At 64.2% G+C, this 67966-nt stretch overlaps 2 protein-coding genes across 6 annotated transcripts in view; one reads left to right on the top strand and one right to left on the bottom strand.

Moving 5' to 3' along the window:
• Positions 1-11598: 11598 nt before the first annotated feature.
• Positions 11599-65317, top strand: GSE1 (Gse1 coiled-coil protein). 5 transcript variants are annotated; one of them, XM_088529080.1, is made up of 16 exons: positions 11599-11686; positions 51221-51439; positions 53493-53692; positions 55201-55382; positions 55528-55725; positions 56534-56725; positions 56802-57088; positions 57175-57493; positions 58228-58799; positions 59345-59457; positions 59535-59805; positions 59899-60021; positions 60908-61261; positions 62192-62488; positions 62904-63007; positions 64686-65317. In XM_088529080.1, exons 2-16 carry the CDS (start codon positions 51223-51225, stop codon positions 64818-64820), a joined length of 3564 nt encoding a protein of 1187 aa, XP_088385206.1. In that variant the 5' UTR covers positions 11599-11686; positions 51221-51222; the 3' UTR covers positions 64821-65317. The 5 variants fall into 5 exon arrangements, with proteins under 5 accessions (XP_088385206.1, XP_088385205.1, XP_088385203.1 ...); XM_088529079.1 differs by lacking the exon at positions 11599-11686 and adding an exon at positions 13435-13484 and having other exon boundaries at positions 59914-60021; XM_088529077.1 differs by lacking the exon at positions 11599-11686 and adding an exon at positions 13435-13484.
• Positions 65318-67948: 2631 nt separating this feature from the next.
• The window catches only part of GINS2 (GINS complex subunit 2), a 3568-nt gene continuing 3550 nt past the window's right edge, over positions 67949-67966 (bottom strand). The window contains exon 5 of the mRNA XM_088529125.1: positions 67949-67966. This exon is cut by the window's right edge and continues 138 nt beyond it. The gene's annotated coding sequence lies outside the window, so the exon portion shown is untranslated.

Below are 67966 nucleotides of genomic sequence, written 5' to 3'. Positions count from 1 at the left end.
ACGCTAGAGCGCACCAGAGCCATGCGCCGCATCCGCCCCGGCTGCCCTTTGCCTTGTGCCCCTTGCCCGGGGCTCTGCGTGCCCCCCGGCGCCGTCGTTAGCGGATTTCAGGGCGGTGATTTACCGAACGGCACCGGTGCTTGGCCGGTGCAAGCCCCACGGGTGCCACCGAGCAGGGCTGCGTCCCCCTGGGCACTGCGCTGCTGTGTCCCCTGCCACTGCCTGGGAGCATTTCCAGCCCACAGGCTCCCGATGGGATCACCCACAGGGTGGTAAAAGCCCCTGGCAAGGTGGGTGCCTGGAGCTGTGGTGCTTGTGCCCCCGCTCCGCGTTTTTGCTTCCCCCCCTGCACGGAGCAGCTGCTCGCTAATAAGCTGTTAATGATGATACAGTAAGTCGAGGCGGCGAGTCCTGCGGGAGCTGCCACGATTTGTGTAATTGGTCTCGGAGGAGACAGAAGTATCTAATATTTACATGCCGGGATTAGTCCCCCGGGAGCGCTGTCTGGGCTGGAGCAGGGAAGGCGGCTCCGATCCGCCGCCACGGCACGTCCCTGATGGATGGGAATTGCCGAGGGGGGCCGGGCACAGGGATGCGCTTTGTGGATGCTCCCGCTGGGATGGAGCGGGATGGGGCCCGTTGGGAAGGATGACGCCGGCCAGGATGAGCGGCCTGGATGTGCCGGGGCTTTGTCCCGGCTCCATATGGGCCGGGATTACAGCGACACATTCCATATGGGCAGATTAGCCAGCGAGCTGCCGGGGACGGCTATGCCGGGAGCTGCCCGTCCATCCATCCATCCACAGGGGGAAAAAGGGGGCTTTCCCGGAGCTCCCCACCACAGGGATGGCTCCATGTCCCCCGGCCTCTGGGGCTGTCCCTCCTCGCCGAGGTCACTTACTGCCCGGGGCTGGCCGGGTTCCCAGGACTTTAGCAACTCCGCGAAGCCCTTTGCCAAGCGCGTTTCTCCGCGGTGCCCTTGAGCGCCACGTGCTTTTCCTGCTGCCGGAGCGGGATGTGCCAGGGGAAAGCACGCGGGCTGCAGCGAGCCAGCTCCCGGGCCAGACGGAGCGGGGATGGGGGCGCATGGAGCAGGAGCAGGAGGAGGAGGAGGGAAACACCTCGTAAATGTAGCAGCCAGGGCCGGCTCCGAGCTCCTCCGCAGGCTGCCCGGCCTTGGAGCAACCAGAGGGATCCCCGCAGGGCCATTCGGGATGCACCGGTGCATGGCATCCGCATCCCCCCCTTGCGCGAGGATGTAGGGAGTATGAGGATGCTCTGCCTGGCCCTGGGAATGGGGACCTGGGGACACACACGGCCGCGCAGCCCGGCGGGGCCGGCAGCCTCCTTTTCCACCCGGATTCCCGCTTGCCCATTGCCATGGCAACCTCCGGCATGGCAACAAGGGCGGCTCGCAAGGGGACGTCTCGCATGTGCCCGCCGGGGTCCCCTGCCCGGGGGCAGCGCGCGCCAAGGGGCCGCCCGGCGCTCGCCTCCCGCGCGCTTGCGGAATCAAAGGCGCAGTGTGTTGCAACCGCTTAAAATTAGCCGGGGGGGGGGAGGTTGGCTTTGGAGCTGCATCCCGGCTGCCGTCGGGAGCAGGATCCTGGGGATCTGGGATGGGCTGAGCCCCGCTGAGCTCGTTGCAGGGATGCGGAGCCAGAGGCGCATCCCGCCCCCTCACCCCGGATTATCATCCGTGTTGCAGGGAGGTGGGGACGCGTTGGCCCCTCTCCAGCCGCGCGCTCCGCAGCCAGGCCTCTCCCCTCCGTCCCTGGCCTCCTTCCAGCCTTTTCCGACACTCCCTAATCCCAGGGTTGCAGCGGGCGGCTGCTGGTGCCACCTCCAAAGTGCTGGGAGCAGCTGCTTAAATATCCCGGCGCTGGGTAAACAGGACCTCGGCGCTGACCTAAGAGCCATGTTGGCGCGCGGGAGAGCGCGGCCGCGAGCCCCGGCGCCCCGGCGGCCGCTCGTTCCCTGGCTCCCTTCCCTGCTCCGCTCCCCGCGCTCTGCATTTGCAAAGGCGCCGGCTGCAGCCGTGTGCATCCGAGGGGGGGTTGCTGCCGCTGCCGTGTGTTTTTTGGGGAGGGGGATAGCACCCCCCCCGCCGGCGCCGGCGCTATCCGTTCAATCTGCCGAGCAGGGGAATCGCCATCTGCGCGCCCGCCCGTAATGGGATTAGCTGCTTCCCTGGATGGGGTCGGGGCCGCCGCCGGCCCCGCTGCCCCCCTGCCCATGCAACAACCCCCTCCCCGTGCCGTTCCGGGGGGGGCTGCACCCCAAGGCCATGGGGGCAGCGCTGCCTCCACTCGGCTCCCACAGGGAGGGGGTTCCTCTGGATGCTCCCTCCCTTTTCCATGCTATCCGGGGGGGTAGGAGCGCTCGACTCCCACCTGCCTTGTTTTCCCCCCACCCGCAGCGCTGGGGTGGGCGCTTTGGCGCTGCATGGGATGTGGGGGGAGCCGGTGCGGGGGCTGCAGCTCTGCTGCAACCAGACCCCACCACCCGGTGCCCCCATACCCGGGGGGGGGGTGCAAAACCGGGAGCCCCCCCCGCCCCAGGCAGGTGCAAAGATCTGGGACCCCCCAAGCTGGTTGCAAACCTAGGACCCCCCTGAGGTGGATGCAAAACCGGGACCCCCCCCCAGCCCAGGCAGGTGCAAAGCTGCCCCCCCCCCCCAAGGCAGATGCAGGGTTGGGACCCCCACCCCGAGGTGGGATGCAGGGCTGCCCCCCGCCCCCCCCCCAGACAAGTGCAGAGCGGGGACCCCCCCCCATCAGGGGACACCCCAGCCCGGGGTGGGGGGGGGGCAGCCGGTCGACCCCTTCTAATCCTCTTAAACGGGGGGGGGGTCGACGCCTGCCCCGAGCAGCTGCCGAGGCTGCAGCCCCCCCCCCCCCACAACAGGTGGCTCCCCCGGCCCCCCCCCCAATAGCCCCGACCCCCCCCCCCCCAACCCGGGCCACCTGCCCCCCCGGGCGGGGAGGAGCCTCCCTCCCCCCCCCCCCGCGCCGTCGGGGCGCGCTCATTAATTATCTAATCTCCCCTTTATGTTTAATTTAGCGCGCGCGGCCGCGGCCATATGCTGCTTTTGTTGTGTCTGGCCCTTTGTTGTGGCAGGCGGCGCGGGCTGCCGAGCCCGGCGGCCTTTGATCCCGGCCCCCCCGGCCCCCCCGGGGATGCGCCCGGGGAGGGGGTCAGGGCACTTCGTTCATTAACCCCCCCCCCGCTCCCGTTAACCCCCCCCCGTGCTCCTCGCATCGTTCCTCCCTCGCCGGCGGCTCCAGATTTGTGGCCGCTCGGTGCCTGTGTGCGCGGCCGGGCTGCCTCCTCCTCCTCCTCCTCTTCCTCCTCCTTCTCCTCCTCCTCCTGCTGCTGCCGCCGCCGCCGCGGGCTCCGCGCTCGTCCCGGCGCCGCGGCTCTGCGCCCGCAGGTAGGTGCAACGCTGCAGCGCGGGGCTGCACCTTGTGTCCCCCCCCCGGGGGACAGCGGAGGGGCTGGGGACCGTGCTGGGGGGGGGGGGGCATGGGGGGAGGAAAGGGGGTGTCCCCCCATTTCCCCACCCCCCGGGACTTGTTGTTGTGCCGCGGGGGGGGGGCCGCCCCTCAACGCGGTGCCATCTGTGCCCGGGGGCACGGGGAGGGGATGTCACCCTCGCGGGTCCCCCCGGGCTGCTGTGGTGTCCCTATGTGCCCCCCCGGGGGCACCGTGCAACTCGCTGCAAACTTTGCAAAGTGCTGGCGCCGCGAGCGAGCGCGCGCACGTGAGAGCGCGCGGGGCTGTGGGGAGCGCGTGGGGGGCGCGCGGGGAGCAGAGCGACAGCCCCCGGGCTGGCCGGGAAGCGCCAACCTGCCTCAAATGGGCCCTGGGGCTCGGCAGGGCCGTGCACTCGCTGCCTGCGCCCCGGCCGGGACGCGGCCCCGCGTCGGGATGGGGCTGTCCGGGGAGGACACGCACGCATGGATGCTGGGGAGGGGGCAGCGGCTTCAGCGTGGCCCCCCGGGCAGCGCAAGCCGTGGTTTTGGGGAGCAGCAGCCGTGCCGGAGCCGTCCGTCCCCGCGGGATGCTCGCTGCCCGCATCCCCGCGGGGCCGCGCGCCAGCCGAGCGCGCCAGGCGGCACCGCGGGTCAGCGTGACCGCCGGCGAGGTGGCCCTGGCAGCGGCCGCCTCCGTGCTGGGAGGCACGAGGCGCCGCCGAGGCCGCGGGCCAGGGGAAGCGGCCGAGGAACAAACCCTCTTTCATGCTCGCCGGAGGCCGCGCGCATCCTGCTGCCGCTGCGCTGGCGCGCGGCGGGATCGGGGCATCCCGGGGCACGCCGGCATCCGGGGTGCTCCGAAGCTCAACGGCTCCGTCGCATCCACCCTTTGCACCAGGGCTTGGACCTCTGTGGCTGCAGGGAGCGCTGGGGGGACAGGAATGGCCTCCCTGCTCCGTGCAAACCCCGAAGGGCGCCAAGATGCACTGGGGAGATCTCCATGGGCACGGGGGTCCTGAGCCCGGCTGTGGTGACCGTCCTGCTCGTGCATCCCGTGTGCGGCGGGGTGGCCTCGCTCCCTCCGACTCCGGAGCCGGGCCGGGATGCCGAGCGGGCTGCTCGCTCCCTGCGAGCTGTCGGGCTGTGCCGAGGGGTGTTTTCCTCCTGCCGCCGGGTGTCTGGAGCAGAGGAGGGGCCCGGCGGTGGCGGCTCGCGGCAGGTGGCCTTTGCCGCCGTCTCGCCGCCTCCATACAAAGCGAGCGCCGCGGGCACCTGCGTGCGCGCGGGGAAACCGAGGCAGCGCTCCGGGTCCTGCCCGGCGGGATGCTGCTCGCCCGGAGCCCCCGCGGGCGCTCAAAGGGGCCCTTGTTGGTCGGGATGCGCGGGGGCGGCCGGCTCCCGGCTCCGTGTGTGGCCGGGCTCCGGGGACGGCTGCCGGCCTTGGCCCCGCGCCCGGAGCCGTGCCCGCTTCCAGCGGCGGCCGCTTGCGGGCACTGCTTGGCAGCGCTTCCCGAGCCGGAGGGAAGCACCCGGGCACAGGGCGGCGCCGGCGGCCGAGCCGGCGGCTGTCACGAGTTTGCGGGTCTCAGCACTGTCTGCGCCCGGGCTGGTTTGGCAGGACGGAGGCGCCGCAGGATGGAGCCCTATCCCTACCTGGGAAGCTCTCCTGGCTAAAAGTCCCTCCTGGGAGATGCCCGTGGAGGCTCCGTGATGCGTCAGCGCTGAAAGCCCCCAGGTTTCCAGCGTGCGGCTCCCTGGGGAAGGCGGCGGGCGCCAAGGCATCCCGCCCCCCCCGGCTCCCCGCCGCGAGCATCCGTGCGCTCCCTGCTCGCTTGTCAGCTAATGGCGCGTCCTATTCCGATGGCTTTTTAAGTGCTTAATGGCGCGCGGGGCTAATGACGCGGCTCCATGCGCTTGTGCTGCCGGATGCAGGCATGGATGGAGGGGATGGATGGATGGATGGAGGGGATGGATGGATGGATGGATGGAGGGTGTCGGGGCTTGGTGCTGCCTCAACCTGTGGGGACAGGGATGGGGATGGGAGCCGTCTCCGCAGCCCGCGCGCAGCAGCAGGGTTGCCGTAACCCGTGTTTATCCCCAGACGATAAAAATCTATTTCCAGCGACCTCTTGGAAATGGCCCTCATAAAACCCGGCAGCAGGCAGAGGCGGGAGGCAGACGGCGGGGTGGGCAGCAGCTCCGTCAGAACATCCATAGGAGCCGGGATGGTGGAGGAACGCCCAGCGGGACCGAGCACCCATGGGTGATGCTACAGCTGCAGAAGGAACATTGGGAGATGCTCTCCCTGCCGGCACCGACTGCTCAGCCCGGCACGGAGCCTGGGCCATAAATTCCCTGTGGGGAGCAGGCTGGGAGGCGGGAAGCCTCCTTGCCTCCCTTCCTCGGTGCCCTGTAATCCGGCGTAATTCAGGGATGCGCTGACTCGGCATCGCGTGGAAGCCGCATGTCCCCAGCCTCCCCTTTGGGATGCGGGTCCTCGGAGTGATGGGACGTGCACTGGAAAACGGAGACGGTGCAAAACATCCCAGGAGGAGGAGGAGGAGGCGGCAGCAGGAGGGATGCAGGCTCCCAGGCCGCCACCTCTAATCTCCTGCCCTGACAAAGAGACCCGTAATCGCTTAAAGCAATTACCAGGTGCAGCAGCTCCCGGGGGGGTTCCCGGCGCCCCCCAGGCGGGCAGGGTGCCGGGGCCGTGGGCCCGAGCGGGGCGCGCGCCGCTGATCCCGCATTAAAGTTTCCCCTCGCAGATGGCGCGGGTTTAATCCGCGGATTACGGGCCCGGCGCGTCTCGCCCGCAGCCTGTCTTTAGGTGGCAGGCGGGAGCTGAGAACGGGCGCGCTGAGCTGCGAGGATGGGGAGCGGGTCCTTGGAGCGTTAATGCTGCGCCCCGGTGTGTGGCCTGAGGGTGCTGCTGTGCAGGGGGGTTATTCCCATTTTGGGAATATCCCGTGAGCCGCTGTTGGGTTGAGGGTTTTTTCCCAGCGTGAGGATGAGGGAGGAGCAGAGGGTGCAAGGCAGGGCTTGGAGGAGGTCAGGTTTTGTCTCGGTAGGGCAGAACGGGCTCTTCTGGCTGTTGACTCTGGAACCTAATGATGACGATACAGGCATTGTGATTGCTGCGGATCTAGTGGGGCCGACTGTGCTCTTCAGAGGCAGCTCCACATCCAATGCAGGTGCTGCGCTGCTCGCATCCTTCCCTGCCTCTGGTTTTCCTGCCAGGAAAGCCAGGTGGAGCAGCCCAGCAGCGTCTGGCGAGTGGCAGCAAGGGCTGGCAGTCCCCGCCTCGCTCCTGTGACCCAGGAAAGGCTCCCCCTTGCTTGCAGTTCACCTTGTGCAGCACAGGAGGGTCCTCCAGACTGCCTCCCCCCATTGCAAATCCTCCCGCATCCCTGCAGCTCCCCCCTCTCTGTGTCCCTGCAGCTCCCCCCGCATCCCTGCAGCTCCCCCCGCATCCCTGCAGCTCCCCCCGCATCCCTGCAGTTTCCCCCCCATCCCGCAGCTCCCCCCGGGGCAGTTTTCCAGCCGCCTCCGTCGCGGCGCTTGGCACGGCCGCGGGCGCTCGAGGAAGCCCCCCCTGCCGCCGCCCCCCGCGCCGGCCTCCCCCTCCATCACCTCCCCGCTCGCTTGCGAACAAATGTCTGTTCTTGCAAGAAAAAGAAGTGACAGGGGTCGGCGCGGCGCTTTCCACATGACCTGCCGGCGAACAGAGGACGTCTTTGTTAATCCCCCGAGCTGTCAGTTCAGCCTCTTCACAAAAGGCATAAACCACTTATTGCTGTTCTCACCCCTGACCCCGGATCCGCCGGCGCGGCCTCCATTGTGCCTCGCCGAGGAGGCCGCCCGACAATTTGGGCCGCGGGCGCCCTCGGCCCCGCCGCCCGCGCCGGGGGAGCATCTGCGCCCGGCACCTGCCCCCAGGTGCCCCCCGAGCAGCCCCGGTGCCGGCCGGAGCCCCTGGCTGAGCGAGCGAGCGGCACAAAAGCTCCTTAGGGCGCCGGGCGCGCGGGGGCTTTGGGCAAAGCCGCTTAGGGCCGGCACAAAGCCGGGCGAGAATAGCTCCGCTTCCCGCGCCGCTTCCAGCCCCCGCCGGCCTCCGGAGGGTGCCGGGTGCCCCTGGCGCTGTGGTTTTCCATGCCCCAAAGCGCAGCCCGTCGCTCGCCGGCGGAGATCGTGGCACCGGGGGGAGGCCGGAGGTGCTTGGGGGTCCTGGTACTCCTGGAGGGGCCTTCCCGATGTCCCTTCCCGGTGTCCTGGGCTTGGGAAAGTGAAGGAGCTCATGGCATCCCTGGCATGGCTTGCTCAGCTCGCTTGTTCCCACTGCCAGAGCCCAGGCACTGCTCGCCTGCAGGAAGGGTTAACACCGTCATCTCTCACTGGAGCCTTTTGTTTCTTCCCTTTTTTTTTTCCTTTTTTTTTTTTTTCCCTTCCCCTTGTTAATTACAGGTTATCACAGCTGTAATTGCAGGTTCCAACTTTGTGCAAGCAAACACGGCCGCGAAACTTTAAATACAGCAGCGAGGAGCAATGCCCGTGAGCAGCGGGGCTGCTGCTCCCGCGGCCGGGACGAGCCCTGGGGTCCCCTGTGGCACCTGCCGTGGAGCTGGTGGCCCTGGGCAGGCGCTGTGGGACCCCTGGGAGCTGGCGCTGGGGATCAGCCTCTGGGAAGGAGTCTTGGCAGGAGAAGAAGGCCGGGGGGTTGTGCACAGTGGAGAGCAGGGAGCTCAGATGCAGGAGCAGGGATGCTTGGCCAGGGATGCTCGGCCTCGCAACCGGGATGCTTGGCCAGGAATGCTCGGCCGTGGGAGCAGGGATACTCAGCTGGGGGAGCAGGGATGTTCAGCCAGGAATGCTCAGCCTCGAGAGTAGGGATGCTTAGCCAGGGATGCTTGGTTGCAGGAGCAGGGATGCTCAGCTGGGGGAGCAGGGATGCTTGGCCAGGGATGCTCGGCCTTAGGAGCAGGGATGCTCAGCTGGGGGAGCAGGGATGCTTGGCCAGGGATGCTCGGCCTTAGGAGCAGGGATGCTCAGCTGGGGGAGCAGGGATGTTCAGCCAGGAACGCTCAGCCTTGGGAGTAGAGATGCTTGGCCAGGGATGCTTGGCTGCAGGAGCAGGGATGCTCAGCCTTGGGAGCAGGGATGCTTGGCTAGGGATGCTCGAATGCTCAGCCTCGGGAGCAGGGATGCTCAGCCGGGGATGCTTGGCTGCAGGAGCAGGGATGCTGAGCCACAGGAGCAGGGATGCTCGGCCTCGGGAGCAGGGATGCTTGGCCAGGGATGCTCAGCCTCAGGAACTGGGATGCTTGGCCAGGGATGCTCGGCCTCAGGAGCAGGGACGCTCAGCTGCAAGAGCAGAGATGCTCAGCCAGGGATGCTCAGCCACAGGAACAGGGATGCTCAACCATGGGAGCAGGGATACTCAAGCCAGGGATGCTCAGCCACGGAAGCAGGGATGCTCAGCCACAGGATGCTTGGCCAGGGGAACGGGGAAGCTCAGGCTGGGAAGCAGGCCCCTGGCTCAGAGAAGATGCTGAGTCCACAGGGAAGGCGCTGGGCTCCACAGGGAAGGCGCTGGGCTCCATAGCAGAGGCACGGAGGTCCTTGGCATTTGCAGACGGCCACGGGTGCACTTGGCCTGGCCTTGCTTTGCCCCTTGCACCAGTTTTTGGGGAATGCAGCAGGATGCCCCCCCACACAGGGGTGCTCAGCACCACCCCGGTGGCAGGGACTGCCTTGCATCTCCTTTTTGGGGGAGAACCCTCTGATTTGAGGCCATGGGGAGCTGATGCTTGGGGAAGGAGAAGGAGGAGGAGGAGGGAGGCGGAGCGGGGAGAGGACATCCTGCGGGGAAGAGAGGCTGGAACCGTCTGGCCTAACAAGTGTCTGGAATTGCGCAGGAGGGCGGGCGCCCATAAAGCCCCAGCGTGAGCAGGAGGGTCACAAAGGGCCCTAAACGCTCCGTTTCATTTGTAGCGCGGCCTGGCCCGCGGCGGGGGAGGACCCTCTTGCTCAAGGGCGGATTGGGGAGGTTCGGAGGGTGCCTGGGGGGACCGTGGTGATGCCCCCCTCGTGCCCGTGTTCCCGCTAGAGGGCTCCAGCAAGGAGAGCGCTCGCTGGCTGCTCCGGCGCTCCTGCCGCGCGGTGCATCCGCAGCGGATCCCGGCTGGCAGCGCGCCCGGCCCTTCCCAGGCAGGCGGTTTGGGGGGGAAAATCCACCCCGGCGACGCCTCCGCCCCGGCCCGCGGGGGCCGCGCGCCAGCCCGTTGGCTCCCCGCGAGCTCCCGGGCGGTCGGGAAGTTCCCCCGCGCTCCTCCGTGCCCTGCAGGACCGGGCAGGCCTCCCGCCCCGGCAGGTCGTACCCAGGTGAGCGGCGCTGGGGACGGCGCAGGGAACCGCCGGCGTCGCCCTCCCACGTCCCGTAACCCCTTGAGCCCTTCCTGCTAGGAAAGAGGTGCCGCGGGATTCCCCCTCGGAGGAATTCCCCCTGGGGGGCACCCGCCTGTCCCGCTCCGTTGCCGGCGTCTCCGTGCCGTGGCCCCGGGTGCATCCGCGGGTGTTTGCACCCACAGACGGCTATGGAAGGAATGTGCCCTTGGATGGATGCGGCCGCCGCTCCCCGGATCGCTGCACGCGGGTGCAAACTGCTTCAGTGGGGGTCCCGGCACCGGGTCCATCCTAGGGTGCTCCATGCACGGGTGCAATCCGTGCCAGCTCCCATTTGAGCCGTTTTCCCTCTGTTTTTGTCACCTGCAGGCCCCCTAACCCAATGTGTCAACACTCCCCATGTTCCCAATGTCACGTAGCAACATCACGCTGATGTCCCCTGCCCCCGTATGGGGACAGGCCCACCCTGGAGCCCCTCCAAAGCACCTTGGGGTGCCAACGAGCAAGTTGGTGCCCACACTGGCGCGCTCGGCCCTAATTGGGAGCGCGTCTCCGAGGGCACCCCCCGGCACGGGCCTGCCGGGACGCTTCATCCGGGTGGATAGATCCCTCCTAATTGAGCAGATCCTTGGCGCTCGCAAACAGATGGCTGCTTTGCATCAATTATTCCTTATCTGTGTAACCGGGAATGATTTGCTGACAGATAGCGCCGGGCGAAGCCGAAGCGAGGAGGAAGGGCTGGGCGCCCGTGCCGGCGTTCGCCCCTCGGCCTGGGAGGCTCCGAGTTTGCCCGGGCTCCGAGGGTGGCGGATTTGCCAGGCGTTTTCCTGGCTGCCAGCCGGACATATACGACCTGTCCCTGGATTTGCATGGGGACAGCGAGCGCTGCAGCGAGTGGGTGTTGCAAGCCCTGTTCTCCCAGGACCTTCCACGCTCTGCTGCCCGCGTGTGTGGTGCTAATTATTGGTGTATTATTAATGGCCAGGGTCTCTGCCGGGCTCCCCGAGTGCTTCCCAGGCCTTTCCCTGGCCCGTGGGTAGGGGGATACCGTGTCCCTGGGCACGGAGCTGGGTCGTGCCGCTGCTTGAGGACCCGTGGGAGCCGGCACGCACCCGCACTGCTCACTCGCCATATGGATCCCATAAATTAAACCTTCCTTGGAAACGCACGGGGAATTCAGACTCGCTGCCTCGCAGGGCTTCCCGGCCACATTCGTGCCCCTTCCGTCTCCCTGGGGCTCTCCAGGTTGGACTCATCCCAAGGAACACTGGATTGGTGGCACAGCAGCCCCGGCTAACAGTGCATCCGGGTGTTGCTGCAAGGGGCACCTTGCGCCAGGGGGATTTGGAGAAGGGTGTTTGCAAACGGGGCCGGTTCCCTTCCATCGGAGCGAAGGCGACAGCGGCAGCGCGCGCTTGGCAAGCGCGAGAGCCCGGAGCAGGAAAGGCGAGGGGCGGTTGTTGATCTCGAGCAAACACTGCCCGCCCAAGTAATCGGGAGCAGCCAGCTGCCGCCCGGAGCGAGGGGACGCCGCTCGGATTCGCGTCCCAGCCCCGTCACCCCTTGTCACCCGCCGGTGCCGCCTGCAGCTGCAGCGTGGCCACGTGCATCTGCCGCCGGCAAAACCCCGCTCAGCCCCTTCCCTGCTTTTCTCTTGCAGGCGACATCCGCCCCCGTGGAGACGCCGGCGGCCGGCGAGTCCCGGCCGCGCGCGGCCAGCGCCAGGGAGAGCCCGGGCACCGCTCCGGACACCGACCGCGGCCCGCGGCCCGCGCTGGATGCGGAGGGCGCCGACACCGGAGCTACAAGTAGGTCCTGCAGGAGTCATCCGGGGACGGCACGGGGGGGCCCTGGGGCTGGGCCGGGCAGCGGTTCCCGGGACGCTGCCGCCTCGTCCGGCAGGAGCGGCAGCATTTTTCGGGAGAGGTATCACCCGCACTTCCCGACGGCCGCCTCCCAGGACGGGCCTTGTTTGCAACCCGTCCCGGTGGGGTTTCACCCGGCAGCCCGGCCACGTTTTGCATTGCCTGGATTTTGCATTGCCCGGAGTTTGCATTGCCCAGCAGGAGTTTGCATTGTCCAGCGGGATTTTGCATGGCCCGGCGGGATTTTGCATGGCCCCTTTTTTTCCCCATGGAAGGGCCAAGTCCGGTGCTTCCCGGGACAGCGTCGCCTGACTCAGCCCTTGCACCAGCCCCGCGGCATTTGCTCCCTTTGAGGAGCCGTGCGCAGGGCTGCTCCGGCCCCGGTGCTGCCGGGGGGTCCGGGAGCAGCGGGTTTGCATGTGCGAGCTGGGAGCCGCGGCCTGGAACGGGCCTGCTGGAGTCAGCGCTGGATTTATTACCCTGCCAGCGGCTGCCGGGCAAAGGTGACAGTGACTAATGGCTTGTTACACGCCTGCCACATCTCATCTGCGCGCGGCGGCCGGGCCGGGCGCTGCCGTGGGGCACGTTCGCCCCCGCGCGCTCGCCGAGCTTGCAGGAGGCTTCCCTGGGCGCAGGTAACACACTTTGAGGGGGGAGCAATGAAAACTCGCATCAAATGCAAGCGGCCGGCGTGCAAAATATCAACCCGAATGATCCCCAAAGTCATAAGGGACCGAAAATGGGGGCTCTTGGGCTGGGAGTGGGGACGCTCTCCGCGCGCTGCGCATCCCCAGATGCGCGCGGGATACGCGAACGCCTGGGTGTAAATGCTGACAAAGCTACAAACGCATTCACTGGGAAAATTAAAAAATTAACAGGCATCGGCTCGCTCTAGATTAGTAAAGGCAGCGAGATAAAAGCGGCTCTTTATACCTTGTGAGAATTGCTGATAAGGGCATTTGTTCCTCCGTATTCTTTAAAAAGAAAGCGGTGGAAATTTAAAATAGAACGGGGAGAATAAGGGAGCTGGGATGGGGGGGGACGCGGGCGCCGGCGGCTCGGGAGCGCGTCCCTGCCGCGGGCCATGGGCCGGGCCGGCCGGGCCTGTCCGGCGCGCTGAGCCCCACCGCGCTCGTTTCACCGGTGTCCCCGGTTCCTTGGGGACACGGGGCAGCGGGGACGGCGCGTTTGCACCCGGCGGGGGTTGGGGGTTCGACGGTTGATGCCGTGGGGACCCTTTCCCGGTATCCGTGTGCCAAGTGTCACCGTCCAGGGTGCAGTTTTGGGGACTCGGGGTGGAAGTTGGGGACATGGCGCTGCCACCTGCCCCCCGCCTTGATACAACCATCCCCCCCCCGCTTTTGGAGGTGCAGCCCCCCCCCCCCCCAGGACTCCTCCCGCCCCCCCAAACCCCGCACGGGGCCCGCAGCTCCCCATGGGGAGCCCCGCTCTGCGGCGCCCCCGCCCCGTCGGGGCGGCCCCGGGGGAAGGTGGCCCCGCCGCCCCCCCGCGGGCCCGGCCCGGCCCGGCCCCCGGTGAGTCACGCTCCAGCCGGCGGCTCCCGGGGCGGCGGGCGGCGCAGGGAAGCAGGAAGCGGCGGCGGGAGGATCTGGCTCCAGCCGCGCTCGGCGCCGCCGCCGCCGCCGCCGGGAACCCCCGACGTGCGGCCCGGGGCGCCCCCCCTGCCGCCCCCGCGGGGACATGGAGGAGCGCGGGCCCCGCTGGACGGCGCGGCCCCTGGGTGAGTGCGGCCCCCCCCCGGCCGGCGCTTCGCGACGGGCCCTTCCCGAGCGCCTCGTGGTCCCTTCTGCACCTGGGTGCCCCTCGTTGTGCCCCCGTCTGAGCCTCCTGGTCACCCCCAGACACCCCTCGCTGAGACCCCCTCTGAGTCCCCCGTGTCCCCTTCTTCCCCTGTGGCCCTTGGCGGGTGCTTTCCGAGCCCCTCGTGGTTCATTCTGCACCTGGATGCCTCTCGCTGTGCCCCACTCTGGGTCCCCCATGTCCCCTTCTCTACACGGATACTTCTCACTGTGCCCCTCTTTAGCCCCCTGGTCTCCCCCAGACACCCCTCGCTGAGACTCCCTCTGAGTCCCCCGTGTCCCCTTCTCTCCCTGGCACCCCTCAACAGGCCCTTTCCAAGCCCCTTGTGGTTCCTTCTCCACCTGGATACCCCTTGAGGTGCCCTTCTTCAAGCCCCCCATGTCCCCTTCTCTACCTGGATACTTCTCGCTGTGCCCCTCTCTGAGCCCCCCATGTCCCCTTCTCCCCTCGTGTCCCTCGATGTGACCTCTCCGAGCCCTCCGTGTTTCTGTCTCCACCTGAATACTCCATTCCCGTCTCCAAGCCCCCCATATCCCCTTGTCCCCTCGGTATCACCGTGTCCCCCTCCCAGCCCCCTGGTCTCGCCATTCCCCACTCTGAGCCCCTCTGCCTCCCCATCCAGCTGTGGCCCTGTCCCCACTGTCCCCATGGCAAGCAGAGCCGCCAGCTCCGTTGTGCCCAGGATGGGTCCTGCCGCTCCTGGCGCGGTGCTCGCCCCGTCCTCGCGCTGTCCCCAGCCCCTTCCCCTCCGCTGGGGGGAAAAAAGGGGGACAACCCCGGTGCCGTGGGGCTTAACCGGAATTTGCTGCGTCCCTGGAGGCTGCGGGGATGGGACATGACCAGAACAGTGTCCTGGTGGTGGGACCGCGCGCTCGGAGCGGGCCGGGGGCTGCAAAGGGCGACGCAGGGGACGTGCTGGGCACGAGCGGGCCCCGCTTGCAGCGCGTCGGCGAGGCCGCGTTGCCGCCCGGCCGTCACCCGCTGCATCATCCCCCGGCGGGTTTGTCCGGTCTGCCCCATCCTCGCTCTCCCGGCCCGGCTGCCTTGCCCGGCGCCGCGGGGCTCGACGCTGGCGATCGCGCCCCGCGTCCTGCCGCCCCGAGAGCTCCTCGCGCGGGAACGCTCGGCGTCCTTGTCCGTCTGCACGCGGGGGGCGAGCGGGGCCGCTGCAGGAGTTAATGGAGGGAAAGGCAGCGAGCGGGAAGGCAGCGCCTCTTCCTGCGAGCGCGCACGCGCCCGGCGAGCTGTGTGGTTTGTGGGTGTGCCGTGGGGCGCAGCGTGCGTGCGAGGCGAGCGCGCGCCGCCCGCTTGTGCAACCGCTCGGCGAGGCGTGGGGCGCTGCGCGGGCTGCCCACGGTGGCAGCGGCGGGCGGCGCGTGCAATCCCGTGCGTGCACAGGAGTGCACGCAGGAGCGCGTGTGCACGCACGGGAACGCGCATGCACGGGAGCGTGCGTGCACAGGAGCATGCATGCACAGGCGTGCACGCGCGCCCGGGTCTTTGCCGGGGTGTGTGTGTTGGCTCCGGGGCAGGGAGAATTACAGTGGAGACAGTGGCTTTGGCGGGGGGCCAGGCTTGCTGCCGTCGCGGTGTGGGGCGGCCCGGGATCCGCTCGCTCCCAACAGGGCAGCGGGATGGGGGGCAGCAGGGAGGGCGCTCCATTTGATCCCTGGTCCCCCTTGCTCCTTGCAGGGGCCCCGCGGCGCGGAGGAAGCGCCTTCCCCGCCGCAACAGCCGCGTTATCTCGGGGCCGGCGTGCAGCGCGCGCCGCGGCCCCCCTGCTCGCGCCCTATCTGCCGCGCGGCATCTGCGCGGCCGTTGCGCGCGCTCCCCTTGGCCGCCTGCCCCCTGCGCCCGCCCCGCGCTCCCAATCCATTTAAGTCAAGCGCAGGGAAAGTTGCTGCCTCTAAACTCCCCCTGCCAGCGCCACGCGCTAAATCCGCTTTGCCGCGAGCGCGCGGGCCTGGCGGGAGGCGCCGTGTGGGGTCGGGGAGTCTTTGCACCCGCGTTGGTGTTTTCACTCCCTTGGGATTCCCTTGGGCTGGAAAGCAGCGTGCGGCGGGGTCTGACAAGCCCCACGAGGGCCTGGCTCCCCCTGGGCGCTGCAGTTGCCCCCGTTGTCATCCGGGGTCCCCTCTGTGTCCCCCCACACCTTTGCATGCGCCTAATGCAATGTTGATGGGGTCGGCAAAGTTTAGTCTGGCTGTGTGTGCTGGGGAGCGTGTGTGCAAGTGTGTGTGCAAGCGTGCGGGCAAGCATGCGGGCAAGCGTGTGTGCAAGCATGTGGGCAAGCAGAGGTGCCGCCGTGCTGGCCCCCCACGCGGCAGCGAGCCGGGCGCGCGCCCCGCGGCCCCGGCAGGTGTTTCGGGCCGGGCCTGTCCCCGCACGCCCCGCGCGAGCCGGGGCTGCTCCGCTGCTCCCGGCCATGCCCGGCCTGCCGGCTCCGGGCTGGCTCCTCTCCGAGCTCGCCCTGTGCCCGGCGGCTTCTTGGCACCCGCTGCCTCTTGCATCCTCTGGCACCCTGGTGCTTGGCGGCTTCTCTGCGCCCCGTGGTTGCCGTGTTCCTGCTGCATCTGTTGCATCCACTGGCTCCCTTGCACCCATCACCTCCGTTGCTCCCATCAGCTCCCCTGCACTGGGTGCATCCATTGCACCCATCGGCTTCCCCTGCACCTGGTGCATCTCCTGGACCTATAACCCATTGCACCCACTGGCTCTCCTGCACCTGGTGCATCCCCTGCACCTATAACCCATTGCACCCATCACCTCCATTGCACCCTTTGGCTTCCCCTGCACCTGATGCATCCCCTGCACCTATAACCCATTGCACCCATCACCTCCATTGCACCATTGGCTTCCCCTGCATCTGGTGCATCCCCTGCACCTATAACCCATTGCACCCATCACCTCCATTGCACCATCGGCTTCCCCTGCACCTGGTGCATCCCCTGCATCTATAATCCCATTGCACCCATCACCTCCGTTGCACCATTGGCTTCCCCTGCACCTGATGCATCCCCTCCACCTATAACCTCATTGCACCCATCACCTCCATTGCACCATCGGCTTTCCCTGCACCTGATGCATCCCCTGCACCCCTCGGCTCTGCCCCGAACCATCCCCTGCGCCACAGGCAGCCCCAGCCCATGGCTGCCCTTTCCCATTGCCCGCATTGGGAACCCCAGCCGGAGGCACCGTGCGGGTCGGGGTCGGGCTGTGAATCCTCCCTCGGGGTCTTTGCAGAACAGCAGCAGCGTCTGCCCTCGGAGCCGCTCGTATTTCACCCACGCCGCGGCCTTTCCCCAGCGCCGGCCGGGATTTACGGCGGGGGCCATGGCTGGCCGGCCCCCCCGTGCTCGCAGCCAGTGTCTGTGCGCTGAAATATTTACCTTCCAGCTCCTCTGACAGTTCAAGCCGTCTCGTGAAGCAAAGGTTATTGAACTGCGAATGTTATGACATTACATTTTTGTGTCTGCACTTTCAAGATGCGCGATGCAGCCTGCATGATAAGCGAGCGCCGGGTTAAGGGTGGGCTTTTCTTTCCTCCTCCTTTCCCTCCCTTCTCCGCGCCGGCGTTGGGCTCTGCTGGGACGCGATAACGCGCCCTTTTATTGCCCGGCCTTCGCATTCCTGCGGCTGATCCCTGCGGACCTGCTTCCCTGCGGATTAACCCCCGGAGCGCATGGGTTGTGTGCTCCAGCTCTGCCTTGGCACCCACAAGGGTGCTGGTCTGCCATGCACCGGGTTGGGATTTGCAGCATTCCCATGGGATTCAGTGCCCAATCCTGATGCCCCATCTTTGCATGGCAGTGTCCCCGCGCCTGGGGACATGTGGGCACAGGGACACACGGCGGCGGGGCCCAACGTGTCCTGCACACACTAGAGGGCAGCAACCAACTGGAGCAGCGGGGACAGGGGCTGGACCACGGCGCCAGCCCCGGTACCGCTGGGATTTACCCTTCCCAGGTTGCTCCTCATCCCTGGGCTCGGCCATCCAGCCGGGACCTCATCCCAAGGATGAGGATGCTCAGAGCTGCATCCCGCACGTGGCAGAGGATGCTCGTGGCATGGATGATGCTCGCGGTGGATGATGCTTGTGATGGGGGCTTATGTGAGCCAGAGGCTCCTAACCGGAGTCGAGCACTCGGCGTGGGGGACACAGGCGAGAGTGACCCCCAGCGCAGCGTCATTCCAGGAGCAATTTAATGAAGTCACGCTGCAAATTGGGCTGTGCTGCCCACCGAGAGCCCGGCCACTCTCTCCTCCCTGCTCCATCTCGCCTCTCTGCTAGAATCCACGTTTTGCCCCTTGGTGCCCAGAGCATTATCCCGGTGCCCGGGGTTTTATCCCGGTGCAGCCGTGCCGGGCTCGGTGCTAACGGGAACCAGCTGCGCGCGCTTGCACACGGGGGAGGGATGCAGACCCGCGGAGAAGAAAAAGAGGTCAGGGCCTGGGAAATTAAATGTTCATAAATGTAGGCCCAAGCGCTTAAAAAGTAGGGCAGTGCCATTAAATCTCATTAAAGTTTAATACCTATCAGTGCCACTTCAGGCAGCCCTTGGACATTGCTTTAATTTGATGGGTGTTAAGGGAGAATTATCAAATAATTGTGCTGGCTGGGGACTTGCTTTTATCACGTTACACGGCGAGCTCGCCCGGCTTTGTGGCGCACATCAAAACGCCCGCGGTGGGGTGTTGTGCTGGGGGGGACGGCGGATGGACGGACGGACGGACGGGGCGTCGGATTAGCCGCCCTGCTGATCCGCATTAACCCCCGTGGCGGCGGGAACACGTCCCCGGGGAGCGCGGGGAATTGGCCGGATTTGGACCCCAAATCCCACCCTTCCCGCTGCCTCCCTCCTCCCCCTTGCCGCCCGTGCACCCATGCATTTTTTATAGGGTGCACGGAGGGTTATTTTTATTTCTCTTTCCGCCTCCCCCCCTCCCGCCAGCCGTAAAAGTCCCAGCTGATAAAGAATTAGTGCCAGGTCGTTAGTGCTGGTTTTTATTGAATAACCCGGGCACAAGGTGCTGCCGTGTAAACGCTGGGGCCAGGGGAGCGCGGGCAGGGGGGGCCGAGCTGCCGCCATGAATTATTCAGCAGCGCCCGATTTCACATTATTCTCGCTGATACTTTTACAACCTGTCAGTAAATAAAAAGATTCTACATTATTTATAGAAATGGACCCGAATTGGTTAGGAGAATTTACTGTTGCTATTATTAGGGACTACTCAGCACCGCGTTAATGAGAGCCAGGAAATGGCAAACGCCGCTTTCCGCGGGCTCCGCGTCCCAGAGTTTGATGGCGCGTGCCGACCCCGGCGCCACCTCCTGGTTTTTCCACTTGGGAATTGTGCTGGGAATGCCCCTTTGCTGGGACAGATGTGCGGGTGCAAATGTGCTGGTGCGAACGGTGCTGGCGCATGGGCCAATTTGATGCCTCAGGCAAGTCCCACGTCACGGGGTCGCGCCGATGGTGTCTCCCCATCTCCCCGGTCATTTCTCCCATCCTGTGTTATCCATGCGGGAGCCGCGGCTGCAGCATCTCATCGCTGCATCCCTCCCGCATCCATCCCTGGCGCGACAGGTCTGGGATCCAAGAGCTTCTCACGGACATGCAATAAATAACAGCGCTTGGAGCGCGCCGGGGCCGCTCGGAGCAGCGGGCCGGTGCCTCCGTGCGGGATCTGGTACCAGACCCGGAGCTTGCAGCCAGCACATGGCAGTGCCGTTCTCCACCCGCATCCGATGCTCCGGAGCAGCCGGGAGCCCGGTGGGGCCGAGAAACCCAAGTCGAAACCCAAGAACTTAATGGTTTGTTTCCACTGTCCTAAGGTGCTTGCTACAAGCCTGCCGGTGACAGGTTTATTGGCAGGCAGGCCACGCTAGAAGGATTGGAGGCTATTTACAGTGTTGAGGCCATGACTTTGTGAGCAGACAGTTAACATAAATTCACATGATGGATCAGTTATCACTTCATTGAACTTGTGGCGGATCCATTGAAGGCTGTGCAGTAACATACTGTTTCCTGGCTCTGCACAGCGCTGGGATACATTAAATACACTTTATTTATAGCTTACCATTGCTGCACTGTGGGCAGGAGAATGCAGCTTTTGCAACTATCATCTAATTTTATGATGAGCATTAAAGCAAGGCCTATAATTTGCACCTTTTTATTCATTAGACACTGGTGCAGCCATAAGTCAAGAATGCCCAGGGATTTAGATGCAGATCCAGAAGATAAACTATTGACAAGCCAGATGTATTTTTACATTAGTGTGCCTTTACAATAGTTTATGTTGAGAGTGGAATATAAATTGCATTATTAAATACGAACCATTCTTGTAACCACTGCTTTGCTTGCGTGTTTGAAGGAAGGATGGGATTCAGAGTCACCGAGCGAGGAGGCTTCGCCTAATGGCTCAAGGTTGAACGGGTGATTTTTATCCCGGTTCTCTTTTTTCCCGGGATGCACCGAAGCGGAGCCGGCTCGGCTCCTTAGCCTCCTCCTTGCTTGCAGCCCGGTCTGGTTCGGATGAGCGGCTCCAGCGGGAAGGCTGCCTGGGGCCTGGTGCTCCAAGGGCTCCGGCTCTGGAGCACGCACTGGAATCGCACGTGGTCCTGCGTGTCCCAGGATAGCGGGGAAGCATCCCGGGAGCGGAGAAACCTCTGCTGGTTTGCTCCCAGCTCATGTCCCAGCATGGTTGCGTGGGGACCTGCACATCCCTGGCTGTGCCGGCCTGCAGCATCCTTGAGCCTGTGGTTCGGAGCATCCTTTGGGCATCATTTGAGACCGGCATCTCCTCCATTTCCCGGAGCGGCCACGGGGCCGGAGGGGTTCTGGTCACGCAAGGACAGGAGCGCTGAGGACGGTGACACCGGGGTGGCTCCGGCTGTGCCCGCCATGCCAAGGGCTGCCGGGGCAGCAGCGGGAAGCGGCTGCAATTCCCGCTGAGCCGGTGGCACCGGGGTCTGGCAACCGTTTAACCTCAATTTCCCCCGTCTTTAATCCTCTGGCCTCCTCATTCCCACCTCCTTCCCGAGGCTTCTCGTTTCCACCACGCTTAGGCACTCGCCTCCATCACCTCCTTGCAAATCCCAGGAAAACGATCCGGGTGGGATTTTTCCAGCAGGGCCGCGGCGGGGTGGAGCCCGGGGCCCTGCTGCCTCTCGCCCCCGGGCAGCAGCGGGTTAAATCCTTTTGTTTGCGAGGCAATACGGTTTATATGATGAGCATGAATAAAAGATGCTCGCGCGAGGGGCGGCTGTCAGGACGCTCGCGGCGCGCTCGGGCTCCGCGCGCAGCCTGACAGGGAACGACGCCGTTCGGGGGCTGATGTGGCTTCTCAAAGGAGCTAAATAAATAAGGGGCGCTTATTTTTTTTTCTTTCACACTGGTAAAGGCTGCTGGAAATTTAAAGCCCCGTTTATCTCCCTGCAATCGCGGTGTTTATCGTTATCTCGTGGCGGGGGAATTTTGCATCTTCGCTAATAATTAACCCAGCGCGGCGCTTCTCCCCGCCGGAGGTGCCGCGGCCCTGCCGTTATCTGCGGCGAGGGGGAGGAAGCGCTTGCAAAGCGAATGCAAATATTGAACATGCCTGGGCCGGGCGGCGCTGTTCCCGCTCGCGCGGGTGACGTGACCGAGGTCACCGCGGAGCGCGCGGCGGCACCCGGGGGTGCCCGCGCCGCCAGCTGCCGCGCGCCGCGCCGGGGAGCGTGCGCCGCCTTTGTGCCCATGCGCTCGGCCCAGCTGTCGCTCGGGAAGGGGCCCTTGTGCATATGGAGCAGGGATGCAAGGAATGTTTATGGAGCGCGGTGGCGGCGTGTGCTTCCAGGCCCAAGGGTGCTTGGAGCGCGCGGGGTTGGCGTTGCAAGGCGCGCGGCGCCGTTGCGAGCTCGCGGTGCCCGGGGTTGTGTCCCTGTGTGCCGGAGTCCATCCTGGAGCAGGGGGAGAAGCCCTCCCGTCTCCGGAGCTGTCAGCTCGGCACCTTTCATGTGCAACGGGTAAACAGAGCCCGCCGGAGAAGTCTGTTGGATCCCTGCTGGTGCTAACGCGGCGTCTGGCGGGGACGGGCGGCGCGCCGGTGCGAGGCGCCGCTGACATGACGCCCCGCCGGGGCTCCGGGCGGCGCTCCCGATCCGTAGGGAATAGCGGAATCTCCCAGTGGGACAGGGATGGCTGCGCTGGGGGGATGGCAGTGGTTCCTGGCGCCTTGCGGGGCTGCGATGGCCAAAGCAGCGCGCGGATGCGAGCAGGGAGCGCGTGGGGACGGACCCCGTCCCCGTGCACCACGGGCACCCGTGGGGCCAAGGCCGGGCGCGTGGACCGGGACGGGTGTCCCGGGCGCCCCATGGCGCCCAGCGCCGCGCGCGCCCCTGACAGCTTTATCAAGCGCGCAGACTTCCCAAACTCCATTGTTCCTGACATCTGTTTCGGTAAGTGATTAATTGCAATTAGCGAGCGGCTTGAAAGCCCGTGGAAGAATATTCAGCAGAAAACTCGTCAAGATTAATGAGTGGTGGCAGTTGTCAGAAGGGGCGGCTGCCTCGGCGCGGAGGTGCGGGCGGCCGGGCGGGCGCGCGGCGCCCTCCCCTCGCGCCCGCCTCCCCCCGCCCCGGCAGGGCGGCGCGGGATGATTTTTCATCCCGCTGCATGAATTATCCGCTAATGTGCTATTAATAAAGCGCTGTGGAGTTTCACCGAGATTAGGTCCTAAATCATGCAGAAGGAATTGTAATGAGCCCAAAAGACGCTGTCGTTCGCCACGCCGGGAGTCCCGGCGGCGGGAAGGGCCGCTCGCTCCGGCTTGGCCGCGTGGGATGGGGACGGAGGGCTCGGGATGCTGCGGTGGGACCTGCCCTCGCCCTGCGGCCACCGCGTGGGGACAGGGGCAGGTGGCGGCGGGTCCCTGGGGCAGGGGAAGGGCAGCGGGGCCACATCTGCTCCTGCAAGCTGCCCGCGAGGCCGGGGTCAGCGCCGCGCGCTCCCCGCAGCCGCCTCCCGCGAGCAGATGGCTCCGGATGGGCTCCGCGCTGCCAAATCCCCATCCGTGACCGGCAGGGTGCAGTGGAAAGGGATATCCATCCCGCTGGCTGCGCATTGCGCGGGCTTGCTGGCCGCGCCGCGCTCCATGCGGGAAGGGAGCTGCCGGCCGCCCTGGCTCTGTCGCCTCCCCGGGATTTATTGCTCCTGGGGAAAAGCGGGCGGCGGGAGCGGCCGGAGCGCGCGCCGGGGCCCGTCCTTCCCCTGGCGCCATCTGCTCGGGGGCGGCGGCGCGGCGGCTGCTCCGGCTGCGGCGCTCCGCCGCGCGCACAGATGGTGGTGGGTTTGGAGAGGTAGAGGGTGTACTTTGTTCTGCGGAGAGGAGGGGGGGAAAAGGGAAAAAAAAAGGGAAAGAGCAGGAGGGAGGGCACGGCAGCCCGTCTCCCCGCTCCTGCCGCAGGGAATTGTGCTGGAGCCGGGAGTTTTGCAAGGGCACCGGGCTGGCGCGCGGCCCAAGGTGCATCCCGGGTGCTGCGTCCCGGGGCGGCGATGCCCGCCGGGGAGCGCATCCCGGGCGGCACGTCCCACCTGACGCCGGCCCGCGGCGTTCCCGGGCAGGTCCGGCCGCTTCCCGACCGGCCGGGCAGCCCGGCCGGGCGGCCGGGAGGGAGAGGGCGCTGGGTGCTGGCGGCGCCGGAGCAGCGGGCGCCGGGTTTGGCTCCTTGGCTCTTTTGCAAGAGGTGGGGCCGGGCGGGCGCCTGCGCCGGCGGCGGCGGCCGCGTCGCAACGAGCGTCGCACGACGCCCGTGCAACGGTGCCGGGGCGCCCTGGCAGCCGCCGCCTTGCAAACGGCGCGAGCATCCCCGGGCACGGGGAAACGCGGGATTCCCGGAGCCGCCGGAGCTTTCCGGGCCCATATTTGGCAGAGGGAGGAGGTGTGGGGACCAGGAGGGCCTGCTGCAATTCCGGCTTTGCCGTCTCTTAATTACCGCCCGCGCCGGGCCTGGCCCCGCGTTGCACTTCATTAGGCGATTGCAATCTGGGGCCGCTCCTCCCTCCCGTCCGGCTCCGGCTGGATAATTAGGGGTGTTTGCTCCCACGCACACGCACGCGCTTAATGCAGCCTTAATCACCTGCTCCGTGGCCCCCCTGCTGCTCCCCGCCGCTTGCAGGCGCTGCAGAGCAGCAAGGAGGGCAGCAGGACATACATGCAAGAAAAACATGCGTGGAAAAAATGCATGGGAAAAAAATGCATTAAAAAAACCTTGCACGGGAGGAAAACATCATGCACGGAGAAAGAAACCCCATTGCAACCCGCCGCTCGCCCCGAGCGCTCAGGGCTCGCTGTGGATGGCAGGGAGCGGCGGCCCCGCGCGCTCCGCGCAGGTGTAGGCACAGACTCGGCGACGGGCGAGCTTCTGCGCGGCGCGCGCGTGCCAGCACACTGCTGTGCCTTGCGAAGGTAGCAGCCATCTGCACTGTGATAAAAAGCCCCGAGGATGATAAATAGACAAGTAGCACTTTTATTGGATTGCCGCTTCCAAGCAGCCACTTTGGGTTTGGCACGGCGCTAACGACAGACTCGGCGCGCGCCCAGCGCGCAGGGCCCCGCTCGCTCCCGCCGCCGGACCCCGCCGATTCAAGCGCCCGCCCGACCCCGGGTTTTCTTTCCCACCCGGATGCCGGCGACGGGATCAAATTCCCGGCGCACGGCGCGACCCGCGGCGGCCTCGGAGGCGGCCCCTTGGGCGGCTGCCCGCGGCGGGGGCGCGCGGGCCGCGCCAGCTGGCACGGCGCGGATCGGCGCGCGCCGGGCGCCCCAGCTGCCGCGCCGGCCTCGCCGGCACCTGCGCGTGGCAGCCTGTGTGTCCATAATGGAGCAGGGAAAATCGCAGCCGGGACGCGGCGGCGGCGGCTGCTTTGTGCTCCCTCCGCGCGTTCGCCCCCGGCCGTGGCTTGCCGTGGGCTCGCTGCAGGGTTGCCGTGGGCTCGCTGCAGGGTTGCCGTGGGCTCGCTGCAGGGTTTTTGCAGCCCCGGGCGGACCTCACGGCAGCGCTGGAGCGCACGGTGCTCGCGGCCGGCGGTGATGGAGAGCAGCTGTGACCCCCGTGGCCGGGTCGGCCGGGCCGCTGTTCGTCACCCCGGGCACAAACCCATCAGCAGGGAAGTTGCCCTCCCTCCTCGCCCCTTGTGCAGCCCGGTGCTCACCGGGATGGAGCTAACGGCAAGCAGCGCCTGGCCCGTTCCCAGCTTGCGGAAGAGCCGCCGGGAGGTGCCGGGGAGGATCCTCGCCCAGCCGGCTCTGCCAAAGAGCAGACGGGGCCGTGCAAGAGAGCAGGTATTTTTGGCCGCGCCAAGCGCCAGCCCTTGTGCCCGGGCCTTGCCCTGCTGTGACACTGCAGTCGGGCCCGGCCTCCGGGCCACGATTCCCAGCGGATTCCCGCGTGAGTCACGGCAGGGCGAGTGCGGAGCAGCCGGCACGCTTGGCACGCTCGGGATGGTCCGGTGCATCCCAGCCAGCTGCAGCGTGCGGCAGCTCTGGATTTGGACCTGAACCATGCTGGATTTATGGGGATGCGGCGAGTGGGGGGCAGTGGAGCGGCCACCATGGGATCAGAACTGCGCTCCGGCTCGGGCTTCCCGATGCTCGCAACACTCCGGGAGTCGGATCCTCCGCCTTCCCAGCAAAGTGACCTGCAGCAAAGGGGCTAATTGGATTTTAATGCGGCGAGTGGGTAGCAGGGAGCAGTTTGCAGCTCTGGCCTTTCTGAGGGTTTGCAATTAAAACGATTATGTCTTGAGAGCCAAGCTGTCTGACTCCTCGCATGCATAATCTGCCGGTGCGTCAGAGCCTCCCCCACCACTTATTTATTTATTTGCCTGCTTGCTGGCTCACGTGCCCAAAGGCCGGGCTAATTACGGGGCGGGAGCAGCCCGGCGGGTCCGGGCGCTGGGACGGAGCCAGCTCATGATGCTGCGGTGACGCTTCCCGACGCGCCCCGCGCTCCGGCTCCGCTCCGGGAACGCCTGGATTGGCCCTTGGAGGGTTTGGCCCATGCCGGGGGGAGCGCAGGGGCATTTGGCAGCACCCCCTGGCTTGGTCCTGGCAATGCCAGGGTGCCCGGCTGCAAGATCCTGGCCTGGTCCTTCCCCCTGGCATTGCCAAGGGGTGCCCGGCTGCAGGATGGGGCAGGTTTGGGGATCCCGGCTGCCAGGTGGGACAGGTTTGGGGATACCCGGACACAGGATGGGGCGGTTTGGGGGTGCCTGTCCACAGGATGGGGCTGGTTTGGGATAACTGACTGCAGGATAGGGCAGGTTTGGGGGTGCCCAGCTGTAGGATGGAGCTGGCTTGGGTGCCTGGGTGTAGGACGGGGCAGTTTGGGGATACTCAGCTGCAGGATGGGGAGGTCTGGGGATACCCAGATGCTGGACGGGGCAGGTTTGTGGATACCCGGCAGGACGGGGCAGGTTTGGGGATGCTCAGACGTGCTGATCCCAGAGGACTATCCTACAGGGATCCAGGGAAAGGGCCCCGAGGGGATGGGGCTCCCCAGGGGTGGCCCCACACCTGCAGCCAGGCTGGGCCGGGGCCAGGCCGGGTCGGAGCAGCGCCGGTGGCCGCGTGCCCGGGCGCGCATCCCAGGAATGCGCCGCGCCGGGGGCAGTGACCGCCTGCCGCGGCCTCTGACCCGCCGGGTGACGGCGGCGTCTCCTGTTTCGGCTCAGCCTGACGGCAGGGGCAGCCCGACGCCTCCCTCGCCCTGATAAAACGGACGCGAGATCTTGCCCGGCCGACGGCGAGTTTGAGGGGACGGGGACTTGGTTTGGGTTGCCCTGGGGCTGGGCGGCTTTGGGTCTGGTGACTGGGACCTCCTGGGAGCGATTTGGGACAGGGCCCCCCCAGGTGCCCTCAGTGGGGTGTCTTTGCAAAGGGGGTGACCCCCGGCCCTGCCGTCTGTCCTCACGCGAGTCCCGGGCCACAACGGGCTCCCTTGCATGCTGCACCCTCGTGCATGCTGCACCCTCGTGCACGGTGCCTCGTGCACACTCATCTTGCACCCTCATCGTGCACGCTCCGTCGTGCACGCTGCGTGCTTGTGCTGCACGGGTGTGCGTGCTGCGCCCTTGTGCATGCTGCACCCTCGTGCACAGTCCCTCGTGCACGCTCATCTTGCACACTCATCGTGCACGCTCCATTGTCGTGCTTGTGCTGCACGGGTGTGCATGCTGCGCCCTCGTGCACGCTGCACCCTCGTGCACGGTGCCTTGTGCACGCTCATCTTGCACCCTCATTGTGCATGCTCCATCATCGTGCATGCTGCATGCTTGTGCTGCACGGGTGTGCATGCTGCGCCCTCGTGCACGCTGCACCCTCGTGCCCGGTGCCTCGTGCACGCTCATCTTGCACACTCATCGTGCACGCTCCATCGTCATGCACGCTGCATCCTTTATGCGTTCTCCTCTTGCACGACCCCCATTTGTGCCCCCAAGGGTGATGCTGAGCAAGACAACCCACGGCAGAGCCTGGGGGGCTCCGTGCATGGGACATGGGGGTCCCGTGGCGCCTCTTCCGCGTGTCCCTGTATGGCGAGGGTTAACGGCCGCAGGGAAGGATGCCTGGGAGCCGTGGTGCCAGCTCCGAAATGAATGCTGCCTTTAATACACCATCCTTCAATCCTTATCTCGCCTAATTTATTGGACATAACTGGTTGCGCTGATGGATTCGTGGCTTAGACCTTGGCTTCTAAATTTCAGCATTAATAATCTGCCCCCTCGCTCTGCTCTCCAGATGTCTTTCATTTATCTGCTTATTCAGTAGGGGTGCAACCTCGCGTCCTCCGTGCCAGCGCTAATGTGGCCCGGTGACAATAAATTTGGACTTGCAATAACGCCACCGGATGAATGACTTGACCCCGTGGTGACTGTCACCGCCGCCTCCCCCCTCGTTAGGCGGCGACGAGGACAAGCGTCGCAGCCCGAGCGCGCCCTCCTCCCCGCCACGCGCTTATCCCGTGCGCTTCTTCGATTTGGCGTTTTTGGTGCAAAAGAGCAAACGGGAAAATTTGCAGGAAAGTGCAAGCGGGGTTACTGGGCGTCTCACCCGCTTCCGAGCACGGGAAGGAGCCGCTCGCTCCCAGGGCTAATGCCCGGGGCGCCTGGAAGCCGGCGGCCTCGCGCGCCGCGGGATTGGCCCCGCGCTCCGCCGGGATTAAGTGACACGGCGTCGGCTGCACACCTGAGAGCGCGCCGAGGAATGTGTTTACTTAATTAATTGGCTCCGCGAGCGCGGGCGCGCGCCGGGGTGTAAATCTAGCGTGGGCCTTGGCAGCCGGCAGCGACTGCAAGACTAGACTTTAAATAAGGGTGCGATTATTGCTGGAATAATTGAAGAGCGCCGGGATGGCACGGCGCGGCGGGGAGCGGGGTGCCGGGCCGCGGGAGCGCGCCGCGGGTTGGCAGCGGTCACGGCGCGAGGCCATCGCCGGGAATTGATTTAAGTCATTTTATATAGAGGAGACCTATGTAAAATTAAAAAAAAAAAAAAGAAAAAGCCCTTAATCGCATTTGTATCCATTTCCAGCCCCGGCTAAATCAATTTGGATTGAGCCGGGTGCCGCGGCTGCGGCTGATTAGCGTGAGGAGCTGGGGTCGAATTAGCGCGGGCCAGGTTCGCTTAATGGGGTCAGTGCCCGCCGAGCGCCCCGGGGCCGGCGCTCTTCCTGCGCCTCCCCTGCCTCGGTTTCCCCTCGCACCGCTGCGGCCGGCGGTGTTCCCGCCGGGATTTGCATCCCAGTTAATTTGTTTCCAATAGGTTTCCATCAATCCAGCACGGTGGCCGGCGAAGGGGAAAGGGCCCTAGTAATTGGCTAAAATAAATCACCGCGGCGCAGCGCGGGGAGCGGGACGCGGCGCGCCTCGCCGGAGTGATTCATGCGGAGCCGGCGCGGCCGGCGTCGGAGCCGCGCGGATGACGTGATCCCGGCGGCCGCCTCCCTTGTTTGGCTTCTGCGTCGCTCCCTCCTGGCAGAGCCGCTCGCTCCGTGGGGGCACCGTGGGCTGGGATGGGACGGATCCCGTGTGGGAAGGCGGCTGTGCCGCAGGGACCCCACGTGGGAAGGTTGCTGTGCCGGAGGGGCGCCCCGTGGGAACGGGTGGGATGCCCCGTGGGGATGGATGCTGCAGGGGAGGGATGCTGGATGGGAAGGATGCTGTGCGGGAAGGATGCCCTGAGGGAGGAATGCTGTGCGGGAAGGATGCTGTGTGGGAGGGATGCCATGTGGAAAGGATGCTATGAGGGAAGGATACTGTGCGGGAGGGATGCCGTGCGGGAAGGATGCTGTGCGGGAAGGATGCTGTGAAGGAGGGATGTCGTGTGGGAAAGATGCTGTGAGGGAAGGATGCTGTGAGGGAAGGATGCTGTGAGGAGAGGATGCTGTGAAGAGAGGATGCTGTGCGGGAGGGATGCCGTGCGGGAAGGATAGTGTGAGGGAAGGATGCCGTGAAGGAGGGATGCCGTGCAGGATGGATGCCATGCAGGAAGGATGCTGTGCGAGAAGGATGCTGTGAAGGAGGGATGTCGTGTGGGAAGGATGCCATGCGGGAAGGATGCTGTGCGGGAAAGATGCTGTGCAGGAAGGATGCTGTGAGGAAAGGATACTGTGCAGGAGGGATGCTGTGAGGGAAGGATACTGTGCAGAAGGATACTGTGAGGAGAGGATGCTGTGCGGGAGGGATGCCGTGCGGGAAGGATGCTGTACGGGAGGGATGCCGTGCGGGAGGGATGCCGTGTGGGGAGGATTCTGCGTGGGATGGGTGCCACGCAGCACGGATGCCACGTGGAAACCATGCCGGATTGCAGGGTTGCTGTGTGGGACAGCAAGCCCCGTGGGAGGGCTGTGACGCCGTGCAGGATGGATGCCGCAGGGGAAGGATGCAGCGTGGGAGAGGTGCCGCTTGGAGGGATGCCGGGCAGGAAGGATGCGGCACAGGAGGGATACTGGGACACAGCGGGGGGGTGCCACATGGGAAGGATGCTGCCTGGGAGGGATGCCACACAGGAGGGATGTCACACAAGGATACCATGTGGGGGGTGTCACAGGGGACACCTGCCCCACGCAGCCCCCCAACCCGCGCCCGGTGCCACCACCGCTGCCGCGCGGGGACGGCCACCAAGGGCAGGGCTTCCCGCGCGCCCGCTGCAGCCCCGTCTGTAATTACCGCACGCGGCGCTTTGATTGCTCCATTCCAATTAATTAAACACGGCAGTGACCCAAATTATGATCCCTTGTCTTGTACAGTGCCGTATTTTTAACCTTAACTGTCGGGGCTGTGTTTAGATTTCCAATCCGGGCAGAAGTGTCACCCGGGGAGAGCGGCTGGTGCTGAACTGAGCCTCGCAGTGACAAAAGCTGTAATTAGAAACCCTCGTGTCCCGGAGACGGGTCTTTAAAGCTGTCAGGAGCCAAGATCCAGTCATTTGATACAAGACTATCATTACTGCGCCCAACCTATTAGCTGCAGGTAAATAACAGGCTGCGCCGGGCGCGGGGAGCAGGCGGCCCAGGGAATTTGCCGGCTCTTAATTAGCAGCAGCGGTGCAAAAAGGTGCTAATTCCTAATTCCCAGCGTTGATCCCCCTTCCCTGGCAAGCCCCATCCATGCCGGCAATGCCGGGGGCAAGCGGCGTGCGCCCCTTTGCCGGCGATCGATCGCATTAAGGCCCAGTTTCCCGGCGGCTCCCGGCCGGCGTCGGGATGCGCACGCAGGATTGATGGCCTGGAGCGCGGGCGGAGGATAAATCTGGGCCCGCCGCGGCTTTTAGAGTGCTTGTCTGGGTGACATATTCGGTTGGTTTGAACGTCTGGATGGAAAATCAATCACCGGGGCCGCTTCCGTCCCCGCTGCCCCCGGCCGCGCTACGTTTTAATTTGCCAGGCTGCGGGTTCGGTACACAGGGATCCATCTATATTTGTGTCAAGCCGCTCCGCCTTTGTCTCCCGGCGCCGGCTGCTCCTTCCCGGTATCCCTGGATCCCATGGGCACCCGGAAGGGTCCCCGCGTTGTGCCCGGCCGCGCTGCCGGGCTTTGCAGCCCCATGAAGCCCCGGTGGCTTTTTCCTCCTTGGGGTGCCCGGTGTCAATGTCGTGCCCACGAGCATCCCCCGGGGCTGCGCTGAGGATGCGGGAGGGCGGCAGAGCCCGCAGGATACAGCCCCTTCCACCTGGGAAGCGCCACGGGAGAGGACCCGGAGCCCGGACCCCTGGCCGTGCCCCCGACCCTGCCCCGCGCCGCAGCCGCCCGCCCTGACACCGCCTGACAAGAGCCATTTCCAAGATGGATTGATTCAATTTAGCACCGATTTTTTTCTTTTTTTTTCCCTTTTTTCTTTCTCATTTGCGCCGGGCCTGCTGACGTGCGGCTCCCCGCGCCGCCAGCAAGGCACCAGCCACCAGTCCAGGGGGGCCACATCCTGCACCGGGGATGCTCAGGGGGCTGCATCCTCCGGTGGTACCCAGGGATGCACCGCTTCCCACAGGGATGCACCAGATCCTGCGGGGATGCAGGGCTGTGCCAGGGCAGGGATTTTATTTTTTTTTCTCTGTTTTCCCGGCCTCGTTTTTTTCCTTTTCTCTCTCTCTCTTTTTTTTTTTCCTTTCCTTGGGTTTGATAAGTACGTCTGGTTTTCTCTCGCTGTCTGTCTTCTCCTCTCCCCTTCCTTTCGAGGCAAATGGCTGACTGATTGCTTTTCATCTCCCGCTCTGAGGAGCTGTAAGAGCTACTTTATACAAACATCAATTACAGGCACGTAATAAATTAAGGCTCCCTTACACCGAAGCCATTAGAGTCCACTCTCATATCAAAGCGCTCCCATCACACGCGGATCGGGCTGGAGTGGGGGGGAGGCGGGAGAGGGAGGAAAATGTCTTATTAGCGGGCAGATTGTTAGCAGAACACTGATTTAATTGTGTCCCCGAGCCGGGGCCCTGCCGAAAGGAAAAGCAGAGAGGGGGGGATGTCCGTGTCGCTGCCGTCCCCAGGGCGAGCTTGTCCCCGTGCCAGCGGGTGCAGGGTCAGGGGCACGAAGGGCGCAGGCTGCAGCCCTGGGTGGCAGCAACGCGAATGTCCCCGCAGCACAAAGCGCCCGCGGGCGCCAGCAGCTCCCGCTGCCTCTGCCTGCGAATAAATAGCCCGCAGGCTGTCGGTCTGGCACCACCGCGGGGCTGCAGGCGCGCGGAGCCCGCGAACAGCAGGCAGGGCTGGAGCGCTGCCCGGCGGGCGCTGGCACGCCGAGCCGGCGCGCTCCTCGCTGCCTGCCCGGTGGGCACGAGGCCGCGGGGATGGGCACCCCGCGGGCGTGCAGGGGGTGGCATGCGGGCACGCACTGCCTTCTGGTGCAGGGAGGAGTGTGCGTGCGCTCCTGTGCACGGGGAGTACCCGTGCATGTGCAGCCATCGGTGCATGCATGTGCCAGAGGATGCGTGCATGCGTGCATGCGTGCACCCAGAGGATTTGCCTGTATGCATTCATGCACCCCAGAGCATGCATGCACACATGCAGCCATCCACCCAGAGGATGTATGTGTATGCATTCATGCACCCCTGAGGATATGTGCACGCATGCATGCACCCAAAGTATTTATGCATGTGCATTCATGCACCCCAGGGGATGTGTGCATGCCTGCACCCAGAGTATATATGTGTGCGCATTTATGCACCCCAGAGGATATATGCATGTATACATGCACCCCAAAGGATGTGCATGCGCAACCTCATGCACCCAGAGGATGTGCAAGCACGCATGCACATGTGCACATGCATGATGCACCCCAGAGGTGCACATGTGTGCATGCATGCACCCGTACGTGCACACATGCGTGCAGCAGCTCTCTGCCAGGAGGACGTGCATGCGTGTTCCTGCCCCTCTGAACATCCCAGGGGCTTGCAGGGGTGGCCTGAGCCTCGCGGGCACCGTTCATTTCCCTGCCTTTCAGGGCAGGTTTTATCTCCCCTGCAAGGCTCCTGCAGCTGCTGTTCCCTCTCTGCCCTTCCACGGCTGACATTTACATATTAATATTTTCTACGGGAGGCAATGCGTTGCGGTGCAAGTGTCTGCATTGTGGTTGCACATAATGTAAAGTGAGATAAAGCGCCCAGCTCTGCTATGAATAACTGCAAATGAAAACCCATGTGGCCATAAAAGCCTTCACATTTGCCCTGTCAGCATGTGGTACATCGGCTAAACAACTGATTTAGCTTTTCTTTTTTTCAAGGTTTATCGCCACTTACAGAGGACATGCTCTTTGTGTACTGCCTGTCGCTTTCTGCTCAGCTTCCTTGTCACTTCCTGTTGGCATCCTCCTTTTCAGGCCCCGAAATGATGCTCCGCTCCTAAAAACGCCCTGACAGACACTATTAGCTTCTAGCCGAATACATCTTCTCGCTGCTGGGGCTATTTATCTCTCCCGTGCAGAGAGCTGTTATCACGTTACCCGCCTGCTCGCTCCGGCCCCCGCCACGCGCTTCTGCTGACACCGGGGATTTGGGAGAGGGGCCCGTCGGAGCCGCCGCGGGGCAGCCGGAGCCGCTGGGGCCGGGGCGATGGGATGCGGGGCTGGATGCGGGGCTGGATGCGGGGATGCGGCGCCCGGGAGCCGTAACCGGAGCTCGCTGCAGCCCCGCTCGCTGTTATTTCAGCAGCGGGGGGCAGATCGCCTTACGGGGGCCGATGCTTATCTGCGCGCGGCCCCGCGCGAGCCGTGGGGCTGCATCCGAGCCGATCCCGAGGGCACGCGGAGCCGCGGGGCTCCCGGCGTCCTGCGCGGCCGGCTCTGCCTGCTGCAAGCTTTGCATCACCCTCCCGGGGTGCCGGGGGGATCCACAGATGGATCCGGCCCTTTCCCTGCTGTGGCAGGATGCACTGGAGTGGGATACACTGGGGTGGGATGCACCGGGGTGGGATGCTCCAGGGCGGGATGCACTGGAGTTGGATGCACTGGGGTGGGATGCACTGGGGTGGGATGCACCAGGGTGGAATACACCAGGGCGGGATGCGCCAGGATGGGACGCACCAGGGTAGAGGAGCAGCTGTGGCTCCAGACAGGCAATTCCAGCGGGAAGCAAATCCCACCCCTGTCGGCACCGAGCGCCCGTGTAACAGTCGGCCGGGCTTGCATCAGAGCGCGCCGGGACGGCGCCGCGGGCAGGAATTGCACAAGCGCTTTCCTGCCTCCACCTGCGGCCGCCCTGCTCCGGGCAAGCAGGGTGGGATTTGGTAGGCAAATCCGGTGAGCATTCCCGGAGCCGGCGTCCTGCCCGGCTGTGCCATTGGAGCAGCGCTGGGCTGCCTGTTAAGCCGCTGGATTGCAAACTCCGGCCTTGCTCTCCACCTCTCTCCCCTCAGACACAGCGGGACGCAGCACATGGGACATCCCGGGATAACTCCGGCCTGTCCAGCGGGAATGGGGAAGCGCCAACCTGCACCCCCTCGGCATTTGAGGGCGGGTGATAAATAAGGAAGTTAACACCCAACCTGGCTGCTAATTAGCTCTTAACCTGCACGAGCAGTTAACTCCGAAAGGAGGCTCGTTCGTTCCGGGGAGCTGCTAGCGCCGAGCGAGCGTGGCCAATTTTGTCCAGGATGAATTAAGACTTGCAAATGTGAAATGAGTTCATCTATTTAATTAAGTAGCGGCAATGCGGATGGTAAATTAAGTTAATGGCAGGCATGCCAAAACAAGGTTATAAACACGCCGTCCTGGCCGGGGTGGGGTCCGGATCCGGCTGCCCGCGCCGGCGGCATCCGCCCCGACACCCCGGGGATGGCCAGCGGGAAGGAGAGGGAAGAGGGGGAAAATAAAACAGGAAAAATAAAAGAAAAACAAAAAGAAAGGCAGGAGAAGAGGAAATGCAGCGAGGGAGCGTATCTCACCCGGCACTGCAATCTTATCAGGGCTGAACTTTACTCTCCTGCTAAAGATATAGGATACGTTAGGGACATCGGAAAGAAATAATAACCCTCTGATTTGTAGCTCTCGGGCTCCGGCAGCCAATGGGAAATGGAGACTGTCTTCTGCCATTACCATTTTTTGTATGAACTATTCCCCAAAGAAATCAAACCCTTGTAAAAGCCCTCCCGCGCGGCAGCCCCTGCTCCCGCGCTGACCCGAGCCGCGCGGATTATCACCGCGCATCGCAGCCGGAGACAGGAACATTCATTAAAATTTGAAACACAAATGGAAAATTGCTACTTGAAGCCTCCTTGCCGGAGAGCCGGCCGCTTGATCAGAGACCTCATTAATGTAGCTAATGTGTAAGGAACAATTAGACTTTTCAAAGACATCCTTTCCCGCAGCCGCTCAGCTCTGTCCACGGGGAAAAAAAGAAGGAAAAAATGAGAGGTTTGAACTCCTTCCTCGAGCCCCAGAGCTGCCTCGAGGGGGGACAGGGCGGCTTCGTGTGCCCCCTCGCCTTGGGTGCACAACCCCACGCCAGGGCCTACGAGCCACCCGAGAATCTCCACGGCGCACTGCAGCGGGCGACGGATCGGGAGGAGGGATTTGTGCTGGTGGGACATTTTCCCAGGCAGGATGGGGAGCTGGAGCCAGGCTGGGGGATCCAGGATGATCGGAAAGGAGCCAGTCCCCAATCTCGCCCCGCCGGCTGCGTTTGCTCCTTAAGTTTGATGGAGGGGAAAGTCGGGTGATTAAAAAGCTGATTTCTTTTTTTTTTTCTTTTTTTTTTCCCAGCGACCGGCGGGTTTTGCCATCCTCTCGTAATTAGCCAGTTAGGCGGCCGTATGTTTTATTTATGAGCGGAGGGCGGAGGGAAGGGGAAGCGGAGGAACGACCGTGCCCTATATATCTGCAAATAAAACACTTCATTTCCCTCCTGGGGAATGTCACCTCAAGAAACCATCGCTTTCCTGCTCACTACCCCGTCCAAATCGGAGGCTGTAAATGGCTTTGCGGGCCTGGCTGGCGCTCAGATGGGTTTAAAATATGGATTTATGTCTTTATTCTGCATAGTCAAAGGTCAACAAGAGCAGGAAATCATTGCTGAGCCGCTTATTTACTGCGAGCGGCGGCTGCTGGTTCCTCTCCGCGTGTTCGGCCTCGGCGCCGGCCCTCCCGGCGCGTGCAAAGGTTGCACGGGGGGTTTGGGGCGCGCGCCCGGCTCCGGCTGGCTCCAAAGCTCCTTATTTACCCGGCGCCGGGAACAGGCTGTGCGGGTTACGGAGCCGTAAATTCCGCGTGGAGGCCGGGGAGCCCCAAGGGGCTCGGGGCAGCGGGCGCAAACGCGCTGGGCACATGGGGCTGGTGGGATGTGCGGAGCATGGGACGGTGCGCGGCACCGCTGCCCCTGCCCGGGTGGCACTGCTGGGGAAGGAGGGGACAGTGCAGGACACGTCATTGCTGCTGGCAGCTTGTCTGCCTTGCGGGTTGCAGGATGCTTGATGCATGGCTTGATGCAGCCGCTTGTCAGTGCAGGACTTGGTGCATGGCTCGACGCACCGCGTGCTGCATGGCTGCCCCTGCCTTGGTGGCACTGCTGAGGAAGGAGGGGACGATGCAAGGCCACATCATTGCTGCCAGCTTGTCTGCCCGCAGGCTGCAGGACATTCGGTGCAAGGTTTGGTGCAGGACTTGGCGCATGGCTCGATGCACCGCTCAATGCACAGCTCATTGAATGGCTGCTCCTGCCTTGGTGGCACCATCGAGGAAGGAGGGGACGAAGCAAGGCCACGTCATTGCTGCCAGCAACCTGCCCACTTGGAGGTTGCAGGACATTCGGTGCATGACTCCATGCATGGCTTGGTGCAGGACTCGGTGCATGGCTCAATGCACTCCTCACTGCAGCACTCGGTGCACAGTGCGCTGCGCGTCCGCTCCAGCCTTGGTGGCAGCAGCAAGCAAGCAGGGGACAAGTGACACGGGCACCGCCACCGGCAGCCAGCCGGGCTGTTCCAGCTCCCCGCTCTTGCCCTCCCAGCCCCAGCGCAGCCCCCCAAGCGGCTGCGTGGGGGCTGCAGGGGCCGCGTTGCAGGCGGTGCCGCGTGGGCGCTCGCCGAGCCGGCCCCGCGAGCTGCTCCTTCATGCTTTGCTAATGCCGCCTGGCACCTGCCCCAGCTCCCGGCAGCGCCGCGCGCCCGCGCAAACAGCAACCAATTAATCCTGCGGCGCTCCGGGAAGTGGGTCAGGCTCGTCAGGCTCCCGCTAACGAGGGGCGAACCCGGGTGCAGCAGAGCGCGCGCCCGCGGGCGAGCGAGCGCGCTGGGTGAGTGGGGAGCGCGGGCGGTTGCAGCCCGCCCTGCAATCGCGCCCGGCGCCGCGGACAAGCACCGACGGATAATTCGGTTGGGACGATGTCGCAAAGGGGCCGGGGGGGGTTTCCCAACCCGGCGGCCGCGGCTCTTGCACAAGGGACCCCCCCCGTGCCTCGGTTTCCCCCGCCGGTGACGCGGGAATGAGCCCGGGATGCAGGTCCTGGGCCTCGCAGCAGGGAGCGGGTGCCAAGGCCGGATCCGGAGCGCGGCGGCCGCGTCCCTCCCCGCCGGCCCGCTCCGCCGCTGCCCTGTAATTAGGGGTTTATTACCCGCACGGCTGTTGTGCAATGGCGTGTTTGCAAATTAATTTGTACGGCTCATGCCATGGGGGGGGCGCCCCTGTTAATTGCTCCTGAGGTTTGCAGCGCAGCAAAACCTGGTCGTTCAACACGTCTGCAAGCGGCGATTTGGGGGGGATTGACGTAACGAAACGGGGGCCTGAGTGATGCTAAATCTGGAGGGGGTGCTGCAAGGCCCTGCCCCGCTGCATGGCCGGGCATCCCAGGGGCTGCTGCAGCAAGTGGAGCTGCCGGAGGCGCCCGGCGCGTCGGCGGGGGGAGCAGGCGCCGCGATGACTCAGGGGACGGCCCAGAAACACCCGCAGCGCCGATCCTGACAGATGTAGGTTAGGAAGGGAGAAAAAAAAAGAAAAAAAAAAGACATAATAATAATCCACCGACCTGAAATTAAAAAAGCAATATTTAACAGCAGGGCCGGGGAGGAGGCGGAAGAGGTTGTAGGGTGTTTTTTTTCTTTCTTTTTTTTTTTTTTTTCACAGGCTTTGGCTTTGCCAAATGGGTTCCCGGGAAACTTGGCCGCGCATCACGCGGCCGGTGCGGCCCGCGGGGGGATCCCGTCCTGTGCCGGGGCAGCTCGCGGGGGGGATGCGTGTGCAAGCGCGTGTATGTGCGTGCATGCGCGCTTGGGGCTTTGCAAGTGGGTTGCAAAGGCCCTGGGGCTCGTGACCCCCTCCTGGTGCTGGCAGGGCCCCAGGTGGGCGTTGGGGCACGGGTGGCAAGCGGGGGCCGCGCCGGGGGGGCCGGGCTGCGCCTGCAAGCGGCTCGGAGGGCTGGTCATTATCATACAGGATGTGGCTTTCTCTTGCAGGGGAGAGATATCGCTCGTTGCCTTCTTGAACTTTGGTGTTAAAAGCAGCCGGCAGTTTGGGAAGAGCGGGTTGGGGCGGCGGCGGGGGGGCAGGGCAGGGGCGAGCGCACGCACACGGGCGCCCGCCCACGCGGGTGCATGTGCCACGCGTGCCCCCGTGCCCCCCGTGCATGCCCCATGCATGCACACCACGCATGCACGCATGCATGCTTGCATTCCGCCCCCCCGGAACCACCACCACCACCCCCCCGCCCCAGCCCAGCGCTGGCTGCTCGTTTACTTAAAGCAAATTAAGCCGGGCCCTTGTTACTATGGTGCAGCCCGGAGCTCGCGGCTCGCTCTCCCCGCCTGTAATAGCATTTATTAGCCCTATTTGCCTGCGAGCATGTCTCCCCATCCGATAATGCAGCGCCGCGGAGGGAATGTGCGAGATGGGATCGGGCGCCTCATTACGGCCCCCACGGGGGGACGCGCGGGGGGGGCACCCGGCCCACGGGCTCATTTCGGACACTGGGGTCCGTAGCCCTTCCCGACACCCCGGCCCTGCTCCCCACGGATTCTGCGGAGCCCCCGGGAAAGTTGGTTTATTTATATATTATTTCTATTATTTTTTTTCCTCTAAGTGACTGAGGGGCTTGTGGTTTTTTTTTTTTTTTCTTTTTTTCTATTTTTATTCGTCCCCCCCCGCCAAACACTCCCCGATGAGCAGCTGTTTGAAAACAGCCCCTGCATCCAGGAAAAAAAAAATAATAATATATATAATGTATATGTGTGTGTGCGTGCGTGTGAGAGGCGGCAGGTTGGACGCTGGTGGCGAGGAGGAGGAGGAGGAGGAGCAGCGGGTTTCGGGGGGCCGCGGGGCTCCGGCGGGGCCGCGCAGCGGGAGCGCGCGGGGAGCCGCAGCCGCTGCCCCCGCCGCCCGCTCCCTTCCATTAGGGGAGACAAATCCGCTGTCACGGAGCCGCGTTTCCAATTTGCCGATAATGATCCTCGCGGGGAAATTGATCGAGGGACGAGCCCCCCCCCCCCCCACCGCCCACCCCACGGGGGATTTTTGGGGCGGGGGCTGCGCGCTCCCTTCCTCCCCCCTTCCCCGCCCCCCCCCCCCGCCCCCCCGGGCCGAACAAAGCGGCGGCGGCGCCGGGCGGGGCGCCCCGGGGCGCTCCCCCCCCCGCCTCCGCCTCCTCCTCCTCCTCCCCTTCCTCCCCTCCCTCCTCCTCCTCCTCGCCCCTCTCTTGTGTGCGCGGCAGCTGCGCGGGCGGCCGCAGGTGACAGCGGAGCCGCGGGACCGCCCCCCCCGCCCCCCCCCGCCGTTTTTTTTTTCTTTTTTTTTTTTTTTCTCCTCCTTTTTTTTCCCCTCCTCCTCCTCGATTCGTGCTGGCTTTTTTTTTTTTTTTTTTTTTTTTTTCGTCTCGGCTTTATTTTTCCAGCCCCCTCCGCGGGGCTTGTTGCTGTTTATTTATTTTATTTTATTTTTTGCTTTTTTGGCGTTTCCTGACACATCCTCTCCACCTCGGCTCTATACACACACACACACACATACACACATACATATATATATTTTCCCCCTCCTGTCTGGCCGCTATGGAACTGTAACGCAAACCATGTTTGGGTTGAAGCCGCCTCTCTATTACTTACCAGGTAAGGGGTCCCCGGGGGTGAGGAGGGGAAGGGGGGTCCCTTTGTCCGCCCCGTCTCACCGGTGGCTCCGGAGCGGTACGGGGCGAAGGAAGTTACTTTCCCTGGTCCCCGGCTCCCTCCTGCTCGCTTGGTGCGCTCTTCCTCCTCTCCCTCTTCTTCCTCGTCGCCCGGAGGTGCAGAGGGGCTGGGGGGATGACTGTGATGGGGCGCTCGGAGCCCCCTCGGTGCCAGCTCCTCTCCGGGCACCAAACTTTGCTTTTCCGCCCTCGGTGCCAGCTCCTCTCCGGGCACCAAACTTTGCTTTTCCGCCCGTCGCGGCCTCCCGCTGCTGGGGGTTCCCGGGCCGCCAACGAGGTGCAAAGGGACAGGTTGTGGGGGCGACATTCCCCCCCTTTTCCCCTCCTCCCGATCGCTGGGGGGTTTTGGCTGTGTTGGTGGCAGCGGGGCGCGCTCGGAGCGCGCGGGCTGCGCGCCGCGGGGACCGCGGTTTGTTGCAGGAAGCCGATTTCTGCGGGTGGCACCTGGTGACCGCGACCGAGGGGCTCCTGCCCCCGCCTGCACCGGGTGCCCCTGGGCGCCCATATCCCCCACCCTGAAGCGCGTGGCCCCCCGGCTGCTCTCCATGCCCTGGGCGGCTCCTCGGGGCCTCCCTTGGAGGCAAAACCCCTCGTTCCACCTCTTGCTCTATCATTTTTCCTCCCCACCGCCTAAAATGGCAATCGATAACGACCGCACAGTCTCGCCGCGCTCTCTGGGGGCTTTTTACGGCTGCCGCTGGTGGCGGGGACTCCTGGAAGGGCTCCCGCGGATGCAACGTTTTTTTCCTTTTTTTTTCTTTTTTTTTTTTTTTTTTCGCATTTAGCTCCAATCAAGCCGTGTTTGCGGTCGGCGTCTCCTGTTGCGTGCAACCCCCCGCTTTTCCTGCCCCTGCTAACGCGCTCGCCCGCGTCCCCGCGCCCCGGGGCCGGCGCCCCGCGCCCCCCCGCGCAGCATCCATCAGGTGGCCCATTTGCTTTGCAGCCAGCCTCAAAAAACAGGCGACGGCGGCGGGGGCAGGAGAGGGGGGAGCGCGCGGAGGTGTCAGCCGGGGAGATTTAAAGCAATTAAGGAAAATGATGTGCGGCGCCGCGGAGGTGCTGTCAAAGGGAGGGATCGCCGCGCGCTTGGCGAGCTCCTCAGAAATGCTAATAGTGCAGGTAGGGTCAGAGCCCAGGGGCCGTCACCTGCCCCTTTGGGCCACCGAGGGTCTTGCTGAGCGCTGCGCTGTGACTCAGCGGTGCTGGCCCTGCTGGGGATGTCACCGCTGGGCTCGGCTCCTATGTTGTCCCTGCTCCTGGCTCCTGTGTTGTCCCTGCGAGCTCCTCGGTGGCTTTGGGCTCCCGTGGGTCACCAGGTCAGTGCTGAGGCACGGTGGCAGGTTCGGCAGCATCTTCTGGGTGGCACTGGGAGCTGCTTGGTGGCACTGGAGCCCCTGGCTGTCCTTGCTCCTGTGCATCCCGCAAGGCTCTGGCCGTGGGGCGGGAAGTGCAGAGCAGGGGTTGCCCGGCTGCAGTGGGACCCCTTGTGCCAGTGAGGACCTCATGAGGGGTCCCAGAGGTGCAGCAGGATGCATGGACAGCCCGGAGCGCGTGTGTCATCCAGAGCCACACGGAGCCACTGTCCCCTTGGCAGTGCCAGGAACCGGCCGTGTCCCTTGGAGGCTCCCATGTGCTGCTGGCGGATGCTCGCTTGCTCCCGGGGGGATCTGTGCATGCTCCAGGCATCCCCTCGGGATACGCAGGGGGCTGGTGTCCCCGTGTCACCTCTTGCCGCGGCCCCTGCCTCGTCCCCGACCTTTTCAGTGTTGTTTTTTCGCCTCCTCTTTCCCCTTTCCCCGGGACGAGGCCGAGCCGGCAGAGCCGGCGCCTGCTGACTCAGGCGCTCTCCCCAGCGGTGCCTATTTTTAAGCCAGGGAACAGTCACATTTAGCCCCGGGATCAAAGCGCAGGGAGGTACCTGGGCCGGGCCCTGTAAACAGCGGCGCGCGCGTCCCGCTTGCGCGCGCCATGGCCTGAGTCACCACCAAGGCCCTTCCCAGCGGGCATGGGGCACGTGGGCCGCATCCGGCCTCAGGGACGCGCTGGGAGCCCCCAGACCCTGCGGGAATTGCCTGACCCGCTGGAAGCAGCAGGTTGCCCCCCTGCTTTGCTCGCCCCCCAGCTCCCGGCCCGGGATTTATTTGCCCGAGGCCAATATTGATTCAGGGCCGTCCCATGCGTCCCCCCTCCCGGTGCCAGCTGCACAAACACGGCTCCGGGAGGCCCCGGGCGCGATGCCGCGCGGCTCCGGGGGCTCCCAGCGGGATCTGGCCCCGGAAACCCCTCCTTCCTGCCTTCCTTCCTCTGCGGCCCCGCTACCCTCCTCCTCCTCCTCCTCCTCCTTTTCCGCCCCCCCCCCCCAACCAGTCCTAAATTCGGTCGTCATGGCAACCATGTCAACCACTTGCTCGCTTCCCCGTGATGATTTGACAAGGGGAAGAAAGGAAGGAGCGGGAAGGGAGCGGGAGCGCCCGGGGGCGCGCGGGGCCTTCGCCGGGGGGGCCGCGGCCCTGCGGTGGCTCCGGAGCGGGGTGTCCGCTCGTGTCCCCCCTGTCCCACCGCATGCCCGGCCCCGTCGTCCTGCTTGGGGATTGCAGCCCCCATCCCTGCGGCGCTGCTGCCCCAGAATGGCCCCATCCGATGCTTTGCAGGAGAGATAGGAAGCAAATTATTAATTATTTACCCCCCCCTTCCTTTTCCTTCCTGCCCCTCAAAACCCCTCTTTGCTCCCTTTATTCCCAGGATAATCCCACTGCCTGAGGGCAGAGCCCCCGCACCGCCGGCATCTCCCACCCTTCCATCCCATCCCAGCCTTATTCCGGGGGGTCCATCCGACCGCATTCCCCCCCTATTACCTGCAACCCATGCCAGTTGCCAGAGGAGCAGGTGCTGCCTTTAGCTACCGCTCCAGTCCCCCCTTCTCCTCCCCTCCAGCTCCATATTAGTATTATTTTATTTAATTTGACTTCCTCGATGCTGGGATTAATTAAACGCAGCTGCCTCGTGTCAGAAGCCCAAGCCGGGTATTTATTGCGCTACCAAATGTCAAAGGGCCGCGCGCTTCAAAAGGAGCCCGGCGGGCAAGCGCGTCCGCTGCTCCCAGGGCTGCTCCGACGCTTCCCCTCCGCGCGGAGCGGGACTCGGAGTCACCGGGAGCCGCATCATCCCGTGGAAACACCCCTCGCCTTCCGTGTGTTATTTAATTGGCAGGAATTAAAAAAAAAGCCATTAAAACCCCAGCGCGTCGCTCCCCCTTTGCTCCTGCCCGCTGGTGCTGCTGCGATGGGTTATTTTTGCAAGGATGGAGGAGAAAGCTGCATTTCTGCTTGATAGTTTTTTTTTTTTTTTTTCATACCCCCCCGCCTCCTTCTTTTAATAATAATGCTTTAAAGATGTTTGACATCTGTAACAAACAGCTGGCATCCTGTTATGGAAGAATGTCCTTTTATTTCCGAGCAGGTTGAACTGTCATTAATAGTATAATTAGGTGATTATCGGCGTACAGCAGAAAACTGCTTAATTGCACAGATAGCTTTTCGAGGATTCCCGGCTCCTTTATTGCTGTATTTGTTTTAGCCGCCTGAAATTTTTCCGCGCCGCGCTGTTGTTTTTCCACATTGATTATTATTTTTTAATGCGGGTGACAGCTGGGGGAGCGGGGCAGGCGGCAGTGGCGCCGGCGGCGACAGGGGTGCGAAGGGGGGGACACCCCCGTTCTGCCTGTCATCACCCCCCCACACAACACTGAGCTTGGAGGGGGGTTATTTGTAACCCTATGAGTGCCAGGGAGGTTGGGAATCATCGGGAAGGGTGCGTTGAGCCCCATTGGCAAGCTGGGATCCGTGCACGGACCTGGTGCATCCGTGCATGGCTGGGACATCCCAGAGCGGGGCTGTTCTGTGGCTCCATGTCCTTGGTCGTTGCACAAGTTTGGGGGCCTGGGAGAGCCCCCTCGGAAGGGAGGGAAAAGACGGAGGTGCTAATTTCGGCGCTCGGATGCCCCGAGTGTGTGTCGAGCTCTGGCTTTGCCGGCCTCAAGTGCGCGGCGCGGCCGAGCGCTCCCGCATCCCGCGCGGTGAGATGAAAGCGCCGGCAGCAAACGCTCCCGCCGCGCTCCTGCAGGGAATCGGGCAGGGATCCCGCCACCCCGGAGCACAGCTTGGAGCTGCTGCCGCTCCGGCTGCGTGTCCCAGACCCTCGTCCCTTGTCCCCTGCCATAGGCTGGTGGCGGGCGCGTTGGCCGCGCACATCCGCGCGCTCACCGAATGCAGCGGAGCAGCAGGTTGTGCCGACCCCGGAGTGACACGGCCCTGGGGGGGGACACTCTGAACGGGGGGACACGGGATGCTCCGCGGGGCTGGGGGGAGCCGTTTTTTCCGTGCCCGCCAACAATGGCTCTTTGTGCGTCTCCCCGCGCTGCGAAACACACTTGTTAGCGCCGCATCTTTGTGCTGTAAATTTCCATGGAGTAATTACGGCTTAATTTATGATAATCCCAGGCGGAGCGGCAGAGGGAGGCGAGCAGGAGTCAAGTTGGCGACGCGGCCGCCCGGCCCCGGGGTGCGCGGTGCCCGTTTCGCCTGGCACCTCGCGCTCCCCCTTGCAAAATGAGGTGTCCCATGCAGGGGACCTGGGGAGGTGGCATCGCGTGCGCAAAGGGGACAGATAGGGGCACCCCAGGGTGCTGTGTGGAAAGGGGAGCATCACATGGCATCTCTGAGGAGCAGTTAATGCATGTGGCCCTGCAAGCATCCCAGGTCCTGGCGGGGCAGAGCCGGGGGGCACTTGGTGCCCTGGCTGTGCCCGTGGCACCTGCGGACCCCTTCGAGGCCACGCGCGCAGGGTGACATTTGCCGAGCGTAAAAATTCAATTAATTCCAGCAGGCAGATTAAATATAAGTGAATTTTAATAATTTGCTCTAAAGGCTGAGGATTACTGCAGGCGAAAGGGAAAAAAAGAAAAGGAAGGAGGGAGGTTGGAGACGGAGCTACATGTGCGGGGCACCGGCTGGTGGCCGGATGCATGGATGGATGGATGGGAGCTCTCCGGGAGCCAACGCGCTTTGGGACATGGTGCTGCCTGGAGCGAGCGGGAGGCCGGGGCCTCGCTCCGTGCCGAGCCCTCGGCGGCACCGCGCTCTCCGCGCGCAAATGAAAAGCTGCTGATGTGGGGCGCCGATTGCTAGCAGATGGCGCCGGTATTAGGAAAATGAAAATACATGCAGTAAATTCGCTGTTTGCCAGTGTTAATTTCGTATCCCAAGGTAAAACCTTCCCTCTGGCCCGCGCCACGCCATCTGCGCGCTCGTAAAGCGCGGCGGCGCGCGATGCCGCGGCGAGGTGCACGTGGGACCGGGACTGGCGAACGCCCGCGGCCTTTGCAGGGTGAGCAGCACGGCCACGAATGCCCCTGCATTCCCCCTGCAGCCTCCTGTGGAGCCAGGCGGGCCAGGGAATCTTTGTTGCATCCTCTGGAGGAGAGTGGCGCCGGGATGCGGGATGCGGGACCCGGTGCGGCCCCAGTGCCCGCTGAGCTCCGCAGCCCGTGTGAGCGCCTCGTCTCTGCTTCTTATTCGCTCTGCTCCAGCCAATTTGCATAATCCACATAATCACCCTGGTTTTAATTGCCCACAACTCTGCAGAAAGATCATGTGGTTAAGTGGTAAATCATAATTAGATAAATAATTGGCTTGGCCGCAGCAAGCTGCTTTGTTATACCTGCCATCTGCTGGGCGAGGGGCTTTGCTCGCGCCGGGAGCGGCTCCGGCGGCACCGCGCCGTGCCCGGCTCCCACCCGCGCGCCGCTCCGCTCCGTGGCACCGTGCCCGGCGCTGCTGCGGGCTGACGGGGCCGCCTGTGCCCTGGGGTGCCCGCATGAGCCCCGCTGCACCCCATGGTGCCCGGCTGCACCCCATAGTGCTCGTCTGCACCCTGCAGTGCTTGTTTGTACCCTGCAGTGCCCAGCTGCACCTTGCCATGCCCATCGGCACCCCATGGTGCCCATCTGCACCCTGGAGTGCCCATCTGTACCTGCCTGCACCCCATGGTGCCCATCTGCACCCTGCAGTCCCCAGCTGTACCCTGCCATGCCCGTCTGCACCCCAGGGTGCCCATCTGTACCTGTCTGCACCCCATGGTGCCTGACTGCACCCCATAGTGCTCATCTGTACCCTGCAGTGCCTAGCTGCACCCTGCCATGCCCATCGGCACCCCAGGGTGCCCATCTGCACCCCAGGGTGCCCATCTGTACCTGTCTGCACCCTGCAGTGCCCGTCTGTACTCCATGTGCTCATCTGCACCCATCTACACCCTGTGGTGCCCATCTGCATTCCTCTGGACCCCGTGGTGCCCATCTGCACCCTGCAGTGCTTGTTTGTACCTTGCAGTGCCCATCTGCACCCCAGGGTGCCCATCTGTACGTGTCTGCACCCTGCAGTGCCCATCTGCACCCCATGTGCTCATCTGCACCTGCCTGCACCCCATGTGCCCATCTGCACCCATCTACACCCTGTGGTGCCCATCTGCACCCTATGGTGCCTGTTTGTACCCCGCGGTGCCCGTCTGCACCCTGTGGTGCCCATCTGCACCCCACAGTGCCCAACTGTACCCCATCATGCTCATCTGCACCCCGGGGTACCCATCTGTACCCAGTGGTATCTGGCTGCACCCTGCCATGCCCTTGTGCACCCCACTGTGCCCGGCTGCCCCCCAAGGCACCCATCTGTACCCCACGGTGCCCTTCTGCACCCCGTGGTCCCCGGCTCCTGCTCGCCCGCCTCCTGCAACCGCTTGGCCCGGGCTGCCCGAGTGTGTGGCCATCGCAGGGCTTGCAGGGGGGTGGCATGGGGCAAACAGCCCCTCTCCCCAGAAGCAGCGCCCGGCTGCCCGTGATCAGGGCGTCTGCAGCCCTGCGCCCGCGGTGGCACCGGGACCCTCTGCCCCACCAGCCACCTGGTGCCACAGCCAGGCTTTGCCCCCAGCACCGCGGTGGGCAGGGGGGATCCGAGCGCCACCGGCCACACCGTGGCAGCTCATTAGGAAGTGGCGGCTCCAATCAATCAATTAATTAATTAATGGAGTGTGCTGGGGGTGCAGCTTTAATGAGGGGTGGCGAGCGTGCCGCCGCTCAGCGGGACAGAGGCGCTTCTGGCTGCCCAGCCAGCTCCGCTCGGCGCGTCCTGCCGGGAACGAGTATTCCTGGCGCCGGGAAGGAGTATCCCCTGCTTTGGGAATTAGTATTCCTGGCAGGCCGGCGGTGCCATGGAGGCCGCTCCGGCGTGCCCGGCATCCTGTCCCGCTTAACCCGTGCGCGGCCCTGGGGGCTTGTGCCGCTGTCCCCGCCGCCGGGGCCTGCTCCGTGCGCCCGTCCCCGCGGGACCCGGTGGCTCGGGGGGGCCGGGCACGCGCGGCCCCTCGGCGGGTGCCGCACAAAGCGAGCGGATTAGCATGGGAAGCGCCCGCGGAGCAGCTGCTGCCGCCGGCGCGGGCAGCTGCGCGGCTCAAAGGGGAGGAAGCCCCGGCGGCGGCGGCGGCGGCCGGGGTGAAGAGGCAGCACAAAAGCCCGCGGGCGCCGCCGCCTTAACCCCTTCGCCCGGGGCTTTTCTGCTGCGTTTGCCGGAGCTAAATGATTCCTTGCCCTGCTGGCGCAGCCGGGAGCTCCGAGGAGCCGCTCCGGGGCGTGCAGCAGGTCGGCTTCGGCGGCGCGGAGGCGTTTGGCAGCGTGCGGCCCTCATCCCGCCGCCGTGTCCGGCGGTCCCGGCCCGCTCCGAGGCCACCCAACGTGGGGTCTCCCCCAACGGGGTGTCGTGGGCACCGCGGTGTTTGCAGCGAGCTGCTGTGGAAGCACCTGATGCCCCACATGTAACTGGGTGTGCATGATCTGTGTGCGACTGCGTGCATGTGTGGTGCCCCGTGTGCACCTGGGTCTGTGTGCAGCGATCTGCAGGTAGCTGGGTCCGTGCACAGCACCCCATGTGTGACTATGTACATGCACGGCACCCCACGTGCAACTGGGTCCATGCACGGCACCCCACGTGCGACTGTGTACATGCACAGCACCCCCTATGCAAGTGGGTCTGTGCACAGCACCCACCTACAACTGGGTCCTTACACAGCACCCCATGTGCAACTTGGCCTATGCACAGCACCCTGCAGGTAACTGGGTCCTTGCACCGCACCCCACGTGCAACTGGGTCCATGCACAACACCCCATGTGCAACTTGGGCTATGCACAGCACCCCGTGTGCAAGTGGGTCTTTGCACAGCACCCTGTGTGCAAGCGGGTCCGTGCACAGCATCCCATGTGCAAGCGGGTCCTTGCACTGCGCCCCACATACAACTAGGTCCTTGCACAGCACCCCATGTGCAGCTGGGTCCTTGCACAGTACCCAGTGTCTAACTGGGTCTGCACAGCACCCTGCGCGCAACTGGGCCCGTGAATATGATCTACGTGCGCCTGGCACCGTGCACGTGCATGGGTGCACGCTGGGTGCCACAGCCCGTGCCCGGCAGCGTGCGTGCAGCAGCACCCGTGCAGAGCGCCCTGCGTGCGCCTGGCTCGGTGCCGCGGCCCCGGGGCAGAGCGCGGTGACCGCGTCCCGGTGGCTGCCTCTCCTCCTCCTCCTCCTCCTCCCTGCAGCGCCAGGAGGCTGCTGCCTTCTAGCGGCTGCTCGCTCGCGCGCTCTCCCCCGCTGCGGGCCGCGCTCCGGCCTTCCCGGCAGCCTTGCACGGGAACCGGGATCGCCGGGAGGCCGCCCGGCGCAGGGGGCCGCCGTCCCCGCCGTCCCCCGCGGCGCTCGCTGGCGCTGCCTCCGACCCCGGCGCGCAGACAGGCTGGTTCTGCTCCCGCTGCCGGAGGAGGCTCCGGCTGCCAAAGCGCCGCCGGCGCCGGCAGCAGCAGATGGAGCGGGGCTGGCGCGCTCCCAGCGCGCTCCCGCGGCACCGGCTGCACCGGGAATGCCAGGCGCTCCCTGCACCGCCGTGCCCGGGCACGTGCCGGGGCGGGAGCGGGGGCACGACTGGCCACCCCCGGCGGGCACGGAGCCACATCCCGGGGCCGCGGCACCCTGGAAGGGCAGCCCTGGCCGTCGGAGGGGCGGCACGAGCGGCGCCGTCGCGCTTGGGATCCACCGCAGCCGGGAAGGGAGTTGCGGAACCGGTCGGGGCGGCGCAGAGGCCTGACCCGCTCGCTGCATGCGCCGTGTGGAGCGTCCCCAGCGCCCGCCCTTCCCCTCCAGCCGCGGGGGAGTCGCTGCTGCGCCAGCGAGCGCGGAACGAGCCGAAGGCGCCCGAGATAATGAATTTATTATGAGATGTTTTGGGCCGCGGAGATCAGCTGAGCGTCACATGCCGCCGCCGCCGCGGTGTGCGCCCTCGTCGTGTCGGCAGGGCGGCTCGGGCCTGCTCCTGTGCTCCCCGCGGAGGGGGTGTGCGTGTGTGAGCGTGCAAGGACATGTGCAAGTGTGCAAGGACATGTGCAAGTGTGCAAGGGCGCGTGCAAGTGTGCAGCAGTGCATGCAAGCATGCGCGTAAGGTTGCAAGCGCGCAAGTGGGATTGTAAGCGTGCAGCTGGGGAGGAAGCCCCCTGCTTGCGCTTGCTCCCATCATCGCTGCTTCCCGTAACCAGGGCTTTCCAAAGGGAGCCGAGGTGGCGGCGCGGGACAGGCCAGGCCGGCGCCGGAGCTGGGCGCAGCGGAAAAGGCGCCCGAGCCGCGAGGTTGTAATTAGAGCGCGCGGAGGCGGCCGGCCCGGGCCGCGCGTCTGCATGGAGCCGGCGGGGGATGAAAGGGATCCGTAATTACGGAGCCCGCGGGAAGCGCGCTCGTTAGCGCCGCGTCTTCCCGGGCGGGCGCGCGGGGCCGGCGGCGGCTGCCGCTGCCTCCTGCTCGGCGGGGCCCAGGCGTCCGGGGCGGCCGGCGCGGCGGCGGTTTCGGTGAGCGGCGCCGCGGTCGATGGCGGGAGTTAACGAGGGCGGAGGGGCCGCGGGCAAGGGGCAATCGATGGCGAGCAGCCCCCGTGGTGGCTTTGGGAGATGGGGACATGGGGCGCCCCTTCGCAGCCTGTCACCCCCCTCCACGGGTGCCCCTGCTCGCTTGCCCACGCTGGGAAGGGCTAATTTTAGCCCGGCGCTAATGAAGCTGCTCATTTGGAAGTCTATTTTAAGCGCCCTGACATCAGCGGTTGCCGTTTGAGGAGGTGGAGAGCCCTGGAGCGCGCCGGGGGGGCACGGGCGAGACGTAGCCGCGTTCGGTGGCCCCCGGCTGCAGAGGCTGCAGTGATGGGGACTGGGGTGCAATGGTCGGGATTGGCGCGCAATGGTGGGGATTTTGGGGTGCAACAGTGAGGTTTTGGGGTGACGTGGTAAGGGGGGTCTAAGGGTGCAATGCTGGGATTTAGGGCACGATGGTGGGGATTGGGGTGCGATAGTGAGAGTTTGGGGTGCAATAATGGAGATTGGGAGATGTAGCACTGAGGACTTTGGGGTGCGGCAGTGAGGATTTGGGGGTGCAGTGGTGGGGGTGGAAGGGTGCAATGGTGGGGATTTGGGGTGCAATGGTAGGGGTTTGGGGTACAATGGTGGGGGTTTGGGGTGCAGTAATGGAGATTTGGGCATGCAGCAGTGAGGATCTTGGGGAGCAGCGGTGAGGATTCGGGGTGCAGCAGGGAAGCTTTGCCGCTGCAATCCCGGCAATTCAGGGCTGCAACAGCGACAATTTGGGGGTGCCACGGTGGGGACGTAGGGGCACATTTGGGGACGCAGCCGTGACAATCCGGGGCTCAGCAGCATCACAGCGACCAGGGGGGGCCGGCCCCCTCCCCTAGCAGCACCCTGGGTCCCCCCCAGCCCCGGGCCATCCTGGTACCTCCCGGTGCCTCCCGGTGCCGCACGGGGTCCGTCCCGGCGGAGCGCGCGGTGCCACCGGCCCCCCCGCCCCGTCACCCGCGCGCGGCTCCGGCTCCTGCGGATCAGCCGGGGCCATGTGACGCCGGCGGCAGCTGCTCGGCCGGGGGTGTCAGCCCGTTTTCCGGCGGCGAGGAGCGCGCCGGGCGCCGCTGCCGCTTTGTTAGATAAGCTGCTCGCGGGGAGGAAGGGGCTCCCCGGCGCGCTCGCTCCCGCGCGCTTCCCGACGCTCCCGGCCGCCCTCCGTAAGCGCTCGGGGCCCGTTGCTGCTCGGGGGGGGACACCGGGGTGTTTGCACCCTGCTGCTCGCGCTGGCTCGTTTGCAAGCTCCGAGCGGGCTCCGGGTGCTTTCCTGGGGGGTAAGCAGGCACACGGCCAAATTCCTGCTGGTTTTCACTGCTTCCCCGTGGATTTCCGGCTGCGGGCCTTGCATGCAGGGGGGATTTAAAGGGGGTCCTGTGCCCATCCGCGTGGCCTCGGGGCTGCTCCTGCAGGAGCTGTCGGGTGCAGCCGGAGGGGATGGGAGGATGCGGCAGCAAGGACGGTCCCTCCATGTGTCCCCACAGGGGAGGGGGTGGCCGGGCGCCCCGCTGACGCGGGCTCTTCTCCTTGTCCGCAGGCATGAGCCATGAGTCCAAGTCGCCTTCCCTAGGAATGCTGTCCACCGCCACGCGCACCACGGCCACCGTGAGCCCCCTCACCCCGTCGCCGCTCAACGGCTCCCTCGTCCCCAATGGCAGCCCCGCCGCCAGCAGCACTTTGTCCGTCCAGGCCGCGCCGTCCTCCAGCTTCGCCGCCGCCCTGCGCAAGCTCGCCAAGCAGGCCGAGGAGCCGCGAGGTAAGGCCAGCGCCGGGGGTGCCGCGGGGATGCCGGGGCGCGCAGGGAGCGGAGCCGGTGCATCCGGCTGTGCTGGGGACGCTGCAGTGCGCCCTGGTGTTCCCCAAAACACCCTGAGGTTCCTGAGCTGCTGCAGTGCACCCCAGTGTCCCCCAAAACCCCCTCAAGGTGTTTGAGCCACTGCAATGCACCCTGGTATCCCCCCAAACCCCCTGAGGTGCCTGAGCTGCTGCAATGCACCCCGGTGTCCCCCAAATCCCCCTGAGGTGCCTGAGCTGCTGCAGTGCACCCTGTTGTCCCCCCAAATCCCCCTGAGGTGCCTGAGCTGCTGCAATGCACCCTGGTGTCCCCAAGCCCCCCTGAGGTGCCAGAGCTGCTGCAGTGCACCCTGTTGTTCACCCAAATCCCCTGAGGTTCCTAAGCTGCTGCAATGCACCCTGGTGTCCCCCAACACTCCTCGGAGGTGCCTGAGCTGCTGCAGTATGTCCTGTTGTCCCCCAAAACCCCCTGAGATTCCTGAGCTGCTGCAATGCACCGTAGTGTCCCCCAACACTCCCTAGAGGTTCCTGAGCTGCTGCAATGCACCCTGGTGTCCCCAAGGCCCCTCAAGGTGTTTGAGCCACTGCAATGCACCCTGGTGTCCCCCAAATCCTGCTGAGGTGCCTGAGCTGCTGCAATGCACCCTGGTGTCCCCAATCCCCCCGCCGTGAGATATCTGCGCTGCTGCAGCGCACCCGGGTGTCCCCAAAGTCCCCTGAGGTGCCGGAGCCGGCACAGGGTTTTTCTCTCCACCACCATTTCCCGGGCTAATGTCTTTCCTGGGCTGCGTGTCTCCTGGAGGCAGTTTAGAAATTCCGTTCAGCCGGAGTGATCCCAGTGTCCTGCCATCCGCCATTCCCGGGAGAAAGCCTGGCGAGACGGAGACGCGGTCCTGCTCCCCCTTCCCATTCCCTCCGGCCCTGCTCCCTGCGACGAGCTTCGGGGAGATGCTGCTTTTCCCAGGGCTCCCGGGAATTGTGTGCGGCGCGGGGGCAGCTGAGCTCTGCCCTGCCTCCCCCTCTTGCTCTTTAATGGGCAATTAGCGGGATGCTCCCGGCCTGATCCCAGTCGGAGTATCCAACGTCGCTGGACCCGGCAATGGGCTGCAGCTTTGGGGGCAGGATCGTGCCGGGGTTGATGTCTCCGATGGTGACGCCGGAGCGTGTCCCACGGGATGCTCAGCACCAGCACAGCCCCGGGAAGCACCTGGAGCCTGATCAGGAGCAAACTTCCCACCTCCGATCCCAGCCGGCTCAAAGTGCAAGGGATTTTTTTCCCTGTCTCTTTTTTTTCCGCCTTCCTTTCTTCCCCCGCCTCCTCCTGCGGGGTCTCAGCTGTTAATTACATTTGCCTGTCAGCCCCGGCTGCTAATCTGCTCTCGCCGCGCGGGGAGCGGGAGGTCAGGAAACAAAGGTGACACCGTCACCCCGCGCCTCTTGTCATCTCCAATCCAGATTAGTCTCATTGACTAACTCCCGGCCGGATCGCGCCGCTTCATTAGCGCGATCGGCCGCCCTCCCGCGCCGCTGCCGCGAGCCGCCAGCTCCGTTAATTGCCCGGCTCGTTGCGGCCCTATTGATTGCGGACGGGGGAGGAAGGCTCGGCGGCGCGGAGGGGATTAATGCTGCTAATTGTCGCCGGCTCCGGCAGCTCCACGAGCCGCGCGGGAAGGACGGAGCGGGCGGCCCCGGAGCCTCGACGCTTCGGTGATGGGCGCCGGGGCAGGACATGGGCTCAACGTGTCCTGTTTAGCCGGGGGTTGGCATTCCCGCTCCGTCTTTCCTTCTTCCTGTGCGTCGTGTGCTTTAATTCCCTTTTGGAAGGATTTTATTCCCCCTGTTGCACATATTCCCAGTGGAGCCCAAGCCGTGCCCGGGCCCCGCGGAGTTGCATCTCCCGCGGGTGCACGGCGACTTTGCAGCCTTCCTGAGCCAAATCTGCAGCATTTTCCTGCAAAGACGCAGCAGGGATCATCCAGCAGGACCCTGCCCCAACGCCTCCGTGTGCTCCGCAGGGTCCTCGATAAGCAGCGAGTCGTCGCCGGTGTCCTCGCCGGCCACCAACCACAGCTCGCCGGCCAGCACGCCCAAGCGCGGCCCCATGGGCCCCATCATGGTGCCGCCGGCGGGGCACAGCGTGCCCAGCACGCCCGCCGTCGTCACCATCGCCCCCACCAAGACGGTCAACGGCGTCTGGAGGAGCGAGGGCCGGCAGGTGAGGCCGCGGGATGCGCTGGGATGCTCCCGGCCTTCCCGGCCCGCATCCGGAGGGCACGAGCGGAGCGGGCGGCGGGGTGGGGGGATGCCTAATTAAGAAGCATCGTTAGTGGCTCTCCTCTGCCTGCATGTTGCAAGCAGATTCCCGAGGGGATTATGCCACTTGGAAAGACTAATTAAACCACAAAGCGGAGAGCGGAGGGAGGGGATGAGAGACGTGGAGGGGAATGGGGGGGAATGCAACCCCCAGGGCTGCCGGTGCGGGGTGTCTGCGAGTCCCCCTGTCCCCTCCGTGCCCGGCGGGGCTTGAACGAGCGGGGTTTATTGTCTGGCAGAGCCGCCCATGCAGCGGGATGCCCGAGACGGGGGTGGGAATTAGAGCAATCGCGTGCAATCAGCCCGAATGTGCGGGGAGCGCACGGCCCGTGCTGCACCGTGGTGAACTGCATTGCACCGCGCTGCACAGCGTTGCATTGCACCGCGCTGCACAGCATTGCATTGCACCATGCTGCACAGCATTGCACTGCGCTGCACAGCAATGCATTGCACCGTGCTGCACAGCGTTGCATTGCACCGTGCTGCACAGCGTTGCATTGCACCGTGCTGCACAGCATTGCACTGCACTGCGCTGCATAGCGTTGCGTTGCACCGCACTGCACAGCGTTGCATTGCACCGCGCTGCACAGCATTGCATTGCACCATGCTGCACAGCATTGCACCGTGCTGCACAGCGTTGCATTGCACCGTGCTGCACAGCATTGCACTGCACTGCGCTGCATAGCGTTGCGTTGCACCGCACTGCACAGCGTTGCATTGCACCGCGCTGCACAGCATTGCATTGCACCATGCTGCACAGCATTGCACCGTGCTGCACAGCGTTGCATTGCACCGTGCTGCACAGCATTGCACTGCACTGCGCTGCATAGCGTTGCGTTGCACCGCACTGCACAGCGTTGCATTGCACCGCGCTGCACAGCGTTGCGTTGCACCGCGCTGCACAGCATTGCACTGCACCGCGCTGCACAGCGTTGCATTGCACTGCGCTGCACAGCATTGCATTGCACTGCGCTGCACCGCGTTGCGTTTCATGGCGCCGCATTGCACCGTGTTGCATTGTGCTGCACCACGCTGCACCGTGTTGCACCACATTGCACCGCGCTGCTGTGACCTTGGTACCGTCCCTTCTGTCCCACCTGGGCAGAAGGGAAGGGAGCTCACCTGCCTTGTTTGCAAGGCGAGCCTGAAGCTGGGGGGGTGCTTGGTGCCTCCGTCCTGCCCTGGGAATGGGTTTTGCCCCCTTGTTTTGGAGGGAGGGACTCAGTGTCACCACCTCCCCCGGGTTGGCTGCGTTTTGGTGATGGGGGACCCTTCGAAAGGACACGACGAAGTGACAAACGGGCTGTTTGATACCCAATAGGACACGTCGTGCCATCCCGCCCCATCCCGCGGGTCCCCAGGAGGGGTCTCCGCCGTCCCCTAACCCCGGCTCTGCCTTTGCCCTTGCAGCAGGACGGGGCCTCGAGAGGCAGCAGCAGCAGCGGCGGCCGCGAGCGGCTCCTTGCGGAGGTGCCGCTGCCGCAGGAGAAGGCCGGGGCCCCCGCGGTGCCCGCGCACCTCCTGGGCACCCCCTACTCCTTCGGGCTGCCGCCCAGCTCCGTGGTGCCCGACTCCCGCTTCCCGCCGCTCAAGTGAGTCCGTGGGGCAGCAGGATGGGGAGGGAAGATCCTTGGGGTCCCAGGCGGGATGCGGGCCCCGCTGGATGCATTCCCGGGCGCTGCCCAGCGCCGAGCCGGGATGGACGGGACGGGGCCGTCACCTGCTCCTCCCCGGCAGCCTGCAGCGGCCCGTGCACCACGTGGTGCCTCCGAGCGCCGTCACCGAGGACTATCTGCGCAGCTTCCGTCCCTACCACACGGCCGAGGAGCTCCGCGTGTCCTCGCTGCCGCCCCTCAGCCTCGACCCGGCCGCCGCCGCCGCCTACTACCACCCCAGCTACCTGGCGCATCACCCCTTCCCGCACCCGGCCTTCAGGTAGGGTGAGCGGCGCTGGGGCTCAGCCCCGTGCTGCAAGATGGGGAGCCTCTTCCCGGTGCATCCCTTCCTGGGTGCATCCTTTCCTGGAGCATCTCTTCCCAGTGCATCCCTTCCTGGAGCATCCTTTCCCAGTGCATCCCTTCCTGGAGCATCCTTTCCCAGTGCATCCTTTCCCAGTGCATCCCTTCCAGCTGCATCCTTTCCTGGGTGCATCTCTTCCCCGTGCATCCCTTCCCAGTGCATCCCTTCCTGGAGCATTCCTTCCTGGTTCATCCCTTCCTGGGTGCATCTCTTCCCCGTGCATCCCTTCCTCCTTTCTCCCATCCCTCTGCACCCCTTCCTGGTTCATCCCTTCTGTCACACTGTTTCCTGGTGCATCCCTTCTCAGTGCCTCCCTTCCTGGGGCATCCCTTCCTGGTGCATCCCATCCCAGTGCATCCTTTCTTGGTGTATCCCTTCCCAGTACATCCCTTCCTGGGTGCTATTCTTCCTGGGTGCATTTATTCCTGGGTGTGTTTCTTCCTGGGTGCTATTCTTCCTGGGTGCATTTCTTCCTGGTGCATCCCTTCCTCAGTGCATCCCATCCCACTGCATCCCTTTCTGGTGCATCCCTTCCCAGTACATCCCTTCCTGGCTGCTATTCTTCCTGGCTGCTATTCTTCCTGGGTACATTTCTTCCTGGTGCATGCCTTCCTGGGTGCATCCCTTTCTGGTGCATCCCTTCCCAGTACATCCCTTCCTGGGTGCATTCCATCCCAGTGCGCCCCTTCCCGGCGCATCCCGCTGACGCGCCCTTCTCCCGCAGGATGGACGACTCGTACTGCCTCTCGGCCCTGCGCTCGCCCTTCTACCCGCTGCCGGCGCCGGGCTCGCTGCCGCCGCTGCACCCCTCGGCCATGCACCTGCACCTCTCGGGAGTGCGCTACCCGGGCGAGCTGGCGCACTCGTCGCTCTCGGCGCTGCAGTCGGAGCGCATGTCCAGCCTGGCCGCCGAGAGGTGAGCGGGACCGGCGCGGCCGCGGTGGGGACCGACGCGGCGGGGGCTAACGCGGCCGCCGCATCCCGCTCCGCAGGCTGCAGATGGACGAGGAGCTGCGGCAGAGGGAGCGGGAGCGGGAGAAGGAGCGCGAGCGCGAAGCCGACCGCGAGCGCGAGAAGGAGCGCGAGAAGGAGCTGGAGCGCGAGCGCGAGAAGGAGCGCGAGCTGGAGCGGCAGCGGGAGCGCGCCCGCGAGAAGGAGCTCAGCATGGTGAAGGCCATGGAGGCTCCTTTCCTGCCCGTGGCCGAGCTGCACGCGCTGCGGGGACACGCGCCCGAGGAGCGCGCCAAGCCGCCCGAGCCGCTGCCGCCCGCCAGAGCAGGTACCGTCCCGGCGCGTCGGGGAGCTCGGGGGCATCGTGGTGACTCGGAGACTCACCCCATGTCCCCGTCTTGTCCCCCCACGCAGAGAAGCTCAAGGAGCCGGTGCTGCCGCCGCCGAAGCCCCTGCAGCACCCGCTGCACCCGCCGCCGGGCGCCCACCACGCCGTGCCCGGCCTCATCCCCAACCACAGCGTGTTCCCGCTGCCCGGCAGCAGCGCGGCCACCGCGCTGCTCATCCACCGCACCAACGAGGAGGAGAAGTGGCTGGCGCGGCAGCGGCGCCTGCGCCAGGAGAAGGAGGACCGGCAGTCGCAGGTGTCCGAGTTCCGGCAGCAGGTGCTGGAGCAGCACCTCGACATGGGCCGCGCGCCCGGCGAGCCGGAGCACCGCCTGGAAAACGCCAGGTAGGAGGGGAGGGCGGGCGCATCCGTCGGGATGGCTCTCCCTGATTGACAGCGGCTTTCCCGCTCCGGCGCCGAGCGCTTAGCGCTGGCTCATCCGCTCGCCGCGGCCGCCGGCTCCCTTTGTGGTTTGCGGGTATCAGGGGGATTAGCGCGGCTAATCGGCCATAAGAAGGAGCGGATTGCGGGGTGGCACAATGGCAAGCGCCGGCTGCGGCCTCCCGTGCCGAGCTGCTCATCCCTCCCTAAAAACAGCGCCGAGGAGAGACCAAGGTCACCCCTGCTGCGCGCTCCAGAGGGGGACAAGGGGTTCCTGGCCATTGGAGCAGGGAATCTCCGGCGCGGGGGGCTCTCTGTGTCGGAGACGGCAGCTCCCGCTCCCCCCCGTGTCGCGGCTTTTTGGTGGCAGCGGTGACACGGATGACGGAGCAGCGAGCGCCACGCGGAGCTCCGGGGCGCTCGGGTGGAAAAGCGCTAAGCGCGCCGCTTCTCCGCATGAAATATTGATCCCGCTAACAGCCGCGCTCCTCGCACGGGAGCCGCGGCGTGCTCGGCGCGCTGGTGGCCACGACACGCGCCCGCCGGCCGAGCCGCTTTCTCCCCAAACACTTCACCCTCCCCATGCTGCCTGCCCTGGCCGGTGGGGGTCCGTTGCAACGCGGGGGTCATTTTGGGGTGTTTTGGGGTGTTTTGCTCGGTGCCGTTGCATGCACTCAGCCCCGGGCTGCTCTCGGCAGGTCGGGCGCGAGCCGGCACGACGCGGGCGCGCGGGAGCCGCCGGCGCACTTCGGCGGGCCGCCGCCGCTCATCTCGCCCAAGGCCACGCACCACCCCATGGCCGCGTCCCTCTGGAACCCCGTGTCCCTGCTGGAGAGCGCGCCGGAGCCGCGGCGCCTGGGCGAGCCGCACGCGCTGCACGGCCACGCGGCGCCCTTCGAGCGCGCCGCGCAGGGCATCCCGCTGGTCAAGGTGGAGCGCGTCTTCTGCGCCGAGAAGCTGGAGGACGGGCCGCGCAAGCGGGACGAGAAGTTCCCGGCCGCGCGGGAGCCCCCGGGCGCCGAACCCGCCGCCTTCGCCCACGCGCCCTTCCTGGCCGAGCTGGAGAAGTCGGCGCAGAGCATCCTGAGCCAGCAGCGAGCGCCCGCGGCGCCCTTCGGCGAGGCCGCCAAGCCCGGCTCGCCCTACCGGCCCCCGCCGCCCCGCGCCCCGGACCCCATGTACGTGTACGACGAGTTCGTGCAGCAGCACCGCAAGCTCGTCAGCAAGCTGGACCTGGAGGAGCGGCGGCGGCGGGAGGCCCGCGAGAAAGGTGAGTGCCCAAGGCTCGCGGCGGGGAGCGCGGGACGCGGGGCGCTCGCTGCGGTGAGCTCGCTGCAGGGGGTCCTTGCTGCAGCAAGGCGTTGCAGCCCCGGGGGTTGCAGCTTTGCACTTTGCAGCTTCCCCAGGCGGGGATGCCCCTGCAAATGGTGCTGAGAGCCAAATGGGAGCCGTGCTGCTGATCCCCCTCCGCGCAGGATGAGCCCAATTAATAAATGATGAAGTCGGGCTAATAAGCAGGCTTTAAATATTAATGGGGCTGGAGGGGTGGTAGTGGGAACATTGGTGAGGAGCCAGAGTGCTGCAATGGGGACACTGGCGGGGCTTGCATGGGTCCAGGCTCCCCGCGGGGCTGCAGCTGGTCTCGGCGGGAGCTCATGGGTGCAATGAGTGCGCCAGGTCTGCGGGGGCGTTAGGACGCAGGGCTCGCCAGGCTCGGGTGCAAGGAAAGGGCCCCACGTGCAGCCAGCCCCGCTCCGAACCCACCCTGTGCACATGCGCCCGGCGGGGTCCAGGCTCAGGGTGTCCCCCCGCCAGGTTACTACTACGACCTGGACGACTCGTGCGACGAGAGCGACGAGGAGGAGGTGAGGGCCCACCTGCGCTGCGTGGCCGAGCAGCCGCCGCTCAAGCTGGACACGTCCTCGGAGGTACAACCGTGGCGACGCCGGGGGGACCGTCCCCTCGCCGTGGCCGGTGGCGGTGACGCCGTGCTGCTCTCCCCCAGAAGCTGGAGTTCCTGCAGCTCTTCGGCCTCACCACGCAGCAGCAGAAGGAGGAGGTGCTGAGGCAGAAGCGGCGCAAGCGGCGGCGGATGCTGCGGGAGCGGAGCCCCTCGCCGCCCACGGTGCAGAGCAAGCGCCGCACGCCCTCGCCGCGCGCCCCGCTCTCCACGCGCTACAGCCCCGACGACATGAACAACAGCCCCAACCTGGAGGAGAAGAAGCGCTTCCTCACCATCTTCAACCTGACGCACATCAGCGCCGAGAAGCGGAAAGGTACCGGCGAGCCCCGCGCTCCGGCCGCGCTTCCCCCGGGATGCGGCGCTGCCCGGCTGCGCTCGGCTGAGCGGAGGCTACACTAAAGCGCAGCTTCCCATGCCGCAGATAAGGAGAAGCTGGTGGAGATGCTGCAGGCCATGAAGCAGAAGACGACGCCGGCCGCCGTGGTGCTCAAGAGCTCCCCGCGGGACAGTCCTGGTGGCCCTGGCTCTGGTAGGACCCGCGGCTGGTGGCGCCTGCGCTCTTGGGTGGCGCTGGGGGGTCATGGCCAAGCAGGAGGTGAGGGGTGATGGATGGGTGGGCGGTGGATGGAAGGATGGATGAGTGGGAGGATGGATGGATGGAGGGATGGGTGTTTGGATGAGTAAATGGATGAGTGGGTGAGTGGGTGGATGGATGGGTGGATGGATGGGTGGATGGATGGGTGGATGGATGGATGGATGGGTGGATGGATGGATGGATGGATGGATGGATGGATGGATGGATGGATGGGAGGATGGATGGATGGGAGGATGGATGGGAGGATGGATGCATGGGAAATTGGATAGTTGGATGGATGCATGCATGGCTGGATGGCTGGATGGATAGATGAATGGATGGGAGGATGGATGGATGGGAGGATGGATGGATGGATGCATGGGAAATTGGATAGTTGGATGGATGCATGCATGGCTGGATGGATGGTTGGACAGATGAGCGGAGGGTGGATGATTGGATGGATGTGTGGTTTGGTGGGTGGGTGGGAGAGTGGATGGATGAATGGGAGAATGACTGGATGGGAGGATGTATGGATGGATTTATGGATGGATTTATGGATGGATGGGTGGACAGATGGGATGGATGGATGGATGGGTGGATGGATCGGGGGATGGACAGATGGATAGATGGATGGAAAAGGGGATGGATGGATGGATGGTTAGATGGATGGATAGGTGGATGGATGGATGGATAGGTGGGTGGATGGATGGATGGGTGGATGGATGGATGGATGGATAGGGGGATGAACGGATGGATAGGGGGATGGGGAGGACATCAGGCAAGGCTCTGCCTGTAGAGTGGCAGCCCCGTTGCCCCCTAACTCCGCTCTCATTGCCCAAAGAGCCGTCGGTGCAGCCGCTCCTGGGGGACTCGGACAAAGCCCTGGGCATCACCTTGCCAGAGACGCCGAAGGCGGCCGAGCCTGGCCGGTTAGAGCAGCTGAGGCCCCCGGAGCTGCCGCGGGCTAAAGAGGCATTGGAGAAGCCGCGGCTGAGCGAGGGGCACGCGGGCAAGAAGGCGCTGAGCATCCTGAGCTACGTGCGGGGCCCGCTGCCCAAGGACATCCCGGTGCCGCTGTCCCACAGCATCAACGGCAAGAGCAAGGCCTGGGAGCCCTTCATGGCCGAGGAGTTCGCCCACCAGTTCCACGAGTCGGTGCTGCAGTCCACCCAGAAAGCCCTGCAGAAGCACAAAGGTAGCGCGGCCCTTCGGAGCGAGGGATGGGAGGGAGAGTGGAGGGGAGAGCGGATGGAAGGAGGGTGGGATGGATAGGAGAGTGATTGGAGGGGTGGATGGATAAGAGGGAGAGAGTGTGGATGGATGGATAAGAGAATGGATGGAAGGAGGGAGGAGGAAGGGATAGGAGAGTGAATGGAAGGATGGATGGATTGGTGGGTGGATGGGAGGGTGGGTGAAAGAGCGGATGGAAGGAGGGATGGATAGGAGAGTGGATGGATGGAGGGATGGATGGATGGATGGATGGATGGAGAGATGGATGGGAGGGAGTGTGGATGTGGATGGATGGATAAGAGAATGGATGGAAGGAGGGAGGGAGGAAGGGATAGGAGAGTGAATGGAAGGATGGGTGAATAAGACAATGGATGGAAGGAGGGAGGGAGGAAGGGATAGGAGAGTGAATGGAAGGATGGATGGATTGGTGGGTGGATGGGAGGGTGGGTGAAAGAGTGGACAATGGAGGGAGGGATGGATAGGAGAGTGGATGGATGGAGGGATGGATGGGAGAGAGGGAGCGTGGATGGATAAGAGGATGGATGGAAGGAGGGAGGGAGGAAGGAAGGAAGGGATGGGAGAGTGAATGGAAGGATGAATGTATTGGTGGGTGGATGGGAGGGTGAATGGGTGGATGAATGGATGGGAGAGTGGGTGGATGGATGGATGGGAGAGCGGGGGGAAGGATGGATGGATGGATGGATGGATGGATGGATGGATGGATAGAAGGATGCATGGATGGATGGATGGGTGGATGGGAGTCTTCCACGATGAGACGGGAAGCATGGGGACAACCCGGGTCTCGAGGGGAGGGTGCTGATAACAGCCCAGCGGGGAAGGGTCCCCCGGGGTTTCGCAGCCGCCCGGGCGCTGCTGACGCCCCCGGCCTTGGCAGGGGGAGCGTCGCTGACGGCCGAGCAGAACCACAAGCTCGACGCCTCCATCCACTACAACCTGCCCGAGCTGCAGGCGCCCGGCCGCCCGCCGGGACCCGCGCACAACGGGCAGCCCGAGGCGCCGCCGCCGCCGCCGCTGCCGCCCCGCGCGCTCGGCCCCCTCGAGCGCCGCCACGACTCGGCCTCCGACGACGAGGAGGACGAGGAGGAAGACGAGGAGGAGGAGGAGGAATACCCCCGGCCCAAATGGCAAGGGATCGAGGCAATTTTCGAGGCTTACCAGGAGCATATAGAAGGTGAGGAGCGGGCACGGCTTCCGCGGGGTTGCGGCTGGGGAGGGAGGCGCTGGCCGCCCGCCCGCGTGGCGCCAGCGCCGGGAACGCAACAGGTGGGTATGAAAATTCATGGCGCCATGAAAAATTCATGCGCGCATGAAAATTCATGGAGTCGTCTACGCCCGGCGCCCTCCGAGCGCTACCTGGAAAGCGGCGCGTGGAAACAGATCCAGCGCCTGTGCATGCAAAACCACCCCTCCCAAACATGCTTTTATTTTTTTTTTTTTTTTTGCAAAATGCTTCACTTTCTGGGTTTCTATCTTGCAAATGCCTCTAGGAATAAGGGCGAGCGGGTGGCGGGGTGTGAGGGTGCGTGGCCGGGTTGGGGCAGGCGGGGTCCCCGGCGCTGACGCCGTCCCCCCGCTGTGTCCTGCAGAACAAAACGTGGAGCGGCACGTGCTGCAGACGCAGTGTCGGCGCCTGGAGGCCCAGCACTATAGCCTGAGCCTCACGGCCGAGCAGCTCTCGCACAGCATGGCGGTGAGTGCGGCCACCGGCCCCCTGCAATGTCCCCGTGGTCTTTGCGGTGCTCCTGTCCCCCTGCGATGTCCCTGTGTCCCTGCTGTGCCCCTGACTCCTTGCAATGTACCTGCAATGTGCGCATCCCCCTGCAATGTCCTTGTGTCCTTGCAATGCTCCTGTCCCCTGGCAATTTCCCTGTGTCGTTGCAATGCTCCTGTCCCCCTGCAATGCTCCCATGTCCCTGCATTGCTCCTGTCCCCCTGCAATGTCCCTGTCCCCCTGCAGTGTTCCCACATCCCTGCAATACTCCTGTCCCCCTGCAATGTCCCTATGTCCCTGCCGTGCCCCTGACTCCTTGCAATGTCCCTGCAATGTCCGCATCCACCTGCAATGTCCTCATGTCCTTGCAATGCTCCTGTCCCCTGGCAATGCTCCTGTTCCCCTGCAATGCCCCCATGTCCCTGCAATGCTCCTAACCCCCTGTAATGGCCATGCCCCTGCAGTGCCTGTGTCCCTGCATTGCTCCTCTCTCCCTGCAATGTCCCTGTTCCCCTGCAATATCTCCATGTCCTTGCAATGCTCCTAACCCCCTGCAATGCCCCCATGTCCCCACAATGTCCTCATGTCCCTGCAATGCCTGTCCCCCTGCAATGTCCCTGTCCTCCTGCAATTTCCCTGTCCCCCTGCAATGTCCCCATGTCCCTGCAATGCTCCTAACTCCCTGAAATGTCCCCGTGACCCTGCAGTGTTCCTGTTCCGCTGCAGTGCCCCCCCCCCGTCCTCCTGCAATGGCCCTGTCCCCCTGCAATGTTGTGTTCCCTGCAGTGCCCTCATGTTCCTGCAATGCCTCTGCCCCCTGCAATGCCCTGTCCTCCTGCAATGTCCCTGTCTCCCTGCAATGTCCCCATGTCCCCGCAATGCTCCTAACCCCCTAAAATGTCCCCATGACCTTGCAGTGTTCCTGTCCCGCTGCAATGGCCCCTGTCCTCCTGCAATGTCGTGTCCCCTGCAGTGCCCTCATGTTCCTGCAATGGCCCCTGTCCCCCTGCAATGCCCTGTCCTCCTGCAAGTCCCCTGTCCCCCTGCAGTGCCCCTGTCCCCTTGCAGTGCCCTGTCCCCCTGCAATGCCCTGTCCTCTTGCAAGTCCCCTGCCCTCCTACAGTGCCCCTGTCCCCCCTGCAATGTCGTGTCCTCTGCAATGCCCTCATGTTCCTGCAATGCCCTGTCCCCCTGCAATGCCCTGTCCTTTTGCAAGTCCCCTGTCCCCCTGCAATGCCCTGTCCCCCTGCAATGCCCTGTCCCCCTGCAACGTCCTGTCCTCTTGCAAGTCCCCTGCCCTCCTACAGTTCTCCTGTCCCCCCTGCAGTGCCCCTGTCCCCCTGCAATGCCCTGTCCTTTTGCAAGTCCCCTGTCCCCCTGCAATGCCCTGTCCCCCTGCAATGCCCTGTCCCCCTGCAACGTCCTGTCCTCTTGCAAGTCCCCTGCCCTCCTACAGTTGCTCCTGTCCCCCCTGCAGTGCCCCCATGTCCCTGCAGTGCCCCTGTCCCCCTCCAAAGGAGCCGGTGCAGCTCCCTGTGCCCGCAGCACCCCGGTATGGGGCAGGGGGGCCAGGCCGGGCATGTCAGTGTCCCCAGAGCCACCCCGCGGTGCCGGGGACCCCTCGGCGGTGACGGTGCCTCTCCCTGCGCCCCTGCAGGAGCTGCGGAGCCAGAAGCAGAAGGTGGTGTCGGAGCGGGAGCGGCTGCAGGCCGAGCTGGATCACCTGCGGAAGTGCCTTGCCTTGCCGGCGATGCAGTGGGCGAGGGGCTATTTCAAGGGGTATCCCAGGTGACGCTCCTTGGGCCAGGCCGAACCCATAGTCTAGAAATAATAATCTATTTTATTACCTTGAATATTTAATATTTTTCACTGGGAGGTTTGAAGCTAAAAAAATAAAATCGAAAAAAAAATAAAAAAGAATAATAATAATAAAACAAACAAAAAAAAAGGAAAGAATAAACGGAGAATGTGCCATGCATGAAGCAATGGAGCGCCGGGAGCGGAGCCGAGCGGGAGAGCAGCCCCGCGCCGGCCCGGCCTCCGCTCCGCCACGGGGGAGCCAGCAGGGCCTTCCTCCCCCCCGCCCACACCTTATGTAGCTCATTTCTTTATTTTTTTGTTCTTTTTTTTTTTTTTTCCTTTTTATTTTTTAATTTTGAATTCCGGTCCAAGACTCCACCGAGAACACTAAGGCCCCGCGCGGCGGCCGCGCGCGAGCCGGCTCCGGCAGCCCGGGGCTTCCCGCTGGAAATGCACTTCGCTATAAAACAAATAAAGTCGATAAACGAACCGAAGGGACCTTTTTTATTCCTGCTTGGCGGGGAAGGGGGGGAGCGGAGAGCGCACAGCTATAGGACATACACACCCCCCCTATAGCTATAGCTGTACGTATAGGCACGTCCGGGGGGGCCTAGGGGGTTTTTTAATACCGAGTCTAAAGATTTTTTCTTTTTTTTTGCAATTTTAGAATCAAGGAAAAAAAAAAGGTGCTTCAGCCTTATACTGTATATAGATATATTAAGAAAGAAAGGTTTTGTATGTTTTTATTACTTTAATTATTGTTATAAAAAGCTTGCCTTTTTTTTTAAAAAAAAAAAGCAAAACGTTTCTGCTTTTGTTTCTTCCCCTCCCTCCCCATCCCTTCCTTTTTTGGGGGAAAAAAAAAAAATCCTTGCTTTTAGTGTTTGTACTGCTGCTGGTCAGGACAGAAAAAAAAATGTTAAATTGTTTTAAAAAGACTTTTAAAAAAGGAAAAAAAATCCCAGAATCAGCCCTTTTCTGGGGCCTGTCTGTCGCACCGGGGTCTCTCGCTCTTGCTTTGCTGCCAGGGGAGCACCAGGTACTGGAGCCCTTCGTCCCGCCATCCTCTTCCTCACGGTGATTTATGGTTTTTTTTTTTTTTTCCCCGTTTTTTGAGGGTGTTTGGGGGCCCTTGGAGCCACCGCAGCCCCCACGCCAGACAATCAGCCGCCCCCGCGCCCGGCCCGCTCAAACTTGCCTTGTTTTTAATTTTAATTTTGCTATTTTCCCCCCCAAACCGAGCGCATTGCAGAGACCGGTACCCAACGGGGCCAAAAGTGCCAGGTGAACCCGGCCTCCACCCCTGATCCCGACCCGGGGCAATGCCCGGCTGCAATAAGGAATAGAAATAAAGAAATACGGGGCAAAAAATAAAGAAATATGGGGCAAAAAATAAAAGAAATGTGGTGCGAAAGCCCCGTGGCGCTGCAGGGGCCAGTGCAGAAGGGAATTTCGCACCTGCAGCTGGGCCTCGGCGCTGGCAGCGGGCACCGCTGTCCATAAATTGGGCATTTCGGCCTCAAAAACGCAGCCGGCAGGAGCCGCACGGTGCCATTTTTTTAGTCCCTTTGCTGATCGGCGCGTGCTCCAACTCCCAGGGGAGCTTTGGGGTTTGTTTTTATTTTTTTTATATATATACATATATATATATTTATTTTTTTTTAATTTGCCACGAGAGGAGCTCGCGTCTGCAGGAAAAGGTGACCTCTGCTTTCTGCTTTAAATTCCCTTGTTGCACTCGCAAAGGAAGCATTAACCTCCCCTCCTTGTTCCCCCCTCGGCCTCCCATTGGCTTTACCAAAAAAAAAAAAAAAAAAAAACTGTGCAAGATTAAAAAGCAAAACGCCCTTGTGACAGAAATTAGTTTAATCTTTTTTAAATCCCCGTTGCAGAGCCAGCCTCTGGCCGAGGAGCTGCCAACTCGAGGCTTTGTGATGAATTTTAATGCAGGAAAAAAAAAAAACTTTTATGCTCAGCTCTGTTTTTCATTCCCGGGGGAGCGGGGAGGGCAACGTGGTGGCCAAGGGGCCACTGGCCGGCGTGGTGGCACCGGGCCGGGCTCCAGATGTTCCTGTGGGGTTTTGGAGGTGAATTCCCCCTCTCCGACAGCCCCACGGGCCCCTAAACACATTTTGGAGCCGCGTTTGGGGGGTGTTTTTTGTTTGTACCTGTGCTGGGAGGGCAGGAGAGCCATGGCCTGCTGGGGGGCAATTGAGATGCTGTGAAAAACAAACAGGATTAAAAAGAAAAAGGAGAAAAAGAACCTAAAGCTGTTCTAAGTGTACTTGTTTGAATTAATTGTAATGTAATATATTATTTGTTGAATGTAGTAATTAGGTATTTATGAATATATTGCTGTAATTTCTGAAAACATCCAAAATGAAAATAAAATCTTCCTAAACGACGGCCAAGGATTCTTTGTGCCCCCGCCAGCGCTGAGGGAGCAGGGCCTGGACCTGTGGACCTTGGTGAGGGTGACGGTGACAAGGAGGAGCCGGGGGGGTTTGGAGCATCGTTTATCCCACGTGCACAGCGTGGGACCAAACACGAGGGCTAACGTGATGGAGGTGATAGAACGCGCTCGGCTGCCGTTCCAGGGGTCTGTTTTATTTTATTTTGTTTATTTTTCACGCACAGTTTCATGTGTGTAACACTATAAACCAGCCCGGCCTCGGAGACGCAGCGCCGGTCCCTTGTGCCCTCTCCGCGGAGCAGCCGGATCCGCTTGGCAGCCGCCAAGGAGCCGGACACCTCCGGCTCCCACCACGTCTCCCTCATTCCCAGAACATCCCCGGCCAAGCGGCGTCTTCCACCCCGCTGCTTTCCAGGCAGCGCATGGCCTGTGCTGCCCTCAGAAGTCCTCGCTCCGAAATACACCCACGCGCTGCCGAGCTCCTCCGTGGCAGGAAGCGCCTCGGGAGAGCGCCCAGGGCCCCCGCGGCCACCCAGGGCCCCCGGTGCCACCGGCAGTGACTCACACGGAGCCTGTCCCCGCACGCAGGCGGAGGGGAACTCCTGCCCCGGAGCTGATAAGAGCGGAGCCGCCTGCGGTTTCGCGTCTCGAGGGGGAGGAGAGGCGGGTTAATGAAGCCTGGAGGAGCTGCCGAGCTCCCTCCTGGGAGGTTTTTAAGGCCACGG

This window comes from Tinamus guttatus, unplaced genomic scaffold (assembly GCF_059628265.1).
Source record: "Tinamus guttatus ecotype Peru unplaced genomic scaffold, ASM5962826v1 Tinamus_guttatus_pri_ptg000323l, whole genome shotgun sequence".
NCBI lineage: Eukaryota > Metazoa > Chordata > Aves > Tinamiformes > Tinamidae > Tinamus > Tinamus guttatus.
This window is presented reverse-complemented; position numbering and strand designations above follow the sequence as displayed.

Bases quoted from the DNA above. Each gene is read 5' to 3' on its own strand.
- GSE1 (XM_088529077.1), top strand. From the start codon at position 13,445: ATGGAGGAGCGCGGGCCCCGCTGGACGGCGCGGCCCCTGG. The intron at 57,494-58,227 runs GTAGGAGGGGAG...TGCTCTCGGCAG, and splicing joins CACCGCCTGGAAAACGCCAG to GTCGGGCGCGAGCCGGCACG. The intron at 62,489-62,903 runs GTGAGGAGCGGG...TGTGTCCTGCAG, and splicing joins TTACCAGGAGCATATAGAAG to AACAAAACGTGGAGCGGCAC.